At 38.0% G+C, this 72,089-nt stretch overlaps 1 protein-coding gene across 1 annotated transcript; it reads left to right on the forward strand.

The window, feature by feature from the left end:
- Window positions 1-22,708: 22,708 nt before the first annotated feature.
- Window positions 22,709-56,402, forward strand: TRUB1 (TruB pseudouridine synthase family member 1). Its single transcript, XM_046654904.1, has 8 exons — window positions 22,709-23,053; window positions 26,731-26,829; window positions 32,649-32,704; window positions 40,311-40,392; window positions 50,241-50,313; window positions 51,889-52,028; window positions 54,068-54,124; window positions 54,877-56,402. The coding sequence occupies exons 1-8, from the start codon at window positions 22,768-22,770 to the stop codon at window positions 55,134-55,136; spliced, it is 1,053 nt and encodes a 350-aa protein (XP_046510860.1). The 5' UTR covers window positions 22,709-22,767; the 3' UTR covers window positions 55,137-56,402.
- The last annotated feature ends 15,687 nt before the right edge of the window (window positions 56,403-72,089 follow it).

Raw genomic sequence — 72,089 nt, forward strand, 5'->3', positions numbered from 1 at the left:
CATTGCTTGAGCTGGGCTTTCTCTTCTCGCCTTCTCCTGCCCTCGGACTGGAATTTACATCATCAGCTCCCCTGGTTCTCGAGCCTTCAGCCTCTGACTGAATGACATCTTTGGCTTTCCTGGGTCTTCAACTTGCAGATGACAGGTTGTGGGACTTCTCAGCCTCCATAATTGCATGAGCCAATTTCTCATAATAAATTTCCTTTTATATCCTATCGGTTCTGTTTCTCTGGAGGACCCAAGGCTGATACAGTGCGTGATGGATAGTTCCACTCAGTATGCTGGTAGCTGTGTTTGCAATCCAAAATGTTGGGAAAAAAATATTATACTTAAATATGTCCACTGTGGCGTTATTTATAACAGCAAAAAAGTTAATCTCTTGATTACAAGTGGAGAAAAGGGCGTATTTATTAACAGTTACCATACGGAACTTTAGAAACTATCAAAGAAGATATATAGAAGCAAATCTCAATGTGATCTTTATCTGTGATATTAATCTGTCAAATAAAAGGTCATGTTTTGTGGGGTTTTTTTTTTTTATTTTTTGGATTTGTAGCTTCATCAAATGACAAATTTATCTTTGCTTAATAACAATGTTGTACACCAATCCTTATGAAACCTAAAGAGTGGACGTATCTTTCACAAAAGATACAAGTGGATTCAGAAGTTTTCAGAAGGATATTAGTGGCCCAAAGGCATTGCAATTGCCCTATAAGGGGGGAACCCAGTGGCTCTTTCTAAGATGGCCTAAAGCAAGGGTTCTCAAAGTGTGGTCCCTAGACCAGCATAAACAGTAAATTCTGAGGCCCCATCTAGACCTACTAAATCAGAAACTCTGGGGAACAGAGGTCAGCAATCTGGGTTTTAACCCTCCATCTAAGTCATGCTGATGCATGTTAAATTTCGAGAACCACTGGTTAAGCAACAGCCCAATTACCAGTTCTGTGTTTACTGAGATCTACCAAAGGAACAAAGTTCTGTTCCTACTCTTCTTGAGCAAAGAAGGAGCCAGTTACCCTGTGGATCCTGGATAAGGAGAACTGCTCCATGCACTGTTGTCCATGTAGAGCGTGCCCCAAATCCTGCCAGGAGTGGTGAGATTCTTACCCCTTAAACCACTTCTCTGGCCAAGGATCTTCTCCTTTCTTCCCCACTGGGTCTGGGGAGGATGAGTCAGCTTGATCTGTGAATCTGTGTCTCTGGATAAAAGGCCACTTATTTAGAGGGAAAAGCTGCTTTTAGCACCTCCTCTGGAACTAGAAAACTAGTTCTTAATCTAATATGTTCCTCACATTAGTACTTGGGTTAGATTGAACAAATCTAGAGTTCCCCAGAGCTCAAGCAGAGAGTCAACACTCTCCGGTTACACTTTGTAACAAAGGAGGGCACAGAGACTCCACCGAAGTCTCTAAGGTTACACAGTTTGTAAGTGACAGAACTCAGACCAGCTGCTTCTAACTCAGTGCTTTTGTGGCTCTAGTCAATTCAGTTCCCCTTCTATTTCCAGACTTACTCAACATCTCAGGGCTTGTGGAAACGTCTATGGAGTAGGGCCTTGGGAGCAGGGCCACTGTGAGTACTCATGCAGTTTTGTACTGACCAAAAAAGCCCTGCTGAGAAGTGATGGGCAGAGCGCACCCTGAGCCAAGCCCCAACACCTGGCCCAGGGCTGCACCTGCCAGAAGGAGAGACCCTTTTACAAATTTGGAGGCCCTCGTGGGGACTCTAAATACAGATGTCTGAGCCACATCTTAGACCAATCAGAACAAAACCTCTGGGAATGGGGACTGCCTTTCACATATATAGTTTTTAAAGCTCATCAGGTGACTTTAATGTGCAGCCAGAGCAGAGAACCACTGTTCGAAATGATTTCTAAGCTTTCTTTACCACACTATAATTTAAGTGTCAAATCTTGACCTTATCATCAAAGGCAAGAGACACTGGAGATTTACTCAATAATTCAAGTTAATATAATCTAGTCATCTCCACAAAAAAGCATTGGTTGATGAAGTTGAATTCTTATCCAAACTTGTCTAAGCCATCAAGGCAATAGTGTATTTGAAACGATGTTAAAAGCAAAGTGTGTTTTAAGGGTAAAGGCTATTTCTATTTCTATATCTAAAGACTGACTACTAAAAACTGAAAAATTAAGTCTGTTGTTGTACAAAGCAATGAGATTTTGGGGTAGGTAGGGATTTTTTTCTCCTTCTCCTGGCTTTCCAGCCTTGGCTCATAAATAGGAACTTCCAGGCTCTTGGAAATATTAGATAGAAGCCTCTGCCTTCCTTATTTTCCTGGCTCCTTCTCGTGGTGGGATTTCTAGAAAACTGTTGTGTTATTGGCATCCGTCTTTTCTCAACTAGCCTCTCCAAGGACACACACATTCTTCACTTCAGATGACAAGCATAGGGCAAGCCCTACCCTGCAGAGAGCCATCTCTCGATGTTTATCTCCGGAAAGAACAGAAAGTCTGACTTTGTCATAGGTTCAAGCAGCTTATTCTAGTCCAGCTTTACTAGCAATAAATTTCGTATTTTGATCTTCATTTGACTTCAGGGTCTATTTCTGAACCGATCCAGCAAAATGATAGGACTAATTAGCCCCCTCGAACTCTAACAATTTGATCGACATGACCAAAATGACCAGTTTGACTGGCTTGTCCGTTGTGTTTTGACTCAAGCCATGCTGCAAAGTGGTGCTGCAAAGGCTTCGCTGCCTCTCTACTACTTCAGCTTTCTGTCAAACCAATTGGTTTTGGCTAAGAGAAGAGACGGCTGGATTAGGGGAGGCTGGGAGGTATTGGTCATCCTCACTGTACTTCCTTGTTGATGAGCTGAGGCGGATTAATTCAGCAGAATGCTGCTTTTGTTGGGTTTCGTAATGATTCTAGGCTAAACGCATGCACCCAGCCTGAGCTGATTTGTAGCTGTCATGAACTGACATAATTAGTTTGTTGTTGTTGTTCGGCATGGAGTCGTCAGGACTGGTAAAGCGAAGATTATATAGAAGTCTTCATAACCTTTACAGTCTGATTTTCACTATTATTCTTGCTCTCCTGGAAAGAAATAGTTGCTATCATTCTTTAAAAAGGGCTGGGACGCAGACCTTCTAGGTTTATTGACTCGAACAACTAATTTAATCTTTTTTGTACTGAGATGTTTCCAATGGTAAAATAAACTTTTACTGGAAGAGTAATCTTATAATCATTGCTACCTTGGGAATTGGATTACTCAGTAGCTGCATAGCTAGTAAGCATTAACGCAACTTTGTGCCCAAAATCCATAAGATGGGAATTTTAAAACAATGTGTAATAAACTTAGATGATCTAGGTACAGAAATACATTGAATTAAAAGTATTACCTGGATTCTAGAAACCACAAATTGATATTTAAAATAACGGTTCACTTTTCTTCTGAATAATCTTGTCTGATTATAATGTTTCTAATGGTGTAGGCTCAAGTTGGATTCTTATAATGAAACTCAATTTCTCAGCTTTTGAATTCTGAGGACATCGCTCTGAAGAAAACTGGATGTTTTAAGCCACAATAATTGATTAAAAGAAACTTCTGGGAAGAGACTGTATTGATACAAATTATGTAGTCAAAGATTTAGGTAAATTTATAGGCAAAAGACTCTTTAATGTCCTCAGCCTACATGATTAATAATTTAGAGCCAGATTTAGGGGCACTCCACACAGAAAGAATTACATTATCCAATTTCTGTTATGTTATCCTGAAGTGTAAGCAGCAAACTCGTTAAAAATTAATGAAGTAATCAGACAAATTCTATGACTGTGCGTGAGCTTCTCATTAATGTTTCACTAGACAGCATTAAGAAAGACTAAATAGACTGCACTAGATTTAGAAGTAATAAATGGACTTCAAAAGCAAAGCAACTTAATGACCTTCCAGTAAACATAAAAACTTGAAACAGAAAGGATAAAGGATTTTAGAAACCTATCAGCTGCACATTTTGGCTGCATCTATAATGGAAAATGTGAAATAGATTATGATCAATTACCTGCTTAATTTGATGAATCAAGGGGCTGGGTTTAAATATTACTTTGGAGCCTATAATTACTGATTGGACATCAACAGGTTAAAGTGCCTAATTCTCCCTTCACTGAGTACTATTTGACTAGAGCGTGGTGTCTCAACAGCAACACTGTTGACATCTTGGCCTGGATAATTCTTTGTTGTAGGGCACTGTCCTGTGCATCTCAGGGTGTTTATCAGCATCCCTGGCCTCCCTCCACTAGATACGAGCAACATCGCCCAGTTGTGACAACCAAAAATGACTCCAGACATTGCCAAATGTCCCCTGACATTTGTACCCTTGTTACACAGAGGCAGAGAACTCCAAGAATACAAATAGCACATTTCCAGTCAGAGTGGGAGGTTCCGCACGGCATTAAATGAAAGGATTAACTTGTAATTATTTGGTCAATTTGGATTTTGCAGACAATTAAACTGGTTAATTCAGATCAAAATTTCTTCTTCTGGATTTGACTTAGGATTGGGATCTACATTAATTCAATTAGTGGACTAACTGCTAGGCATATTTTTTATTTTGACTTTAGGTTGCAGGCTCAGAAATCCCTCAAGTGCAATGATCAGGGCTAAATGCAGATGGAGCCGCACTCATCAGCGTGATTATATTTCTCAGGCCTTGTTGTGCACACACACATACACACACGTACCCCTCCAGGAATTCTTCCCACTGGTTTCTGGTGACCTGGTTCTTCCTCTGGTATCTGCACCACCCCTTCTCTACCCCTACCTCTGCCTAAGCTCGTCTGTTCCAGACTGATTTACCAGAGAGCTTGATAATTAAAAGTATGAGCTTTAGAGCCGGACAAAACTGTTTGCTTCTGACTCTATGATTTATCAATGCCCTCATCATGTGAAAAAGTGGGATCAGTCATGATAACACTTGTTGTTGTGACAACTGTACGAATGGGTTGGGAGGTTAATGCTTCTACCAATAACAGAGACCCAACTACAATGCTAAAATAGGTCAGGGTTAATTTGTCACGTAGAATTCTGATGGAGGCCACCCTGAGCTAGATTGATGCTCCAGGAATTGACCAGGAACCAAGGCACTTCCTATATTTCTGCTTTGCAATTTTCAGTGAGTGGTGTCCATCCTCAAGGTTAAAACATGGTTGTTGTATCTCAAGACATGATTTCCTCACTCCTGGCAGTTAGAAAGGAAAGCCAAAAGAGCAAAGGAACTTTTTCAAAAGTGCTTCTTGATGACTTTTTATTTTCATTGGCCACACATGTGAGAAAGGCTAGGCAATGTGGTTTTTAAGACAAGTACAGTTGCCCCCAGTGACATAGCAGTTTTGTTAGTGAGAAAGAACGAATATTGGATAGACACTAGAAGTCTTTGTCACTTTGAGACTGCCCCCTTGCCTCCATTGGATCATAAGAATCCAAGAACTTACTTGACTCTAGGAAAATAAGGAGGGTCCTGATTGGATGATTACTGCCATCTTTCCTGATGCTTCTTCAATGATCAACATGTTCTGCTACCAGGCACCAGTGTTTTGAGTGGGACTCACAGAAATTCATTGGCCAGAGGATGCTCTCTAGGCCACAGTGATAGAGGTTCAGTCTCCATAGAGGCCTCCTTGCTGGCATTCTATCAGATGACTGTGTCACCTCCAGAGTGCTGGGTGGAGTGGATCACACACCTCCTAGAACTTGCCACCATGCCCTTCCACCCTAGTTAGTCTCAAGGAATTTAACTCTCCCATTTGGGTTCATTTGTCTCTCCCTGAACCCCCAGAAATAGCCTTTCCCCAATCCAGGACAATCTAGGTCTAAAACTCCGATGGGCCCAGGTTTTGAGAATTCGGGTCAAATGCTTCTTAGAGCTAAGGAAATTCAAATCTTCAACATACAAGGCTGGCTTGCTTTATTTGGGGCAAAAGAGAAAGGGACACATACAATAAAGCACACAAGCAATGCTATTGGGGGAAAAAAATAAGGGAAAATTTTACATTGACCAGTTAATGTCTTTAGCAGTTTAAGTGGAATGTCCAACAAAAATGAATTTTCATCTATGTGGGAAAAATGCAAATTATTCAATGATTCTTTGAATTTTAGAATAATGGTGACTTTTTTGCTCCTTTTCCCAATGCCATTGTAATGCTAAAAGTCTAACCCTTAATGAGTACTGACATTATGCATCCAAAGGGAGCTTTCCTTTTATTTTTCCACAACTATAGAAATAGAGATCTGTGTCCATGTGTTAATGTTTAATGATTCATTGTCTGATCTCAGGCTTGTATTTTGCCCTTTTGAAAGAAAATGCTATTTAAGTGATGAGTGAGGTATCATGGAATTTCCTAAGTATGCGCTACTCAGGAGAACAGTGGTAAATCACTGTGTTCTGTAAAACAGAGTAGGTGTGGCAGACACAGACATTTAAATACCCAATAGCCATTCTCCCCACTGCCCTGCTATCTCCTTTCTTCCTTGGTAGCAGAGCCCTGATTTTGGTCAAGTATTTACCTTCCCACATACTCCGCCCCAGGAGGGAATGGCTGATTCATCACCCTAACCCAATTGTTGTAATCCCATTACTCTTGCTAATGATTGGTTTAAGCATGGACATGTGATGCCCAATGAGTCAGCTGGGGGGTTTCTTCCCTGAAGGGACACAAAGGAGAACTTGCCCATTCCAATGTTTGGATGTTGTAATGCAAAGGCCTTATGTGGCCATCTTTTGACCGGAAAGAAAGATATGGTTGATATATTATGAATGGCATAGCAGAAAGATAGAAGGTACCTAGGCCTTGATAACATCCCTGAGCTTCTGAACCAACTCTGAATCACCCTTGGTTTGTAGGATAAAATTTACTGTTTGAGCTACTTATGGTTAGGTATTTTGTTATTTGCATCCAAAAGTATCTTAACTGTTAAATGACATAAGAGGCTTTATGGTGCAAGAAGAGATTGTTAGCTGTCTGTACAATATCTATTGTCCATTTTTTTCTTGTTAACAGAACCCTGATTATATTCTTAGTAGCAACTGACCACATTTCCCAGCTTCCCTTGAAGCTAGAGCTCAACTGAGATGTAAACAGAAATTGATGGGAGTGTCTTCTGGGATTGCTCCCTAAAAGGCACTAACTTAGCCAAGATGCTCTCTCTTTTCCCCTTCCCTCTCTTCCCTCCTTTTTCTTGCCTGGAATATAGATGTAAAGCCTGGTACTCCAACAGCTGTGTTTGACTGTGAATAGATTTAAGGATGGAAGCCACACATAAAAGATGGTAGAGCAGAAAGAAAGAAGGAGCTTCAGTCTCTGGTTGACCATGGAACCACTAGGCCAGCACCAGACTATCTGTCTCTGGATTGTTTTCGTGTTTAAGCCACTATTATTTGGGATTACTAACATATGCAATGAAACCTAATCCTGATGGTTGCAGCTGCTAAATGGCATTAAAAGTGATACTTTGGAGAAGAAATTGAGATAGAAGCAGAAGTCTTCTTTCCTAGAAGACAGATTTTTTCAAATTTAAAAATTGCCGTTGAGTTATTTTGAAAAAGCAAAGAGCTACTCAAATTGTATTTAATAGTTCTATTTTGTAATACAATGATCCTAAAAAATGATTATCTTTTGAAACTGATTGAGAAGGCAAGGAATAGAAATGATTATAATACTTATTACTATGTTTCTGTGACTGCCCAGAAAAGAGTCCAAAAGTGGATTACCAAATTCATTCAGTCTGCAGATATTTATTAAGCACATAAAACATTAGTGGCCCTGTGTTAGGCAATGTGTGTGTGGTGTGTGTGTATGAGAGAGAGAGAGAGAGAAAGAATCAGATATAGACCCCATATTCATAGAACAAAATGAATGTTTACTGGCAGAAAAGAATATTAAAAAGATAAGGCCAATTTTGTAAAAAACAAAAATTAAAAATACAAATAATCGCCTAAAGAATGGAAGGAAATAAGCCAAAATGTTAAAAGTTCTATCTCATAGAGTTATTATTTTCTTTATATTTTTTCATGTTTCCTATAAACAACATGCAGTTTTTAGTCAGAAAATAAAAACTTTATAAAAAAAATTTTATTGCTAAAAAAATGTAATTGTTACAGTCAAGGAATTTGGAGCCAAAGTCCTCCACCCATTGTGTCCTGGGAATTCTCAGCTTTCTGCATTTCTCTTCCATAACTGCTTAAAATTCTTCAGTTGATCATAGTGGCTTTAGTGGAAGATTTTGAACCTATTAAAATGCAGATCCAATGCAAGGTCAGTAATTCTTAATCAGGAATGCACATGGGCTTTTAAAAAATAAAAATTCTTGTTCCCATTCCAAGCGGTTCTGATTCACTAAGTCTGGAATAGAACCAAACCATGTGCCTCTTTACTTCTTGTGTGATTCTGCTGTGCACCGTGAGTTGAGAACCATTGCTTTAGGTTGTTATCAGTTACGGGAACCTTAGTATAAATGAGGATCTAGGGAGCTGGCCCCATGGCCGAGTGGTTAAGTTCGCGCGCTCCGCTGCAGGCGGCCCAGTGTTTCGTTGGTTCGAATCCTGGGCGCGGACATGGCACTGCTCATCAAGCCACGCTGAGGCAGCGTCCCACATGCCACAACTAGAAGGACCCACAACGAAGAATACACAACTATGTACCGGGGGGGCTTTGGGGAGAAAAAGGAAAAAAATAACATCTTAAAAAAAAAAAATGAGGATCCAAAGAAAAGTTTGACATGGAATGAGGGGACATACAAGGGCAGTCGCACCTAAAATTGAAGGGATGTGAGGCAGTCAGCATTGGAGAGAAGCGCAAAAGCTTACAACTTCACCATTCTCCCAGGGCCTTGCCTCGAGATTACAAAGGACCAAAATGTATGAAAACATACCCTTTACGGCATTGCAGCTTACTGAGACAATGGAAGAGCCAGGCCTATGTCTCAGAGAGGGAGAATGCAATGAAGAGAAGGAGAGACATAGTTTGAATCTTCTGGTGAACAACGTGAAATCATCTTGAAAGTGTCTCATTTTTGAAGGCTTAAATCGGGACCGAAAAGTCAGGAAAGAATCACTGCAGACACATCCAGGGGGTGGGACCTGAGTGTCTCCAGATACTGTTAAAAATTTGGGAGATGATGCTAGACATAGGACACTGCTTCTTGAGGCGATTTAAGAGACCCAGCTGGGGCTCGTCACAGTTTCAATACAGAGCCAAATTCTGCTCCAAGGTTTTCATAAATGGCTCTCACTCTGCATGGTGTGTGTACATGCCAGGATAGGTCCTAATCTCCATCTTTGTTTATCACTGACAGAGGAAGATAACTACAGGAATCATTTTTCTCTCTCGTATCTTGCCAGAACAAAAGATCCATCATCGGCCCTAAATAACCAGTTGTTTATATCGGTGATTTCTTGAAAGCTCTACATTCCATTGTGTTACAGTAATTTCTTCCTCAATTCTTAATTAGGGTATTACTACTTGAAAAATGAGCATATTTTTATTGCAAGTAGAATGATAATAAATCTTATCAATTTAAAACAGGAATCAAAGCCCCACTGAGTTCGGAGGAAATCAAAGGACTGTAAAATGTACTTCCTCCATTTTCTCCTGGGCGGTCTGATTCTTCCAACATCAAGCTCTGCCTGCTATCTTGTCAGAATGGGCTGAACTATGCAGATATTTCAGACGAGACGCTACATCGTACATTACTAATTATACACATAGAATTCTGGTGCTTACATATGCTTAATGCATCGAAGGGGGAAAAACCTTACCTTTTTGTTTATCAGCTTCTAGGACTTATCCTTTAGGATTTAGTTTGGAAAGATTTATCCAACTGAAGAATTAATGTTTAAAAAATCATGTTAAGGGAAACTAAAGAACTTCCTAAACTCAACATGATGAAAATAAGAATTCCTTGTAGGAATGGAGGCTTGTTCCTTAGTGCCCTGGTAAGACTACAGATTTTCCTTTACTCATCTCTAGAAATAAAAGAGAATTACTTCAAGAAAAGCGGCCATTATCAATTCTATCCAGAGAAGTAATTACCATATTAAATATTCTCACAGCATACAGCATTGTAGTATTGCTGATAGGTGAATATTTTACGTTAGCCTCAGTAAAAACTAAAATCTCTCTCTTGATGGAAGTACCAAGTTAAGTACTTAAAACAATCATAGAAAAGCTTTTTTTGTAAGTGCAATAGAAGAGCATCATGTTATATCCTTCGAGGGAATATGAAAATGGTGATTCTTTCTTCGGAAGAACACAACGTAGTTTCTCCAATGGCAAGTCTTGTCTACAAAAGAAGAGTGCAGAAAAGGCTGTAGTCTTAAAATGCATCATTGAACACCAATACCCAGTTACAGGTTTTATGACTGTAATCACAAAAGGCTGAAGACCAAGATCATTTCCTATCACAGCTGCGGCCAGTTAACAACCTTTTAGGACCATGTTCCAAGAACACACACCAAAATAATTGACGTCATCTGCAAAGAGAAATAATACTCTGCAGTCTCCACCAGCAATCTTGAACTGCCGCAGGTTATAAATCACCTCACTTAGCCTACACTGCCACTTCTGCCTGCGAAGCAAGCTCTGCCCTGCTAGACCGACCTTCTGAATAACGCTACCCAACTTCAGTTACACATTAGAAACCACTGACACGGTTTCTTTTCATTTGTTCATAAAAAACTGCTAGGTGTGTCTCTTTTTGAAACTAGGGATAATTTCTAGATCATCAAGATGATCAAGTTATATAAATCTCCCCCCGTTAAATAGATGTGTCCCAAAGTCACTCAACCTCATGCTCTTCATGCCTAGCATAATGCTGGGCACAGGGCTCACTGAGGACCCACTGACTGATAGATTGGTCAATGGCTGCAGTGTGGATTAGCCAGAGAGGGTGTCCAATGCTGAATGCAAGACAGTGACCCTTCTTTGAACCCTCACTGGCAGTTAACCAAGGAATTTATGTCTCATCCCTTCCAATTTCTGCAAGTTATAATGAAGCACTTTCTGAAATTCATTAAGGGGAGAAAAACCTTGATTTACTACTGCTGGCATTGCTTTCTTTATTTGCTTCTTCTCTTCCTCCCTTCTTTGTACTCATCTCCTCTGCCCTTTCCTTTCTATTTACACCCATAAGCATTCATTGACGAGTACTGAGCTAGGAGCCAGGGCACATGCAAAGAAAGACATATGTTTCTCCCCTGCTCAAAGGAGCTCCCCATTTAGTGAGCTACCATTTATAATAATGATAGCTCCATTTATTGCGCATTTACTTCATTCCAGGTACCTTTGATACTTTTTTGGATTTGATCTTCATAACAATCTTGAGAGGAAATCCTTTGATCACCCCATTTTACAGACAGGAAGAAAGCTCAGAGTGGTAAATTAACTTGCCAAAGGTCACACAGCTAGTAAATGACAGATCTGGAATCCAAACTTGAGTCTGTTTGGATCCCAAACCAATGTTTATTCCACAATAATATTTTGTTCCTAGAAAGGAAAAGCTGAGCTCAGGGTTGGGGAATGTTTACTAGTGTACTAACAAGGGATCTTTCCTATTCTGAGGAAAGATTTCTCTGAAAACATTTGCATCTCAGCTTGATTACAATTCGTAAAGGCACACATTTAAAGCACAGAAGGATATAAAGCACAAAAGGCTATGTTTTAGGTCAGTGCTACTTAAAGTCTGATCTACAGACTGGCACCAGTAGGTGAACTATGTGTTATCAGTTGATACTATCAGTATCGAGAGTAACCATTTAGGAACTTTTATAGTAATTTTTTTTTATTTTTTATTGCAGTAATAGTGGTTTAGAGCATTATCTAAATTTCAGGTGTACATTGTTATATATTTCGATTTCTGTTTAGATTACAACTTGTTCACCACCCAGAGACTAACTACAATCCATCACCACACACATGTGCCTAATCACCCTTTTGTTCTCCTCCCTCCCTACTACCCCTCTGGTAACCACTTTTTTAGCAATTTGACAGAGTAATAATAATAATATAATAATAATGTATAATAATAAACAATGTGGCATATTTTGGGATTCTTTTTTTAAAGATTTTATTTTTTTCCTTTTTCTCCCCCAGCCCCCCCCAGTACACAGTTGTATATTCTTAGTTGTGGGTTCTTCTAGTTGTGGCATATGGGATGCCGCCTCAGCATGGCTTGATGAGCGGTGCCGTGTCCGTGCCCAGAATCTGAACTGGCAAAACCCCGGGCTGCCACAGTGGAGCACACGAACCTAACCACTTGGCCACAGGGCCGGCCCCTGGGATTTTTTAAATTTAATTTTTCTACTGGTTTATTTTCATTGTATTTTACAAAAGTATCAGTCCACATAGACTGAGCATTTTAAAAACCTGGTATTTCATACACAAATAGTTTGAAAAGCCCTGGTTTAGTTCATTCTGAATATAAATATGTAAAATTTAAACCATGGTAACAAGCTGTCAATATGATTTTCCAGAAACACCACTAGGACGACCAAAATAGATCTTTTCTCTTTCCTGCCCTGATAAACTGCTAACTGCTGACTGGGCCTGTTACTATGGGAGTGGGAGCCGTGGGCCACTGGAGGGAGCACATCGACCCCAGAGCTCCTGAGCACGGGGCCCAGAACAAAAGGAGTTTTCAGGAGGTGCTTGATGAAAGGCAAATGGAACAACTAGGACCAGTGACCCGTGAGGTAAAAGTCTCCTCCAAGTTTTAATTCATATTTCCTGGTGAAAAAAAGAATTAAGTGTGGACATATGGGTGAACCTTCCAGTAATTTTGATCATGGGACTTAGCGACAGACATTGAAGATGCTTTGAAGTGATGCCATTTACACGCTATGTGGGTGGAGAGTTGTGTTCTTTACGCGACCTTGGTGGACTATTTCAAGGATTAATCCATGGCTGTAGGACAATCTGAGGGCTCTTCTGAGGGGAGAATGTAGACATATCATTTGGTACTTGGAAGCGACATCCTGGACAATTTATGTACCCAGGAATCAGAATTGGCTTATTCATGACTTCTCAGGGAAGTCATGCATTTAAAGAGAAGGTTATTAGAACTGGTGATAAAATGCCACTGCTGGCAGAAAATGGCATTTTATGAAAGCTTTTAAAAGAAATCTTTCCCCGCACCCCGAATGATAATATATTTAAGATTTCAATTGCATGTGTCATTTCCTTATTTTCAGAGCTGTGTCCTGGCCGTGAAAACAGCTTCTGCTTAGAGTGACACCTTAACTGAAGTTGATAGGGTTGATTTTCTGCTGCTTGGTTGGTGACAAGCATGAATCCTTCATGGAAAAATCTGAGGAATCGAGTTGCGTGGCTGGCCCTGCCCCCGGAGACCAGCCGTGAGAGCACAAGACGGCTCTTTTATCTGTGACTAAAGAAGCTAACAGGATGACTCAGAGGCCCAGGGAAAACATGCTCTAGGGATTTCTCCCTTCAGATCCCTAAAATGGGAGGAAGATTAATGGCTGGCAAAGTCACACTGCAGATTATAATTCTCTTCAGGCAGGTTACAAAGGTGAACTGACAAACTCTGAGGTGGGGAGATGAGGAAAGGGGAGGGCTGGAGAGCTGCTTTCAAAGTCATTTATCAGAAAAGAAAGCATCTCTTCACAAAATGACACCATGTCTAAAAATTCTTGCCTGGCCTCCCAATCTGTCATATGCTGGGGTGTGAACTAACTGTGCCTTCATAGTAATCAGAAAACAGAATTTGTGCACATGAAATATGTAAATATTAGATACATATGTTTAATAAAGCAAGCTGGCTTGTTTTAAACTCTGAAATGAATCAAGGCTGAAATTTCATATATGGATTTGCTCGTTTATTTGATGAATTACACAGACTGGCAGCTTTATGAATACCGTAAGTACCCCGGCTTTCTGATAAAATATTGAATATTCATTTTGTAATATAGATAACCAGATCTCAATATTATTCTAAAAACTGTATATATAGTAGAGAGAGCAAATGTTCCCCCTGGAATAGTTACTTATTATCAAAGATAAATTTGTTGGGTGTGATGGGGTTCAGGACATGCTACCCAAAAATACAGCACCTTAGCATATTGAATATCTTAAGCTGAAGGAATTTGAGAAAACGGCAGAAGCAAGAACTTCACTCTGACCTCCCCACCTTGTTCTTCTTCCCTGAAAGCAAGAGATAAACGTCTCTTGTGAAAGTTCCCCACCTGTACCAGGACGAAGGCAGACATTTGTATCAGCGGAGATGGGGAATTTGGGGCTGAGAAATCTGTACAAACACATCTTGTTAAACTCACCCTTATCTTTCTAGTTACTTCTTCACCATTTACTACCCCTAGTCCAACCCTTTGTCTTGTCAATTCTTCACAAATTTATTGTTTCTTTGTCTAAAAGGCATAAAAGCTTTCTGCCCTGGTCAATTCTTCAGATCTTCATTGTCTTGTGAAGGCTCTCATGTATATGTAAAAATTCAATAAAATTTGTAGGCTTTTTTCTAGTTAATCTGTCTTCATCAGTTTAATTTTCAAATTCAGCCAGAAACCCTAAGAGGATGGAGAAAAACTTTTTCTCCTCCTACAGGTGAGATATAACCTTTAGCAGGATAAGCTAAAATAAGTCAATTCAACCATTGACTGAGGTGTCATGGTCAATTCACAAACCGGATATGAACTTTAGGTTCCCATGTCACAGTTTAAGAAACAGATCAAGGCCCAGCAACACTGAGTATGATCTTAGTTGAACTAAGAGAGAATTGTTTTCTTTCCCTTCAGAAATTCTGTGAAGTAGAAGTAAATTTTATTTCTGGGGAGAATGACCAAGGTATTCATGGTTAACTAGTACTTGTGCAAAGTAGGAGACTAGAATAGAAAAAAAGAAAAAAATAACATTTATTGCAGACGTAAGATGTGGGTGCAGGTCAGAACTTCTTCTGAGTTTCCTTTTATAAAGTTAATAGAGTAAGAAATGTATAATATATGTAATTCAATGTTAAACAGTGAAAAGTAATTTTAGGATCTCATACTCAAGCTTTGCTTTTTCTGAAACGTTTTTCCATACCTAAGGCAACCACAAGAATCAAGAAATTTTGGCAGCCAAATCATACCTGCATAATCAAGAAACTTATGCAGACATGCTTTGGCTCCAAAAATGAGAACATATTTTTTATTATCTAACTTGGCCAAAACACTCAGATGTGTTTTTAATTGTGCAGTAGATAACAAATCATAGATTAGCAGGAATGTATCCAAACCTTCTCCAGGCCAAAAAAGAGAAATCGATCTTACATTTAAAAACCTGTAAAATATTTAAAGGGAAGATCATGATTTTCTAAATTCAATTAAGTGGTAATAGGAAAGGTTGAAGCCTTCAGGAGTTTTGGGATGACAAATGACAGGCGGGTAAAACCTCCTTCCTCTGCTGGCCCTTAGGCATACTCCAGGCTAAATAAGAGGCTTTTCATTCAACCTGGTAATGAGAAACATCTATCACCTCTGTCTCTGAGTCCAGCCTTAAACCCTTCAAGTGGAGGATATTATTAAACGTTTAAAGAAAACCGAAGTCACAGAACTGCCATTTCCCCAGCTTACAATAGCATAGATTAATCAGTGAAGACAATTTGTACGCTATCTTTGGAGTGTGCATATAGAATGGTTTTAAATATTCCAAATCCTCAGAGCCTCTTTAAAGACTGATATTGATAACGTTTTCTCCAAGCTGTTTATAAATGACTTTATTTACAGCAATGGTCAATATCAAAGTTATTTCATATGCCTATCACAGAGCAGAATAAACATTTGTTGTACGAATAAGTGAAGGTTAAATAACATAAAAACAATCAGATCTACTGTGTTACTTTGGCAGCATTAAAGATAACATTCGACCAATCCCAGATAGTCTGTTCTAATTGTGTTAGTAATTTACCTAATATATATCATCAGATCTATTTAGTTTACATTAAACTATAAATATTTATCACATTAATGCCATTTAATAAAAATTTAATATTTATAATTGTATATATTGGTTTAATTTGAGAATTTATTAACTGTCCTTAATGTACCTTGATAGCATTGTGTACATTATAGGGGAATCAATTATTCCTTTGAATAAATATTCTGAGAGCTCAGGAGTAATTACAGGGATCTCTTTATGAAACTAAAAAGCAAAAAATGCCAAATACTCTTATTTTATACATTGTAAAATATCTGTATCATCCCAGATCTTTCTGCATCATGTCCCCTCTTTTCCCTACATCTTTGCGCTTTAAATTTTTCACATTTGTTTAACCTGAATTCCTACATTGGGGGAGGGAGGGCATACCGCTTCTTTTTGCTTATTCCTGTGAAAATGTGCTTTTTTGACAGAGAGGTCATGTGATCCAGCTAATGCATTGGCAGGTGAACTAGCTCTTACTGCCAAATGAGTCAGATGAGATGAGAACATTAATTTATTTGAATGGATATGAGTTGACAATGCCATAAAGCGGTATTGGTATAGCTTAATGGAACAAACTGTCAGGAAAATGTAGGTCAGGTATGGTGCGATTTGGCAAACATCAGAATGTTTCCATGTTCACAAGTGTCTCCCTTTCCTAATCTGGACTGTTGTCTCTTGGATTCCTCTGCTAAAATGCAAATACCCCTAGAGAAATGAACCTTGAACTATTATCAAGTGTTAATAGTAGATTGAAATTGCTAATATTCAAATGTTTTGACCTATACAAGTGGTAGTTTTATTTGATTCAATATCATACCTTCGTAGGGATAGTTCATCAGATTGCCTGGTTATTGAACTGGAGAGAGAGGACAAGAAATCTTTGAGACAGGGAAAGATTTGGAGGATGATGTAATGCCTAGAGTCAGCCATGTTTTCAGGACCTAATAATACCTCCCTCATTCTAGACATAATAATTCTATTATTGCTTCCAAGGTTACATTAGCTGTTCTGGTGGCCATTTTATATTCATATAAAGTTTACGTTGCACTCATGAAAGGCTCAATCGAGACTGAAATCCCGCAATCTTTTTCATTTAGGTTGATTCTAAACCATGTTTTCTGACTTGCCTTTGAAAATTGTTTTTTTAGCACCTATATTCTAGGATTTAATGTTTATCTTTGTAAAAATTTATTTAAATTGGGCTTAGCTCTCTAGCCTATCCACACCGGTTAGTGGTTACTGAGTACTGGTTAACATTATGGACTTTGGAGTCAGGAAACCTGGATTCTACTAAATCCAACTGCCACTTATTAGCTAGCTTCAACAAGCTGCTTAATCTTTTTGAATCTCAATTTCCTCATCTTTACATGGCAATAATACTTCTCAGGTTGTTAGATAAGTTACATGTGGGTTCGATAAATTATTGTGCTCATTCCGCACATTCCAAAGAAAAGACTAACCCTTGGCTGGCTTCTTGGAGATAACCTCTGAGCCCTTGGCATATCCTGCCTGATAAGAATGTTTTAGTATGCCTCAGGCCTTGGGCTACACTATATCAGTTAGACAACATAGTTTATGCTAACAAGACGACTTATGGTGAACACCTGTTTTTGTATGCCTGAGGTCCTGGGCCACATGGTATCAGTTTGACTTCTCGGGGCTGGAGACTAAGTAGTTAAAGTCTAGTAAAAGTGTAATAAAGACCCCCAATAAAAACCCTGGATACTAAGGCTCAGGTGAGCTTCCCTGATTGGCAACACTTTACACACATTGTCACATTTCATTGCTGGGAGAACTGAGTAATTTGTCCTTGTAATTCCACTAAGAGGATAACTGGAAGCTTGCACTTGGTTTCTCCTGGTGCCTTCATCCTGTGTATCTTTTCCTTTTGCTTATTTTAATCTGTATCCTTCTGCTGTAATTAACTATAACCATGAGTATTATAGCTTTTCTGAATTCTGAGTCCTGCTAGCAAGTCCAGTCTAAGGTTGCTCTTGGGGACCCTGACACATCCACTTATTCTGTGCTAGCTATATGCCCTTGGTCAAATATCTAACCTCACTTAGTTTCATTTTCCTCATCTATAAATAGGGATAATAATAATATTATAGCTACCATATAGTGAAGTTCTGGTGCCCAGCCTACACTTGATTTTCTCCACATACATAACTTGAGAGTGACTATAGAAATTCCAGGAAAATGTAAAGTGCCAGCACATGGCATATACATATTCAACAAAAGTCAGTTCCTTCAAGTAATCTGTTTCACAAGTTCTCATATCTCCACCCAGCCCCCCACCCCACCCCCCCACCCCCCCGCCCCCAAGATATAATTTCTGGACTAGGAGATCTAACCTCAATTAGTACAGAGATGTCCTCTTTCAATCTTTTCCCTCCCCATGGACATCATTCTCCCCCTAACAATTGTTTACTCTTCCCATTTGCATCCAAAAATCATTCTCCTTGATGGAGAAGTCAGGCAAAGTAGGAGCTTTGCTTGGGCTTTGTCATCTTATTGGCCTCAAGCAGTAAATCAATCTCCTTCTTGATCTTCTTTAAAAGTTGATTTTTGTTTTCTTTTAATGTCTCTAGGATATTTTTTTTCTTTCTATTCCCAGATCATTTGGCTTTAGTTTTTCTGGCCTTACTCCTACATGTTTGTGATACTTTCTAGTATCTCTTATTATCTATCCTTCCTTAAAAAAAAATACTTTGCTTAATTAAAAATTTTATTTTATTGCTACTATTTTTTCCTAATTACAAAAGAAATGTATGGTCAAAATTAAAACATTAAAAATATTTATACCTTAGAAAGTAAAATTTTGTTAGAAGTCCACCTCTAAAGAAACCACAATATATTTTATTTAGATACCTTAGTTCACAGCAGAGTTCTGTATGCAACCAATCACTGGTTTCTTTATTTTTATTTTTCTCGAGGAAGATTAGGCCTGAGCTAATATCTGCTGCCAATCCTCCTCTTTTTGCTAAGGAAGACTGACCCTGAGCTAACATCCGTGCCCATCTTCCTCTACCTTATATGTGGGACACCTAGCACAGCATAGCATGCCAAGCGGCGCCATGTCCGCACCCGGGATCCGAACTGGCGAACCTCGGCCACCGAAGCAGAGCATGCCCACTTAACTGCTGTGCCACCAGGCCAGACCCCTGGTTTCTTTAATTATCTTCCACATTAGGATAATTTTCTTTCCTATTAGGATAATTCACAATGGCATAGACAGATTTTTTTGAGAGTTTTCCAGGTTTCTCAAATTTCATACAATGAGACATGCCCATCTTTTCTCTAAACTTTTAAAAAATATGCCTTTCTCAAGTCCATGGTATAGATTTGAGCACCCCCAGCTTTCTCTTCTTTGTTATCAGAACATCTTTCTGTGCTTCAGTTTTAAAACGAAGGACTTGGACTATACGGGCTCTAAGTTCTCATCAAGCACGATTTTCTATGATTCTACCATCTATAGGAAGTTGCATAGATGAGCAACAACTGGAGAATCCTCTGTAAAGAATAGTTTTTGCAGGCATACACGCCTATGGCAAGGATCAGAGAAGTGACCCAGGAATGCAGCCATGGGGGAGCCAGGGACAGATCTGAAATAAAACCGGAAAGTCTTGTTGATTTTTAAGTCTTGTTAATTAACAACCCTTGGAGGCACATGGGTAGTTGAGGGTAGCATAGAAGCTGGTCTAGAAAGTTGGAGTCTTGTTCTATAGCATTAGGTAGTCTTATTCTCTCTTTCCCTCAGTCCCACACCTACAAAATGGAGACAAAAGCATTTGAGGCCACACAAGGTAAGCGACACTTGGAACATACATCTATTATTTTACGTGTTCAGCACTTTTCTGGGAACTGGCAGTATCTCTCCTCTATCTACAGGGTTTCTGCTATAGCTGCCAAGTTTATTCATTCATTTATTCAAGAACTACTTATTGAGTGCTATATCTGACACTATTCCAGGCCCTGGAGGTAACAGCATTGAATAAAACATATAAAAACTCCTCATGGAGCTTACCTTCTGACGGAGGAAATTAAACAAAATAAGTAAATATTTGGTATGTCAGATGAAACGTGCTATGGGGAAAACATCAGGCAGGGACGTGAGTGGGGAAAGTGCTGCGGCTGAGGAATAACGTGAGCAAAGCACTGTATTCTGCAGGTGGCCAGCACCGACTTACTTCATCCAGGATATTTTTGGAATTGGATCAAAACAGGATGGTGTAAACTGAGAATGTGGAATGAGATGTAGAAAAAAAAAGCCTGTTAGAAGCAAAAAAGAAGAATGAAGAAGACACAAGAGCATAGCATAAAAGGAGGATGTGGGGAGAGAGGGAGAGAAGAGAGAATGAGAGAGGAGAGAGAGAATGAGGGAGAACGTCCCCGGTTCTACATAATATTTCAGGATACTTCTCATAAATCCTTTTATCCTTCTAAACTGGTATAAATCATTTTATGTCACACCTAACCAAAGAATCCTAACTCATACATGCATTTAGTAAAATAACCTGTAAATTCAAGGCTCGCCCAATGTGGGAGATGTTGGTTACCTCAGAAAAGCAGAGCTTGGTGCTCCTGATGCCAAGAATACAGATTTGATAGCAGAGTAGAATTCATTTAGCTGTTCCCTGGCATCTGAGAAATAAAATGGGCAAGAAATATCCATTTCTTTGTTTTCTTTAAATCAAATTAACTCTGATTCTGCACTGGGCTTGTGGAAAATTCCAATGGAAGCAGTATTTTTCACCCCTAGTTCTGCCCTTCCTCCACCCCAGAGTCACAACAGAATTAGGGAAGCTTGCTGATGTCTAGACAATTGGGAAAAGGCTCTCTAATCTCCAAGTCATCATTGTTCAAGCCTGCTTTAAACTTTCTCTCAAACTTCCTGGTCCTCTGCTTCTATGTCAAGAAGAGAGCATAGAAATCTTGGTGAGGCTAAAGGATGCTTTGCTCCCTATGGTACAGCCATCCCTTCTGAGTCAGACCACCTTCCTGGAAAAGGGGAAATCTTGGAGTAGGCTCAGGTAGCTACTAATCATGCCAGCTGCCTATCCTTCAGTTTCTTTCTTCTTTTTCTCAAAATAATTCTCTTCTCTTCTGGCCTCCAACACAGCCGCATGCAGAATCTTTTTAGTTAGGTTAGGGTTTTACAATAGGCTACCAGAGTAAGTAACTTCCTTCTAAGAATTTCAGCTTTCCACCCTACAAAAACTCCCCCAGGCAAAGATTTTTTGTTTTTCGCTTTTTTTGTGGTAAAATGTACATAATATAAAACTTCCCATTTTAACCATTTTTAAGTGTACAGTTCTGTGGCATTAGGTACATTCACACTGTTGTGCACCCCAAAGCTTACTGAGAGTCTTGTGATTTGATTGAAATGGGGAAGGGTGAAAATATAGGAAGAGATAAATACTATGTTTAAAACAGTTGTTCTTTCATGCGTTTGTTGAGTGAATAGGAGCAAGTTCACATGGGGTCCCGTAACGTGATTTTTTTTTTTAAAGATTTTTTTTATTTTTTCCTTTTTCTCCCCAAAGCGCCCCGGTACATAGTTGTATATTCTTCGTTGTGGGTCCTTCTAGTTGTGGCATGTGGGATGCTGCCTCAGCGTGGTCTGATGAGCAGTGCCATGTCCGCGCCCAGGATTCGAACCAACGAAACACTGGGCCGCCTGCAGCGGAGCGCGCGAACTTAACCACTCGGCCACGGGGCCAGCCCCACGTGATTTTGAGCAGCAGCGGCATCATTAGGACGACGAGGAGAGAGGGTGGCTGCAAGGAAACTTGGGGAAACGATGAAGACAAACTTTGTTTCACAAAACTCATACTGCCCTTTAATGTATTTGCAGCAGAAGTAAAATGAAGAATTTTTCTCCACTCTGCCTTGTGCTAGGATCAGAAGAATGTTCCTGAATTTTGTTGGGGAGTGAATAACTTCTAAAGAGAAGGTCTCACATCAAAAGTAAAGTTTAATTTTATTAATTGCAATAATGCCTTTTGACATTTAAGCAATATGTTACTGAGGGATGCAATTCACAGAAGAGTTAGTATTAAAAATCTTACAATTATTAAGAATTACATGTGAGCTGTGGGGGTGGAGGGGTGGACAGGGGTACATGAAGGGAATCAAAACAAGCCTAAGTGATTCAGCAATGACTTGACCTAGACGTTTCTTTTGGGAATTTGAAGAACTCGGATCCATTTATTCATTCCCAAATATTTATTTAAGCGCCTAGTATGTATGAGGCATTGGGATACAGCAGCGGCAAATAGGTTCCTCCCTCTAATAGAGCTTACATTCTGATGTATTTTAATTTTGAACCATGAATCCAAGAGTATAGTAAATTGAAAGAAGCAGTGAATCAAGAGAGCCTTGGTTCTTCACAAGCTGCCACAAAAGTCAGCATTTTAAGGTTTCTATTCTTGGATGCTGGGTTCTCTTAGTTCTGGAAGGGGAGCGGGCAGGTGGGATGTGAAAAGACTTCCCGCCGAAATATACACAGACTTGGTGTTCGGATTCGGCAGTTTATGACTGTAACTCCAAATCACACCTGCACACCGAACTAACCCTCTAACAAGCATTTAGGATTAAAGGAGGAAAACTCCATCAGATCGCTCAGACGGCACAGCCATCTCTGCCTTCACGGGAAGACCATGAACTACAATTCCCACAAGCCCTTGCGACCCCGCCCGGACCTCCGTCGGCATAGCTTTTAAACACATGTGGAAAAGATCGGGGGGAGAGCATGTCGGACGCGCTCCTTGCTGCGTCATTAGCGTGCGACTCCAGGCTACAAAACAGGTCTGGGCTGCAAAAGCATGGCAGCTGCTGAGGCGGCCGTGGTGTCGTCGTCATCTTTGAAAACAGACTCAGCCCCAGTCCCTGAAACTGCAGGAACCGCCGCAGCAACGGCCGCCACTTCGCCAGCGACGGCTGCAGCCGCGGCGGTTGCGGCCGCTGCCAGGACCGGATCGGAAGCCAGGGTCTCCAAGGCCGCTTTGGCTACTAAGCTGCTGTCTCTGAGCGGCGTGTTCGCCGTGCACAAGCCCAAAGGGCCCACCTCAGCCGAGCTGCTGAATCGGCTGAAGGAGAAGCTGCTGGCAGGTACGGCAGCCCGGGTTGGGACCAGGCCGAGGCGGCCGCCGCGAGAGCAGAAGCCGCGGAGAGGGCGCTGGGTTTTTTTGCGCGCTCAGGGTTCAAGAGATGAAGGCAGGGACAGGGATAAGGAGCGCTGAATTAGCTCTGCACAGAAATCCGGAGCATCTCGGGCTTGGACTTGCCCTGACGTGAACTCTGTAGCTTAGTTGGCAGTTGTCGTTCTCAAGGGTGAAAAAAAAAAAACACCTCAAAACAGAAAACCCATACATACACAAATAAACCTCTCCCTTCGGGCCTGCAGACCCATTTTCTCTAATCTGATCCCTCAGGGGCCTTTTGTTCGGTTCCCATGGATGAACCCCTCCTGAAGGAAGCAATAGCTCTCTGCCCTCAAAGTTGCATTCTTTAAAATAGGTTGATAGTGGACATATTACTTAATTAACCAAGACTTAACGCGGTGGTTTCCACGTAGTGGGCATAAGAATTACTTCGAGTCCCTTGTACAAATGCAGATTCCTAATCCCTGTCCTCCTAGAGATTGTGATTCTGAGGGTCTGGGGTATTTTTTAGGAAACTGCATTTTTAAACTGTTGCTCCAGGTGATTCTGGTGTAAGTAGTCTATGGACCACATTTTGAGGAACAGTAGATGTAACTTGGGCACTTCTCTAAGAGCATTCTTTTTGTTTGTTTGGTTCTTCATATACACTGGGAGAATATTAGAAGAGTCTGAACGGTCTCTCAGTTCATCAGCCCAGTAGATGATTTCAGACAGTGTCCTCAAACAACCTTAAATTTGTTGGGTGCCTAAGCCAAATCTGTGCTAGCCTGCAGAGGCAGGGAGAGGAAAGATACTGTCCCTTCTCTTAACCGAGCTCATAGCACAGTAATTTCAGCAGACTTGGGTGATAAAACTATTTAGCTAGTTGTTCAAGGCCCTCCAGAGTTTGGCCTTGGCCTGTCTTTCCGTTAAACCAGTATGGGGACTTTCTTCTTAACATTGTTTAGTGTCCCCTGGCAAACTTTACACTTTTTTTTTTCTTAAATGCAAATCAAATTATTCTGATTGGAATGTGTTAATTAAAACTGACACAGATTCAGATGTTTATTGGAAATAGGTACAGTCTTGCAGATGTTTAATTCCGGTGTTATACTCATTCGTTTGTTTCACTTTCCTTATACTTTATCACCTATAAGGATGGGTCCTATGGGCATGTTGAAGGGAAGGAATCAAGGGCCCCTGATGCAAGGGCAAGCTTTGTAGTGTCATCATAGAGTTTTTTCCTTCATAGAATTGCTGTCGTTCAGCTTGATTTGTTAGCTAAACTATGGCTTTTTTGATCCTCAAGGTAATGATTACCATTCTTTCTCTCAGACAGGTTTCTGATAGGATCAAAGCTGTATCCTGGCCTTCTGGTTAGTCTGCCTCCAAGAACCGAAGTTTCTTATAAAACTTGGTTAAAACTCTCAGGGCTGTTGCTGGGCCATCTTCTGGAAGCCCCTCCCTCAGATGTAGACCTTTTCTTTACTCTCCATTTCTTATGTTGCTTGTGATTGGCCTGTTCTGTTTTTACGTTAGCTAGACCAGGGCTTCCCAAATGCCATTCTGATGGCTGTCACAATCACCTGGGAAGGTTCTTAAAGATACAAGTTTCAAGGCACCGCATTCTAATGCCAGCCACGTGTGACAACCGCTGATTTAGGCCACAGTCAATGGTCATGGCCTCTATCAACATTCCTTGTCTTTCCTTTTATTGATTCATGTCATACTAAAATCCCTGCTCTTTGTTTGGATCTTTCAGGGCCCAAAGCATATCAGAATTTTGTAGCTAGAAAAGCCTTAATAAATATTCGTCCGTGAGTGGTTACCAGCGGGGTGAACCAAATTCCAATATAATAGAGTTACCAGTATGTCTTCAAACTTGAAGGAGGTAAATTTGGACACGAAGGAACACAGTAGATTTATGGGCCTTCATACTCCAAAGAGTATCAAGTAGAAAAATACAGAGTTCCCCACAAGGTTTCTGTAAATTCATGGATGAGAGATCCATAATGGGTTGCAAGTGAAAGGCAAAGAGTTGGAAGCCTAGGCCTGGGCTTACGGGTGTATGTCAAAGCAGACAGCCGTGCTCTTCCAAGCGCGGTGATGTCATAATGAGAGAGTGGCACGCGGACTCTGTAGCAGATGCCATGCTTCTGTCTCAGTAGGGTGGAGATTATGCCGTGAGGCTAAGCAACACAGCACATCCTTTTGGCCATTTAATGTGGCTGCTCCAGTATTGCTTTGCTTCCTCCTTTTCCTTTCTCTGTCCTGTCTTTTCGTGTTCTTTCTCTCTTTTTCTATCTTCTTGATGCCAGTGGTTATAAGGAAGGTTTGGTGGGTTTGGAGGAGTATGGCTGAAGACAGTTGTTCCTGCTCCTCTCCTTTTTCATTTGAAGTTCAATAGCCAATATTCTCTCAATGTATTGTTATATATAATAATAATATCAACTTATAGTGCTTTGTAATTTCCAAAGAACTTTCAGATAACATTATTTCAGTTTATCTTTACAATAGGAATGTGAGATAGGCCAAGCTGGCATCCTCTTTTATTTATTTATTTATTTTTGAGGAAGATCAGCCCTGAGCTAACATGTGTTGCCAATCCTCCTCTTTTTGCTGAGGAAGACTGGCCCTGAGCTAACATCCGTGCTTATCTTCCTCTACTTTATACGTGGGACACCTACCACAGCATGGCATGCCAAGTGGTACCATGTCCGCACCTGGGATCCGAACTGGTAAACCCCAGGCTGCCGAAGCAGAACATGCGCACTTAACTGCTGCACCACCAGGCTGCCCCCAATCCTCTTTTTTTTTAAATCTAAATTCTTCAGAGGTTAAGAGGCAACTTAACTATTACCTACTTCCCACATGACCTTTGTTGAGATTAGCTTCTTTAAGGAATTGAGAGTTTTGCTTCAGAGAAGAGAACAACGAATAAAGATAGTTTGGGAACTTGGCATCATTAGAAGTAGCCTTGTGTGAGGTGTACTCCCAACATAGCAGAGGTGCCAGCAAAGAATGCCAGGAAGTAAAAGAGATTTAGAGGTGAAATTGAGGACTTTTAAAACTAGCTACCTATATAAAAACTAACTTCTTTTTTTTTTTTGCTGAGGAAAGTTCACCTGAGCTAACATCTATTGCCAATCTTCCTCCTTTTGTGTGTGAGCTGCTGCCACAGCATGGCCACTGACAGACGAGTGGTTTAGGTCCATGCTCAGAACCAATCCCAGGCCGCCAAAGCGGAGCATGCTGAACTTAACCACTAGGCCACTGGGACTGGCCCCAAACTAACTTCTTTTCGTCATTCTCTAACAGCCCACTACTATCAGGAATTTACTAGATTTTTGTGGGTTAGCCTGGATATTTACCCACTTTTTAAAAATGTTTTTTTCCTTAGAAAATGAATTCTAGTTTCTAGACAACTAATTTTGGAATACTATTTCTTTGTGATTTAGGGAATGTCTGTACATTTTAAAATCTGTTCTCTGCTGGTAATGTTGTTATAATCTTAACATGTTAAATTTGTATGATACTTTTTATTTGTTTTGAATACTCCACTCTCTCACCCCCACCCCAGTATTTATGGAGATCCTCCTTCATTTGTCTTGGTAATTATCTTTCTCATCCCAATTATTCTTACAGAAGCTGGAATGCCTTCTTCAGAATGGACCAAGCGGAAAAAGCAGACTTTGAAAATTGGGCACGGAGGGACTTTAGACAGCGCAGCCCGAGGAGTTCTGGGTAAGAGAGATGAATGGAAGTTTAATTTAACTGTCACTTAATATCAGAAAGAAATATTGATTGAGAACAGATAAGATGAACTAAAGCCATGCCGTTTTCAGTCTACTTTGGAATATTTCAGATCTACTGGATTTATAGCGCCATCTTCTAAAGAAGCCCTTAAATGGTACAAGGTATACAAAGCTAGTAGAAATAGCCATTTTTATGTTGTGGATGGGACTTTGAGAAAGGGTTTGTACCTGTGCAGAAAACAGTTAATATAGCAGGCCTGAAATTGCTATCTTTAGAAAGGTCTGCCTGCAAGGTTTACCCTTGGCTGGCATCTGGGCACTTGGTTTTGGGGAGTGCTCCCACCCTTTTGTATCTGATAAGGATGGTTTGCTGTGGCTCGGCTGTTTGTGTGAACACTGTGGTTTATGCTGGAAACCTGCAGGATTACCAGTCAATCACAGAGTTCTTTGCCATTGGTCCTAGAAGTGGCTTCATGATTCTTACCAGTTCAGCCCTCCTCGAGTTGAAGCCTATTTGTCATAACCGTTCTGTTCTATGGTTTTCCAGGGCACAGCACCATAAATACGAGAAGAGACAGGGTAAGATCTGCTTATTTATGAATGGACCAATTGTATTCATTTCTGGTGGTGGTTGCTGTTTGGTATGCAGAAAGTACAGGTAGTGACATTCAAGGCAGTGAGTAAATAAATTTATTTTTTAGCCTAAACCTAAGGGATCTTGTTGAAGCTTCCATTTTAGAATTATGAAGGATGGCATTTGGCTGAGATTTGTATAAAGGAAGAAATTGTGTTGGAAATAATTTTCCATTTGGAGGCTTAATTTATATGGGATCACACAGGGACTTTTATGATGATATAGTATCTTCATGTGTCAAATTTATTAATTTTTCTTCTAATGCCTGTGGTTTCTGCTGAGGAATAAAGCATATGTATATATATATGTATTGAGTCACAGGGTAAGGGAGATTTGTGGTCGAAGTTACCAGTTCTGGAGACTGTTAAGAGAAGTTGATGTTTATTGTTTGGTGAAATAAGGACCGGGCTCTACTTGTCATGAATTTGTGTACTAGCTGCTTTATTTACAGAGAACACACACCCTGGGCAAACCGTAAAAGCTCTCTGAATCTGAGTTTCAGTATCTCTTAAAAAGGGATAACATCTACCATAACTCTCAGAAGGTTTCTTGAAATATCTTGTGGAATATCTATAATATACAGATATTTACTGTACCTGGTGAAGTGCTTTATAAAGGTCTTTTTTTTTTTTTTTTTACAAAACTGGACCTGTGTGAAAAAATACACTTTTACTTTCAACATTTTAGATTTTTTTTGTAATATTAATGGTACAGATTTAAGAATTTAGCTGAAAATTTAATATATAATCTGAAATTCATATTTATAATTCTATTAACCTATGTTAAATATAAATATTATTAATTATTTAAAATATTTATAATTTAAATATTAAATAACTTATTAAAGGTACATATATACACATAACCTATATAATTCTATAAAGATGGCTTGCAGAATTCTCAGAAATCCTGCAATAGTCAGAATAATAGCCCCCTAAAGATGCCCACATCCTAATCTCCAGAACCTGTGAATGTTAGGTTATGTCACAATGGGGAATTAACGTTGCATAGAGAATTAATGTTGCTAATCAGCTGACTTGAAGATAAAGAGATTATTATCCTGGAATATCCAGGGGCACCCAGTATAATCACAGGGGTCTTTAAAGGTGGAAGAAGAGGCAGAAGAGAGGAAGCAGAGGTTGGAGTGATATGATTTCTGGCATTGAATAAGGAAGGGGGTAGGTCACAAGCCAGGAAATGTGAGCAGCCTCTAGAAGCTGGAGAAGGCAAGGAAGCTCCCCTAAGAAGGCTCTAGAGAAAGATTCTCCCCTAGGACCTCTAGAAAAGAATGCAGGCATGCTGACACCTTGATTTTTAGCCTAGTAAAACCCATCTTAGACTTCTGACCTCCAGAACTATAAGATAACAGGTTGTCTTGTTTTATATCACCAAATTGGTAATTTGTTACAGTAGCAATAGGAAACTAATACACCCATTTATTATAAATCACATAAAATGGAAACTAAGTTTCTATATACCACTTTAAAACTTGCTATTTTTTAACTTTAGAGGTTATAAAATCACAGTGAAAAAATTTAGAAAATACTAAAAACCATAAAGTTGAAAATAAAAATTATCCATTTTCCACCTTCTAGCAATAATCACTGTTAACATTTTTGTTATATTTTCTCCTAGCTTTTTATCCATGCAGATTTTTAAAGTTGAGCTGTTCTACTATATGTACATTTGTATCCTGTTTTTTCTTTTACTTAACCTTATAACATAAGCTTTTTTCCATGTTAATTAAAAAAGCTATTTGTAAACAGGATTTTTATCTTTCTTTTTAAAACTTTATTGAGGAATAATTGACAAATATAATTGTATATATTTAAAGTGTTGAAATCATATCAAGTATCTTCTCCGACCACAATGGTATGAAACTAGAAATCAATTACAGGAGGAAAGCTGGAAAATAACACAAAATGTGGACATTAACATACTTCTGAACAACCAGTGAGTCAAAGAAGAAATCAAAAGAGAAATCAAAGATAACTTGAGACAAACGAAAATGGAAACACAACCTACCAAAACTTATGGGATGCAGCAAAAGCAGCTCTAACAGGGAAGTCAATATTATTTTTGATGGCAACATAATGTGCTGTCATATGGGTGAAATAGCGTTTATTTAACCATTTCCTTTTTTGAGGTCATTGAGGTTGTTATCAGAGTTTTGTTAGTAGGACTGATTTTGTGAGCAGCATCTTTATGAATAAAACTTTTTCTTCATTTTAGATTATTAAGATAGCTTCTTACAGGTGGAAAGATACAGATCTTTTAAGATGATTGCAAGGGTGTTATAGAATTAGATAAATGGCACTAGAAACTTCCAATTGCAAAAAGCTTTGGAATGACATGTGTAATAGCCTTGTCTGTCCTAAAGTGGCTCTCATCATAAATAAAGCCTGTCTTTTTGATTTGAGACTAGAATACTAGGACATTTGAATAGGTTTGGAGATAGTGGGTTTCTTACAGAGAAACATGTGAGCACAGAAAATTTGGAAGATAGAGGAAGGGAGTAGTAATTGTGAGGCAGTGCTTGGGAAACCCTGTTATTCATTCATTCTCCTAATTCTCCACACTTTTTCAAACTGTTGTGTCTTTGTGCATGCTTTTCTTTTCAGGTAAACTGGTTGTCTCTGTCTCGTTTAGTTGTGGAAATCCTACTGATCTTTCCAGACTTGGCTGAGATGCTGTCTCCTCCATGTGAAGCCTGCCCACTTGCTCTTTTATATTGCTAATGTAAAACTTCCTCCTAGTCTTTGTTTTTGTTAACTCACTGAGGGCTTAACTATATAATAAGTACTGAATAAAATTTTGAGTGATTGAATAGGAAAACGCTAGGAAAAAATTCTGTCCCGTAAACTGTCCCTTGAATGAAAAGCTGCTTGTTGGCTGGGTCTCAACACTGGATGGCTTTCCTCCATACCACTGCTGTCTTAGTCTTCCTAAAATTCTACTTTCACTAGCTACCTAACTTCCACGGGCCTCGGTTTTGGGTAGCTCTAGGATGCCTTCTGGTTTTGAATTCTGTCATTCTGGATCACTGAATTAGCAGAGAAATCATCATCAGTTTGGCATTTCAACCATGATAAAGTCAAAACATGTCAGCCTGCACTTGAGACACCCTGCACTTTGGTTGAAAAACCCACCGTGCTTATCCTTTATCTGAGAATTTGTGCAGTTCGTTCCTTGTTTAGAATGTGGTTCTCTCTTCTCTGTGTGTTAAATCCTGTACATCCTCTAAGGCCTAACTCAAACTCTGAAGTGCTTGACTGAAGCATTCTCTGGCTCTTTAGCCTTTTAGAAAGCTCCCCCACCAGACCTCCTACAGCAACTATTCTCTCTGTGTTCATTTTGACACTTAGTCATATACCATGATGTTGTTATTTAGCGTTATTCATTCCTTAATTCAGACAGCATTTTTTGAGCACTTGCAGTTACCCTTGTCTGTATTTTATTTTCCCCATGAGATTATAAGCTCTTTCAAAGTCAGGAAATGTGCTGTTCCATTCAAAGTGTCTTTTGGGGACTGTGTACCTAGTAGCTGCTCAAGAAATTAATATTGAGAATTTAATATTTAATTATATTTTATTAATTTAAATTATATAAATATATGAATTATTATAAAGTAATATAATTTCATGTATAAAGTATATAAATTATTCTATATTTTATTAATTTAATATTTAATTAATATTGAGAAATTAATATTGAGAATTTGTGAGTAGAATAAAATTGCTTTGAATCTTTATTGTTTTTATACTAAGTTTTTGCCTTGGCAGCAGGAGCTACCATTTGAAAAGTACTCTGCTCAACAGAGGAAACTGAAGGCAGGCAATTTATCTTAGTCCTTGAACCAATAGGAGTCTATCATAGAAACTTAGTGGAGGTTTGGGATAGACTTTTGAGGGAGTTGGGATTTGAGCTGGGTTTTGAAGGATGGGCTTTGAATACTTTACTAAGGAGTTGGTACTGTAGGCATTGGGACCCTATTGAGGGTTGTCGGGGGGCTTTGTAGTGTGCAATATAGATTTTCAGAGATGGTGATGAAATGGTATGAATTTCATAGCTGTAGAACAGTCAGGTTACAGTGGTTTAGGCCGATTTAGGCTGGTGGCAGTGGGAAGAAAGCCTAGATGAGTAACGGGGCAGGGAGGATGAAAAGGAAGGGAGTCTGCTGGTAGATAGTCTGGGCTGAATTTTAACTCCATCATATACCAGTTATGAGATGCTAGGCAAAGTTCTTAGTCTCTATATGAGACTAGCCTCCGTTTCCTCATAATTGTGTTACCTTTTGGGGTTGTTAGAAGGATTAATTGAGATAATGAATGGAAAGCATTTAGAGTAGAATTTGATACATGGTAAACTCAGTGAATGATATCTGCTGTAAACATTGATGAGAATTCTTCTAGCTTGCCAATTGTTTCTCCTTGTAATTCTGAATTGTGGTGGTTATATTGTGTTCTTTCACAAAATTATATCCAATGATGAGAAATACTTCAATTCTTATGAAAATTTGCTTGCTATTAAGTGAAGAAATGATTAAATCCTCTCATCCTCGCCTGGTGAAATGTGTTGTCATATGAGTAATGTTTAAATTGAAGAGACAGGTGGGCCATCGTTGTACTTTATTTGTGGTCTGTGTGAACATACGTTCTCCAGGCTCTCATTTTACCCCGTATTCTTTTTTCTGTTGGGTTGATTTGTTATGTTTCTTTTTTCTTGATTGTATACTGCTGAGCACTAATCATCTTTAAATGGTTCATTAGCTATGATGATGGCTTTAGCTTTGTTTAATAATGAACTCTGTCAAAAGACTTTATCATACCATGCTTAATTGTACCATGTCTTTTTCACTGATGCCCATATAAAATTTCAGTGAGTCCTTTGAGATTTTTCTAAAACTTTATTATCTAACTGTCTAGGTTGAGGTTTCTATCATGTTTAACGCTTTGAGAAGGGAACAAGTCTCTCCCCCATCTCCTCTTCAGAATTTCTTAGTTGCATGACAAGTTCAACTAATTGGAGTAATAGGAGCCCTCAAATTGTGCTAAATACATGCTCTTTACAACTTTACATGCCATATGCCAGGAAATTACGACCAAAATATATGGATATTTAAGAACCTAGTTTTCAGAATAGAAGGTCATAATATTTCTTTCTTTGATTTGTAGTGGTTGGAATTGGAAGGGGAACAAAAATCTTGACCAGTATGTTGTCAGGGTCCAAGGTAAGAATGCTGGAAAATACTGGCATAGTTCCGTCTTTCTTTTTTCTTGAATGTTTTTCTTAATGGCCTATGTGTTGAGTTTTATCAATTAAAAAATAAACTGTAAATTGTTTGAGTGTCAATTCCAAGTATTAATCACAATGTCTACAGTCGTGATATCTGTGATTCAGAATATTGAGACTGTAAATTGGAAATTCTTACTTGAAAAACAAATTTGACTTATAGAAGCAAAAACAATGCAGTGCCCATAATTTAAAGAGAATATATTTAGTTTTTTTGTATAGTTGTATTTCTTAGATGAAAGGGAACTTATGGATCTTAAATTCTACCTGCAGATTTTTTTTTAAATCTTGGAATTTTTATAGAAACAATAGTGTTTTGTAAACCTTGCACTTTTCAACAAAGACGTGCTTTGTTCAGCAGTTAAAAAATGTTTACTAAAGAAAAGAATGGGGCTTCTTTAAGACGGTAAGTTATGTCGTTCCTCTATTAGAGTAGCCTTGACTAAATCCAAGAGCGTTTTTTGAGGCACTTGCTAGGAGGGGGAGGGGTTGTGCAGAGGCAGGAGAGGCACTTAGCCTGTGGACGGAGTCCTCCTCGAAGCTGCAGGCTGGAAGGAGCCTTGAAACAGAAATCAGGATGTCAAAGTGGTTAACCTCTCTGGGCCTCTCAATTTTTCCTTAGGAAAAATGATTTGACCTCTCTAGGGTCTCTTTCAGCTCTGACAGCGATAATATTATCTGTATTCTAATTAGCCACTGGTTGCTAGTTATAATAGCTGGGGTTAGGGGCCAGTGAAAATGCCTGTGGAAGGAAGGTTAATATGCCGCTAGGTAGAGAAGAATTTCAGCAAGTTCCTGAACTAAACATTTTGTTTTAAAACCCTTGATCTAAGTGGGATATAAATAGTTGGTAGAGTGATTTTGTGTAAATTGTTGCTTAGGGAAAAACAGTGTGGTCAAAGACCATTTTAAAAAATTTCCAGTTCATTGCAGACTGATGACTTTTGTAAATTATAATTAAATGTTATGGCAACATCAAATTACTACATAAGTTTCTAAACACATTCATTTTCTGAACTTATCTCGTCCTTGGACCACACTTTGAGTGGCAGTGATCTAAGTAAGGTTTTCTTAAAATAAAAAGCCCTGGAGAGTATATTGCCTTTGACATTTCATTTTAGTTATCAACTGGCATAAAAATCTGTGTCTTTCATATGGAAAGGATCATAATGCTTTAGATGAATGGAAAAATTTCAACTTGGCATTCTCTGCAATGTTCAAAATATTGGTGTTGAGAAATCACAGAATATAAAAATTGTGTTAGAATTGGAGGAGTGTGACTGTTTTATAGTGAATTTGTATGTTGTGCTTAAATACTGACACACAGAGTTTGGAATCTGTTTCTCATGTAGGTATTTGCCAGTTATTTAATACTTGTTTCTAAATTCCAAAATATAAACAGTGGTTGCTTTGATACAGGATTACGGATGACTTTTATTTTCTTTTTTCACATTATTTGGTATTTTCCAAAATCTTTGTAACAAACAAGTCATTTTCATAATAACAAAAAAGATGTTTTACATTAAGGTATTTGTTTGTGTTTTTTCCCCCAAGATAGAATGTGTTGAGTTCATTGGAATATTCATTGTCCACCCCCCCCCCACCCCAAACCACAAATACATGCAGCACCCTATATGTTATTGAAAGGTTTTACATGTGAATTCCAGGCGTATTTCCAGAAATATGATGACTGGAAATGTAAATACATCATTGGCTCTGGTTTAAGCTTTATTTATCACAAGTCATTTGGGTATTCATCTAGGAAAGCTGAATGTTGTACAGTGAAATCACTGATCTTCAGATGGCTGTCACTTAAGTAGAAAATCCTAGGTGCATTTTATTATAGAAATCTAGTTCTTGGGTGCTTCCCATTTCAAAAATAGGCATTATTATCTTCTTAGTTGTTTGTATTTCTTATACTTTTAATTTTAAGTTAAAATTAAAATGTATGTATTTGTTGAAAAATTAAATCATCTAAATTTTACCTTTAAGTATGTTGAAGGTTACACATCTCTCAAAAGTAGTTAAAAACTGTTAATTTAAAGATTTTGTTTTTAGCACTGGAAGGAATCTTAGAGATCCTCTTATCCAGTGGCTTTCAAAATTTTTGGCTAAGACCCATAGTAAGAAATTCATTTTACATCATAACCCTATATACACATATGTATAAAAAGCCAAAAATTTTTTCAAATAACTTTAATCCTATGTACAATGTACTCTTGATATTTTTCTTGCTATTTCATTAAAAAAAATTGGTGCCTGCAGCCTTCTAACTGGGCACAGACCTACTGCTTGATCTAGTATCTAATCTTTTTTCACTTCCTACTTTTACAGATGAATTTTTATTTTCATCACAGTTCTACTAGAAGAATTAGACAGTGGTAGATATTTGATGTTTATGTTACAGCCATATCACAATACACCCTTCCCTCACCATTCAGTCCTAATTGAAGACATTGCTAATTGAACACAGCCTAACAGACTCTTTTCTGCTGAAGTGAGAAACATCCTTAGAATCCTGTTCAACCTAGTGCCACTTCACACAACCCCTATCAATTAATGGGTGGAGTGCTGAGCTTTTTTAGTAAAATCTTCTGGCCATCAGATTATTTTGCTTGCATTTTATGAAGACAAGAGACTCCACAGACCACTCAACTCCTTTCTTGCATTCCTTCTTATTCAGATCAGAGTAAGATTTAAGAAGAGTCCTCCTTGTCTTCATTAGCTTCCTCTCCTGTCTTATAGTAAGCTTTGCTCTGCCAACGATCATATTTCTCTTGAGTCATTTTTGTTCACTGCATTCTCTTTTGGGATTACATGCATAAGGTGTATAAAAAGCATCTAGGTTTTCTGTATAGTGCCTTATATAGAGAAATTGCTCAATGAATGTTATTATTACTATTCCCAAGTATTTCACCTAGCCACAGATCTCTCTCTCCTGAGTTCCAGGCCTGTTGAATCTCTCTAACTACATGTCCCATAGATACCTGACATTTATTTTGCCCAAGCAAGTCTTGCTGGAAATCTTGAATACAGTTAGTTTCGTTCCTCTCTGTGATTTCTGGTGGCCTAGGTAAAACATGGCACTCATCAGGAAGAGGAAGCATGCCAGTTCTTTAAGGGAGAGAGAAACTTGCTCTGGGCATTAAAGTCAGAAGGAAATTTCATACAGTGAGGGATATTGAATGACAGATAGATGGTGGTTCTCAAAAATAGTTTCACAACAGATGTAGAAGTGCATCTACGTCAAATATAACTTAGGTAAAATGATTCTGAGAGAGGTTAAGCTGCTATGTCCCTTTGGCCTACCTTGATCTAAGTATGAAATGTTGATTACCTAGAAGAAGGCCATGGATGCATGGTCCCTCTAGAATCTTCCCTAAATTATACTTTCTTTGAGCTAATCATTCAGCAGAAGCCAGATAGCAGACGTACCTTGAAGTGACAGACTTTGACGAGGTTTTCGAGTATTATCTTTATTAGCTTTCTCTATTGCTGATTAAAACTGATTACTTATATATGCTTTAGAAACCAGATGAGCAGATGGAAGGGTCAGTGTTCTATTATGAAATCACTGATGCCATATAAAGACTCTAGTTAGCATTTTCTGGATATAAGTCTGCTCCCATTTCTATGTAGAAATAAACCATAGTAGTACCTGCAGGCAAAGCCAGCATTTCCTCAGAAAGCAGCTTTGTATCATCTCCAACAGTTAAACAAGTGTTATCGTTAGGGTATACAAACTCTTCCACCCTAAATGTGTTCAAAGGACTGTAATTTCTTACAAGTTTACAAGGAGCATTTTTAGGTTAACCAGTCAATGTCGACTCTGAAGTGTGACTTGAATAATGCTCCTGTGAAACTTAGCCAGCTCGCTAAGATTTGAGCATTTCTAATCCATTTTCTCTAGAGGTTAGTCCAGTTTGTACTTTTTCTTTACACTCTATTAATATTCGGACATTTCATAAGTGCTATATTGAAAATTTTGAAGGGCTTACACTTACGAACTGTAAAGAGCTGTTCCTTTTTAATGAAGACATTCAAAGCCACGTGTTTTCAGTTTGGTAGGTTTTTAAAAAAAATGTTCTTCCTCATTGTAAATAATATCCCCTGTGAAACTTTGAATCACAAGCTTTCAAAATCAAACTTCAGCAAAAGTAGTTGCCTAGTTGAGATAGAAATGATTCTGTACACTTTCTGTGATACAGTCATTTTCCTTTCTCCTGAAGAGTACAGAAGCCGATTTGCTTTTAAAATTGTCTCATATCTGCTGTGGGGTTCAGGGAGCTTGAAGATGAGTAGAGAGTAGAGTAGTATTAGTATCAGTGAGAAACTGTGAGTCCCAGAGAGCACACAGTTCACTGGAAACTTCTTTAAAAATTCTACGAGACCTCCATTTGTGGTGTTGTAGTGGAATTATGTTGTAATGAATACAGTAATAGAATTCACAACTCCTAGAATGCATCCTGGAGAATAAACAACTCTAAAACCTGTCTCTGTGTAGAATTTAGGCCAGTGAAAAATAGATTAGACCTTATAAGATAAAATGGTAGGTCATGGATATACATCCCATGTTTTTTTCCTTCTGTCCATCATGTCTTGGTGCTGAGGCTTTGTTTCAGCTGGAAGCTGAACTGTCTGGGTGGAGTTTTCTAAGTAGTTTGTGAGTCATTGAACAGAACTGAAAGATAATTATTGCTAGATGCCAAGAAAAAGGAAAGCTAGAAAACAGCTATGATTTAGATCAGCAGTTCACAAAGTGTGACCCAGAGATTCCTGAGGCTTTTTCAAGTGATCTGTTGAAGTCAAAACTATTTTAATAGTTTTGCCTTTTTTACTTGCTGTCGCACAAGTAAATAGCAGAGTTTTTCAGAGGTTACCTGATGAGTAATGATATCGTCGTCCTAATGGCTAATGGGAAGTGTGCATGTGTATTAGTATTTAAAATATTTGTTCAGTTTTAATTTCTAATACAGTAAATATTGACAGAGCCCATATTAAAAAATTTTTGCTTCAGGGTTTCTCAATAACCTTCAGGTGTATAGGGGTTCAGAAACCACAGTGTTTGAGAACTGCTTGTTTAGGTATTATTTCCCCTAAAAAGAATGCAACATGTATGACTGCAAAACCTGAATGATTTGAAATTTACCAGATATTATCTGGATGTCCAAACTATGGTGAATTGTGAACAATTGCACACATAGGAACTTTTCTTTCAACAACTTTTTATTAAGCTGCTACTGTGTTTCCATTTAGTAAGAAACACAATAGAATAACAATGCAAAATTCAAGCTAACAGTTTATAATTTGGGAAGATAAGGGTTGGTATATTTCCAGTGTACTTAGAAAACAGTGCACATCGATAGGTGATCATGTGCCAAGCAGTATGGCATGAGAGCTCAGTAAGATCAACCACTGGGAACAGACGTTATTGTCTATTTTCTCCATGACACTCATTCCCTTCTGCAGGTTGTCTTTATTAATGTCTTAGCCTGTTACACCATAATCTTCTAGAGGCAGGGGACCCTTTAGTATATGTCTTTGTATCTCTCACAAGCACATCGGAGAATACTTTGTATATTCATAGTCCCTGAGAAGCATGATTGAATGAGTGAACATACTAGTGAATGAATAAAGATATGATGTGGGTTTGATATACGCCTTGATTCTTTTTATGTAAGAAACTTGTATCGAGCACTTGCTTTTAGCGATCTGGGAGGGTGGGTGTTTGGGAGTTGGGGTGGATTAATAGGGCAGCTTTGAAAGATGAACGGGGTTTAATCCTTAGAGAAGAGAGGGAGCTCAAGGCCGAGGAAGTGCCATGTGCCAAGGTGTAGGATACTCGGAGTCCAGAGACTAAATGAGCACTGCATGTTTGGAAAGCATGTTAAGGTTCCTGGGTAAAACTTGTTACATAGCAGAATAGCGCTAATACATTCAAGTATTATAGATAATCCAGTATACCTCATTGCATTGTGTTCTTATGCAAGTAAATAGATTATTAAGGCACGAATCAGAGACCGCATTTTGTCGCTTCTTACTGTTCCTTGTGGAAACTCACTGTAACCAGATGAGTCACTCTAACCACTGTTATTGTGGGCCATTCTGTCTTTTTTTTTTTAAACAGCTACGATCATAATTCTGTTTTCTGTTGCTTACCAGGGCCAAGTCCTGCTGTTCTAAACTCTGCTTCTTCTCATGAGGTACTGTTGTTACCTGGATTTTAGGATAAGGAAACGAGGGTCCAGCAGGAAAGACTAACTTAGCCTACTTCACTGACTGTGTGGGGTCTGTGCTCTGGCCGCTGGCCCTGCTGTGCTTCTCCCCGTGGTGCGCTGAATCAGGGTTGATGCTTCCAAAATATAGATGCAGGAGTGAGGCGTTTCAGGTGATAAGCCTGAATGTTTAGTTACAAGAAACTAATTTTTGTCAATACTAATGAAATTTTAAAAAAATTAAGTGCATTGGAACATTCCCTTCTATATTGTATTTATAAAAAAAAATAATTCTCAGCTATGTAATAGAAGATGAATTCCTCAAAGGGCACTTAGGCTGATATAAAATGTCTCCTTGTTTATGAGAATTTGAAGTTTTAAGATTTTTCTCATTTTTTTCTCTGGTCCCTTCACTAGTTTAAGAAGCTTGTCATTAATCAACTTAACTTTCTGCTTTTTGAGCTTTCTCTTTAAAAACTTGCTCACATAACTACAGATTATCTTCAGTGGGAATTATATTCCTTGCATTTTTCTTGCCGTTTTATGTAATGCTCCAAATCAAATTTGAATTTGACCAAAAGAGAGGAAGGAGTATAAAGAATGTGTAATGCAGGTCTGCCCTGAGATGAGGAGTAAAATGGCCCTCAGTTGCCTAGGAGTGATTTAATTCTTCACTTGTGAATAACGAGCAGTTCTTAGAAGTGACTTTTTTTCCTTCCAGAGAGCTTAAGAAGTAGCGATTTCTCTTTACTAAGAAAACGCATGTAATAGTTACGTACACTACTTCTGCTATACTAGTTTTGCTCGTTTCCTAAATATTTAGCTTTTGTTTAAATACATGATCAAGTTACTAAGCTTAGTCGTAGTATTTCATATAAGAAGTAATAGATTATTTTAAAGTTCATTTTAATTGTGTCTGTGGTGACATCGTTGAGTCTTGTGATGACTGTATGGGGGTTTACTGTACCATTCTCTCTGCTCTTAGGTATATTTGACAATTTTCCTTGAAAATCAAAACTGCCCAGTGTAAGACTGGTTTTAGAAATTTGTTTGCAATAAGAGTATGTTTGTGAGCCATAATGATCAATACAAGCAGGCTTTTCTTTGTCATGCTGGCTGGGGTGGGAAGTTTGTGAGGGTTCCTCAGCTGACACATGTGCTTCCCACAAATTGGAAATTCACTAACAAAACAATTGCAATCTATTATTTTTGCCTTTACTTTGTACCAAGTTGGTAGTATTAGTAAGAATCTCTGTAAACTTCAAGACGCTCATCACAGTTTTTCTCCACCTTATGGCCTCTTTTTCTCCCTTATTTCTCTTCCTCTAGAGGTATGTTGCCATTGGAGAGCTGGGGAAAGCTACCGACACACTGGATTCTACAGGGAAAGTAACAGAAGAAAAACCTTACGGTATGAAGTTCATCTAATGTAGTCCTCTTTTTTAATATTTAGAGAAAGTTTCTGTGAATTTGGAATTTTAAAATAAATCTCCTACCTGATATTACCAGTGATTTTAGTTTTTAGTAGATTTGTTTTGGTTAATAAAATTGGAGATTGTGGTTATCATATTCTTGCTTATTTGGTATGTTTGTTAATAAAAATTTATTATAATATCTTCTTTTCCTATAATCTTTGTGTGTGTGTTTGTATGTGTGAGGAAGGTTGGCCCTGAGCTAACATCTGTGCCAGTCTTCTTCTATTTTTTGTATGTGGGACGCCACCACAGCATGGCTTGGTGAGCGATGTGTAGGTCCACACCTGGGATCCGAGCCTGCAAACCCTGGGCCACTGAAGCAGAGTGCATGTACTTAACCACTACACCACCGGGCTGGCCCCAATAATCAGTTTTTTTTAGTGTTCAGAATTCTTCCAAAATAATTCCCTTGCCAAAAAAACATTTATAGCTAGGATTTAGCACATTTTTTCTAGTAAATGAGAAAGCAGAGACTCTCCTGTTAGATTTTACCTGTCTTGCCATTGTTTGTGTGTTTATTTATTTACTTTACAATTACTTCTTAGCTGTTGAAATAAATGTGCCAGGTTTAGTACTTTAAAACTAATCATGTTCCTGTGCTTTGGAGTATATAAAAAGATGTGACTGAGGGAAAACTACTTCTCTGGAAGTAAAGGAGAACTCACTGGGGCCCACCTTAATTTTTCTACCATTCATTCTTTCACTACTTTAAGAGAGGATAGATAAAAGAAATGGTTTCCTAGCAACTCTCACAGTGCGCATGCTATTTATAATGCAGCTGTTGCAGTTTCGTACAGTCACTTCACCTACATTATTTTGTCATCAATTGTGAATTATTTGTAGGCTTTCTGGGGTTTTTATGCCTGTGTTTAATGTTATCCATTCTTAATTTAGCTATAGACAGTCCAGCGTCTGGCTTGCCCATGCTTTTGTGTTGAGTGGCCTTAATGTGTATTACATATGGCCCCAGTGCTGAGACCAACCTTTCCTTTGTCCATAGCAGCCTCACTTGTCCTGTTAACATTTATATGTAGCCTAGTATCTTCCTTGATTAATCAAGCAACATAATCAAAAGAAAAAAATCACTGATTTATTTTGAGTCTTTTTAAAAATAGACGTTGAATTATCCTTAAAATTATTATTATTAGGAAATAATAGCAGACCTTCACTTAATTGAAACCCAGCCATAATCTTCAACCGGAGGCTTTGAAGATTAAAGAAGTCCAGGGCAATAGGAGGATATCTGAGATTTCCAGAGCAGACTGAAGTATACATCAGTGCATGTGTAATTAGAAGAATGGTGAGGAGGTGGAATTGGTGAGACTTGCTGATTGGATGGGATAGTGAGGGAGAGGAAGTTGTCAACTGTGACCTCGGTTTCCGGCTATTAAAACTGGTTACGTGATGGTGCCATTCACTGAGTAGGGGATTCTAGATGAAAGTACTTAAACATCCCCTTCCTTCCTGCCCTTAAGCATTTTAGAATTTTAAAAAACTCTACTTTGTATTGTGTAATTTGTAACCTTATTTACTTACCTTAAAGAAAGCTTAATTTGTTCAAGTCAACTCATTATAATGTTGAAATAAGTCATGGAGAAACTAAGTAACTTTCTTCAGGCCCTGGAAAGGAGAGCTCCCTGCAGTTTATTCAACAGTATTTGTAGTCCCAGAAAATGAGAGCTCAGAGAATTTTACTAATTGACATGATTTTTCTATGTGATTTTGGTGAATCAGCAAGTGTTTATCATCTGTTTAAGCTGCTACAGCAGGTACTAAGGGGGGGATAAATTAAGTATAAGACCTAGCCTGTGTCTTAAAGGAACTTCTGTCTAATGGAGAACTAGAACCTATGTTTTCAAACCTCTGAGACCTAATACTGAGACCTATAACCAGTATTTGGTAATGCCTTCTTTACTATCCTGAAATATAATTCAGAGGTACTCTCCTCTACCTACTTTCCATCAATCAAATTACATTTTTTTTTTTTTTGATGAAGATTAGCCCTGAGCTAACTGCTGCCAATCCTCCTCTTTTTGCTGAGGAAGACTGGCCCTGAGCTAACATTCATGCCCATCTTCCTCTACTTTATATGTGGGACGCCTACCACAGCATGGCTTTTGCCAAGCGGTGCCATGTCTGCACTGGGGATCTGAACTGGTGAACCCCGGGCCACCGAGAAGCAGAACATGTGAACTTAACCACTGTGCCACTGGGCCGGCCCCCAAATTAAAATTTTGAAAAAATTGACATAATACAGTTAATGGAATATAGAGAAGAAATAAAAGTAGTTTATAATAAAATAGACACATCAATATGTAAATGCATACATATTACTACACAAAAGTCTTAATGAAGTAGTCAAATATGTATACGTAACGGATACTTACACATAAATCACTGCAAGTGCCACAAGTCAGATGCAGACTGACATAGCTGTGTTGTATTGATGACTCAGTACTAGAAAATTCAGTGTATGTAAAACTGTACAAAATATGCTTTGTGTTTAAATGGAAAATGGAGTTAAGTTTTAGCCTCAGGTAATTATAAACAGACTTTTCAACCCACAAGAGTATCTGGCAGACATGGAAACATCATGCAGTATGTAGGACAGTTCTTCATTGTGCCACACAATCCTGCACGTCACAGGACAGCAGGCATCCCTGGTCCTCACCTATTCAGTGCTGCTGATGTCACCACCCCACCCAATCATTATAACAATCAAAAATGCACCTCTTGGGCCAGCCCTGATGGCCTAGTGGTTAAAGTTCAGCACATTCCACTTCGGTGGCCCTTGTTCAATTCCCAGGTGGGGAACCACACCACCTGTCTGTCAGTAGCTGTGCTGTGGTGGCAGCTCACACAGAAGAACTAGAAGGACTTAGAACTAGAATATACAACTATGTACTGGGGCTTTGGGGAGGGGGAAAAAAAAGGAAGGAAGATTGGCAACAGATGTTAGCTCAGCATGAATCTTGCGCAGAAAAAAAAAAAAAAAAAAAAAAAAATGCAGTTCTTAATTGACCTGTTGAGAACAACTGACGTTTGGACAAAGTAAATTAGGCAGCAGGCAATAAATGACAAATGAATGCTCTTAAGTCATTTTGTCCTATCTAGACAAATTCTATTTTTAGCCATTGTTTTGGATAGCTCAGAAGAATAAAAAGATGAGTCTCTAGCTCAGTAGACTCAAAGTTCAAACCATATTAATAGGGACTCTATCCTATTCTCTGTCCTAACACCTTCTGTTATTCCTAAATAGCATTTTTCACCATTTATAAATATATATTTGCTTTTCCTTAATCTCTAAGCTATGGGGCTGAGACCATGTCTCTTTTGGTTCTTGGGGTCTAGAACAATGTGTGGCATATAGAATAAAACATTTAGTGTATGAATAAATAAGGCAGAAGATAGAGGCATTCACAAAGAAGATGACTGCAGGTAAGTCACAGGAAGGCAAAGCATCTTACCTTCTGCTGCTCTTTTCTCATCCACAGCTCGGTATTCAGTCCCAGGTGCAGTTGCTGGTGTCTCTGAGGACACTTGGCACTTGGCTTCATCGTGCTCATCTGTTCTCACTGAGCATAGGACACAAGGGCTGTGGCTTCCCAGGTTGTCTTGGATGTGGGCCAAGCTTCTGGGAAGGCCTAACTGCTCCTGTGATGGGAGCAGTTTTTCTATCCCTCCTGTGACATTTTTACTGGGAGGCAAGAAATGTAAAAGGAAGGTGGTATCTCATGCTAATCCTCTGTTCTAAACACCACCACCCCTTAATCCCAGAATAGGATGTTACCAAGGTCTTCCCAAATGGATGTAGCTAATGTTTATCTAATGGGAGCGGCTCCTCCTGTGTTGTGGTTTGGCTGCCCACACTTCCTGGAGGAAGCTGAAAAGCTGAATGGGGTCTCAAGTTGTGATTTAAACAAATAGGGCACACACTATAGTAGGGCTGGTGTGTAGCTGAGTATCAATCATCTTACGGTGCCTTTTGTTTGTATTAAACTTTTTAATTATAAAGCGTTACACAAATAAAAGTGACCAAAATAAAAATTTACAGCTTAATGAACTATCACAACAAACATCCATGCAGCTACCAGTTGAGTCAAGAAAAGTTCCAAAACCCGCTTCATGCCCTGTCCCAGTTGCCACACCGTCTCTCTTTTCCAAAGATAACTACTATCCTAACTTCTAATAATATAGTGATAATTATACAAGTGTAATACAGTTTTGCCTATTTTGGACTTCTTTATTGCTGTGTAGTGTGCCACTATATATGTAGTGTATATATAATGTGGAGAGATGTGTGTGTAGATATGTGTGATAATGTGTGTATACGTGTGTACACGCACACTCTTCTGTCAGCAGACATTTGGGTTGACTCCAGTTTGGGGCTGTATAAATAAAGCTGCTATGTGTATTTTATACCTATCTTTCTTGGTAGACATGTACAATAATTTCTTTTGGATATACCCAAGTGGAATTGCTGGGTCATAGGGTAAGTGTATATTTTATCGTACTGGAAATTGACAAACAGTTTTTAAAGTGGTTGTATAACTTTGCATTGACACCAGCAATATGTGATTTCCACCTGTTCCACATCCTTGGTAACACGTGGTACGAACAGTGTTTTTAATTTTGGCTATTCTGGTCAGTGTGTAGTAGTATTTCATTGTGGTTTTAATTTGATTACTAATGAGATTCAGCACTTTATCATATGTTTTTTGGCTCCTTAGCTATGGTCTTTGTGTGTTGTCTAGGTCTCTTGCTCATTTTGTTTTGTTTTCCCTTTCCCTATGGAGTCTCCCCTTTTTTTGTGTGTGAGGAAGATTGGCCCTGAGCTAACATCTGTTGCCAGCCTTCCTCTTTTTGCTTGAGGAAGATTGTTACTGAGCTAACATCTCTGTTGATCTTCCTCTGTTTTATGTGTGATGCTGCCACAGCGTGGCTTGATGAGCGGTACTAAGCCCACGCCTGGGATCCGAACCTGCGAACCCTGGGCCGCTGAAGCGGAGCACACAAACAACCACTGCGCCACTGGGCCAGCCCCTCACTTTTTCTTTTTTAATTGATTTTGTGTGAGTTCTTTATGTACTCTGGATGTGTGCTCTTCTTTTGAGTATAGATGTTACAGATATTTTCTCCCTCTCTGTCTCTTAATTGTGTCTTTTGGAAAACAGAAGTTCTGAGTTTTTATTTAGTTTATCAAGTCTTTTCCTTTATGGTTAGTTATTTTGGTATCCTATTTAAGAAAACTTTTCCTACTCCAAAAGCATGACGATATTTTCTTGTATTCTGGAAGCTTTATTTCTTTGCCGTTCACATTATATCTGCACTCCATTGTTTCATTTCTCCATGTATATCTGGTTGGCCCAGCACATTTCCCCACTGTATTGCCTCCGTGGTTGCAGATCAGGCGCCATATAGGCACGAGTTTGTTTGGAATCCATTTTGTTTCGTTGGTCTGTTTGTCTGTCCTTGTGCTAACACCAAACTGTGTTAATTATCATAGTTTTAGAATAAGTCTTGATAGCTGAAAGAGCAAGTATTTCTACCTTATCTACAAGCAAGTAAATCTACCTTATAGATTTTTTCTATAGGTTTTTTATAGCTTTCTTATCAAAGTAAGGAAGTTTTCTTCTATTCCTAATTTGCTGGGTTTTTTGTTGTTTCCTTTTTGGAGAAAGATTAGCCCTGGGCTAAAATCTGTGCCCATCTTCCTCTACTTAAATGTGGGACACCTGCCACAGCATGGCTTGATAAGCGGCACATAGATCCATGCCTGGGATTCAGACCAGCGACACCCGGGCCGCCAAAGTGGAGCGCGTGAACTTAACCTCTATGCAACCGGGCTGGCCCCTGCTGTTTTGTTTTGTTTTTTTTAAATCATGAGCAGACATTGAATTTTATCAAAATATTTTTTTCTGGGTCTATTGATTTTGCTCCTCGTTCAAATATTAAACTAAATTTACGTTTCGGGAAAAGCCCAACTTCATTGTGATGTGTTATCCTTTGCATAAATTGTTGGGTTTAGTTTGCAAATATTTAGTTTAGGATTTTTGCATCATTGTCTATGAGTGAGAATACCCTGTATTTTTCCTTTCTCTTAGTGTTCTTGATTGGTTTTGATATCAAGGCTATACTGACCTCATAAAATGGGTTGGGGAGTATTCTCCTTTTTTTCTATTCTCTGAATTTGTGTCATTGGCATTTGTCCATTTTATCTAAAATTCCAAACTTATTGGTGTAAAGTTGTTCATAATATTCCTTTAAGACCTTTCTTTTTACTTTGAAATAATACCAAACTTAGAGAAAAGTTGCAAAAATTGAACCATATTTCTGTAGTTTTCAGTGTACAGATCTTTCACTTCTTTTGTATCGAAATCCCTAGGTACATCATATTTTTTGATGCTATTATAAATTGGATTTTTAAAATTTTCATTTGATAGCTGATTACTAGTATATAGAAATGAAGTTTATTTTTTTTATTGGTTGTATGTCTTTCAAGCTTGCTAAGCTCACTTATTAATTCTAGTTGCTTTCGTATAGATTTCTCGTTAGGATGAGTCTAGCGTAGACTTTCTTCCAGGTCTGTATTAGCCCTACTCCTAGAGCATGGCTTTTCTGTGGTCCTATCAAATGCCCGGGTATTCAGAAAAGTTTCTGCCTTCTGGATGGCTAGAATTCAGACATCTTCCAGCCTTGTAGGAGCTTTGGTAGTTCTTTGGTTAATTTGATGTAGATGCACTGTATGTATGAGCAGCTTGGAATTTAGCCACGTCTCAAGTGGACCCCTATAGACATCTTTCTCTCTCAAATTCTGGCTGCTGCCACTTCCCCCAGTTCTAATCTGTTCAGTGAGATCATGGTGCCTAATTTGGGATTCCTCTCCCTGCACCACAGTGCAGAAATCACCCCCCAGCCAAAGCAAAGTGATTGAGGGCCTTGCCCTGTTTCTTGCCCTTCTCTCAGGGATTACAGTCCTTTCAAAAACGAAGTTTATTAATTTTTTCCAATTAAATATATGGTGGAAGGGCTTTTCCAGTAATAGTACTCTGTCGTGGTCAAATATTGTTTTTAAGTCCATGATCTTTTTTAACTCCATAGTTCTGTTAAGTACCAACTATCATGTGATAAGTTCACTGGAAGAGCCAGTAAATTTTTAGCAAATGATTTGTAACGTGATCTTGTATATACTAATTTTATGAGAATGACGTTAAAAAATTAATTTCAAATGAATACTGTCACATTGATGATTTGTTAATTTACTAAACAAAGAATAATTACCCAAGTCCTATGGCACTTGTATCATACCCATCTTTTACCAAATGTACTTCTTTTGGCTAGTTATTGGATATACTTGCTTTAGAGATTTTATTCTCCATTTCTTTTTAAATCCTTTGGAGATAGAGTCTTTATTTTTGTATCATAGGGACAATTAGTATTATTTGGATTGGACTAATATCATGTTTTAGATGTAGCCAGCATCCTTCACTACATACTCATGTGGTGAATATAATAAATACTATATTCATTTTTATTGTAAAATAACTTGCTGCATAGGCTTTCTGTCTGGTGATTCAAACATTAGATGAATGATTGGCCTAGGTGACTTTTTTCTTTTTGCTGAGAAAGATTAGCCCTGAGCTAACATCTGTTGCCAATCTGCCTCTCTCTCTTTTTTTTTTTCTTGAGGAAGATTAGCCCTGAGCTAACATCTGTGCCAATCTTCCTCCGCTTTATATGTGGGTCACTGCCACAGCATGGCTGAAGAGAGGTGTAGGTCCATGCCTAGGATCTGAACCCATGAACCCAGGCTGCTGAAGCAGAGCACACTGAACTTGACCACTGTGCCACAGGGCCTGCCCTGGCCTACACGACTTTTAAATGCCCTTTTGACTTTGAGATTCTATTATTCCTCAGCAAATTAAATTCAGCAAGAATGTCTTGAGTGCCGTCGTAATTGTGTGCATTAAATAAGAAGAAAAGCTATCTTTGCCGTTAAGGAGCTTAGAATTTCCTTGGTGAGATAATGCCTGCGTATATATAGTAAGTAACAGTTCAAAATTGTGTGTGATTAATTGCAGAATGAACAGCACAACCACAAATGCCTGAGACTTTAAGTCAAAAAGAGAGAGAGTGGCAGAAGTAGAATAAGAAAGAGCACATCTCTGTCTTTGTAAGGGAATATCAGTAAAAGAGAAGCAGGACAAAGGAGTACACACAGGCAGGAATGTCAGTAAGAGACCAGCCAGCAGAAGTCGAAAGCTGTTTGGTCTTATTTGAAAAACGTGTTGCTAAGTTATGAGCTATTGCAATTTTATCAACAATGGCATTTCTCTCAGTGATCACCAGGGTGGTGGTAGCATCGTCTGTCTAGATGTGGAAGTTTTGCATAAATAAAGTGCCACCAGTAATTATGTTTAATGTCGCAGTAGAGGAAAAACTTTTCATGGAAAAATCCTCATACGTATCATGAGCTACATCTGTTTGAAAAACTGTATGAACAGAGGAGCCGTCTGAGATCTGCCTTTTTGGAGCTGCTAGGTGTTGAAGTAATTCTTTTGAGTTCTGTGGCTCTTCTCTGAGTCTAGTAGATTCTGGTCTTTGTGGTTAGCTTGTGAGGATCAAGGTCACACTGAGGTTAAGACTGTCTTCTGTGTTGATAGGGAAATCTGGATACAGTATTCCATGCTGTCGTTTAGTCTTTTTTGTGGTGTTAGAGTAGTAATTCAAAGCATATTAATTAGTTTTTGTTTAATATTATTCAAATAAAACCAAACGTAACATGTATATACCAGAATAAAAAGTTTAAATTTCCTACGAAGTGAAAGAGCGCTGTAATTTCTTTCCACTGACTGGGACCCAAATAAGTTATAGAATATTTCTGTAATTTAGTTTATTATTGAATATGCAGTATGCATAAAGAGGCATCTGTAAGTATGAAAATCCCAAATACTACATTTCAGTGTGTTGCGGTTTACAGTTGTTAAATTTATAACTGTACTTTAATATCACGTCACTTTGTTTGAAAGAATATCAAACAAAAGCTGAAAACATGGCTAAGTGACAGGTATTGAAAGCTTTATTTACCTTTGCTATGTGTATTCTCTTTTTGCACTGGCTTATTTTTGAGGCAAAAGTCAGACTCCTGACTGAGGATGTTCGCTTAAAAGAACAGAGAAATTCCAGAGCAGTGAGGCAGGGAGGGAGACAGAGCAATACGACTTTACTTGGGGGCGAAGTTGCATGTGAGTATGGAAAATTTATACCATACTACAGAGCAGTTTTGAAATCTATCAGGTAAAATTTGAAATGTGGTTAATACTTGATCATCTTCAACCATATCAAGTTATTTACAATATTTAATGCCGGGAGAAACTTAGAAAAGAACTTATAGGTATTTTTCTACTTACTTTCTGATCACCTCATTTTTGACCCCTGCAGGACTATTTCTTATAGCTGATGCAACCTTTTTCTCAGGTCTTCTAAAGGCCATAGTAAGCACCAATTGAATGCATACGAGATGATTGGATCGTTTTTATTAGAGGAAAAATGGAAGCAAACGAGATTTAGTCTTAATATTAGGCAATATAAGACTTTTTCCCACTTTTATCTCATTAATGTATGTTTTATTCATCTCAACAAGGTAGAGTTGGCCTACAAAACACACTATAGTATATGCTTTCTTGGAAAAATTTTTAAATGAATTTTCAGAGCTTTTGGTGCTGTGAAAATAGCACTTGTACTTTTGTGGTTGTTTTAGTTTTGCTTTTTTCATTTTTGCCAGATAAAATAACACAAGAAGATATTGAAGGCATTCTACAGAAATTTACTGGGAATATAATGCAAGTACCTCCCCTGTAAGTTCAATTATTGAATTTGAATAAATGTTTAATTCATTTTTCAATGATTAACATCACTTTAATGAAAAAAAAGGGCTTGCTTTTATATATGGTAAGGCACATTTTAAATCTGATACAGCAGATGATCTGGTAAAGGTGAGCCTGATGTAGACAGAATGAAGAGCTCTGATACCCTCTAAGAGCTAGCAGGATGTGGTCTCTGTCCCTGGATTTTGCCGCAGCCTGACGTCTATGCTATCCCAGTGTTTATCAGTTTTTGATTCCATCTACAGACATCAGGGCAGTTCTGGAGTGCAGAGATGTCACTTTTACCAGAATTGGTGTGAAGGGACCCCTGCAGTCTGGTATGGGTGTCAGAGCTGTGACTCAGAGTCCAACTAGTACTTCCTTTCAGGTGTTGGGACCATTCCTTTGGGGCCCAGAATCTTATGCTTTACAGTTTTCTGCAACAAATGACAAGATGAACGTTACAACTTATTAAAAGTATAACGATAGTGACTTACCACTTAATCATATTTTTTGTGCACATTACCATTTTAAGCCAATCACTTTTTTTTTTTAAGAGAGTTTATTTATTATTATTTTGAGTGTGTGTGTGAGAGGAAGATTAGCCTTGAGCTAACATCGGTGTCAGTCATCCTCTACTTTGTATGTGGGATGCCTTCACAGTGTGGCTGATGAGTGGAATAGGTCCGCACACGGGATCCAAACCTGGGAACCCCGGCCGCTGAAGCAGAGCACGTGGAACTTTAATTGCTCCGCCATGGGCTTGCCTCCACGATTCTTTTTTTTTTTAAATGGCTGAATGGCCATGAGATGTATCAGGATAAGTTACTGGCAATTCTTTTAGAATTTGGTATTTATTTTGTGTTTAAAAATCTCAGTTTTTTTCAAGAACACTGAAATATCCACAGGGAAATCTTTCTTCATAATTTTGCCTCAGATGTAAAGATTTAAAAGTTTTAGCAGGATATAAGTAAACATTATTTTGGATCATTATTGTTGAGATAAATTTTTTTATATTCATAAAAAATAGAAAACGTATTTACATTTATTTATAAGAACCATTTTAGAATTTTCTTCTCTGTCATTGTTCCAAGGATTTTGTGATCTAATAAAATTTTATCACACAAAGCTAAGATCTGTTAAATAGATTATTTGTTTACTAGAAACATTTTGGTAACTTTTATATGAAAAATAAATATTATTGTAATGGAAATTGTTTCAAGGAAATATAGCTGAGATCATTGCGACCAGAGGCCTTGTGCCCTTAACCCGGAACAAGGACTGGTGAAGACATGAGTAGACCATCTCTAGGAAAATGGTTAAAGAATAACATTGATGACATTGCTCATTGGATGCCAGATTGAGCTATATTAGCCTCAAAGATGTTTAGGAACTCTCTCCCTCACACCATTGTAGAGTAGATTAGAAAGATTTTCAATTTAAAGGGCCCCTTGTCATCCTTTTTTTCCATGCTATAATCTGGAATTATTCTCTCTCATTCTCTCTCAATCTGTCTTAATTCTTCCTCCCTCTTTCTCTCCTCCTCTCCCTGTCTTATCTTGCAAGCTATTCTGCGTTAAAGAAGGATGGCCAGAGACTGTCGACTTTGATGAAGAGAGGGGCAGCAGTGGAAGCAAAACCTGCCCGGCCGGTGACGGTGTACAGTCTCTCCCTGCGAAAGTTCCAGCCCCCGTTTTTCACATTAGGTAAGGTGCAGAGGTTTGAGGTCATTTGTATTTATGTGTACCTTTATTTTGTATTTAACTACTTTTGTGTAATTTTAATGCATCCCTAGGATGTTGGAGATTTTTAAAAATTTAAATTTAAAGAGGGTTAGGATTTAATAACTTTTTGATAACATTTAATGAGAATACCTATAGCTACATGGAGGCTCAGAAATGCCTTTCTAAATGGACTAAATTTTTCATATATTGTATTATATTATCTTACTATAAAGTTAGAATAACATACTTTAGGTCTCCACGGAGAAGAGTAGGTAAGGAATATATGTTTTCAGAATTTTGTATTTTCTATTTGATTGTCCATGGATATTTGCTCCCCATTTTGGCTAGTACCTGGTAGTTGACATTTAGTTTTAAAATTCACTTTAATTTGTCTATTTAAAACAAAGCGTTTTTAGTTTTTGGACAAGAAATTGCAAGAGTGGAGTGATTCCTCCCCTCCCCTTTTTGTTGTCTACAAGTTACTGCTGAAGATCATGAAAATGTGGAAATTATGGATAAGGTAGAAATGTATTATTGGACATGGGGTAAATTTTAATTCAGGTTATCAATTCAAATTTATCTATAATCCAGGTTTGAAATAAATTTAAAAAACAAAAAGTTTGTTTCTATTGTTTGTACATTTTTTGATCGCCTAATTGCAGAAAGCAGTGGCTGAAGCCTCGGGCATGTGAGAGCTGTGAGGAATCAGAAGCTGTAGTTCTAACCTCTTGGGCTCCCTTAAATTGACCCTGCTCCTGAATTCACAGTGTATACCAAATAGGATTCCTTTTAGAAATAATTTCCCAAAGCCTTTTTTCCTGAACTGTATTGCTTTGGCATATTATTTAATGTGTATTAAGTTCCTGTAGAATGTGGGTTTTATACAACTGAAAAAAGAAGTCACTCCTTTTCTTTAGTTTCCTCATTCTAAAATCTTTGACAAATAATGAGAAAAACACACTAAAAAATATTTTGCTCCACTCCATGAAAAGGCAGCGGCTGGGTTGGCACAGTAGATATTATCTGTGAAAGTAAGAAAAACTCAAATTTTTCTGATTGCGTATTTTGTTCACTGGAGATTGTAATAGGCCAAGAGTTGTTTTTTCACCAAAGTCAAATATAGTGCAAGAATGTTAGCACACCTGCATTTGGTCCTAGTGCTCGTTTTTTATCTCAGCAGTGACCTCCAACCTGGAGCTGAAGGAAAAAAAAGAATTAAAATCCCCAGGTAGTTTTGATTAATTCCCTCAAATGGCTTTATTGTATGATAAGACTAGAAATAGCTGGAATGTAGTCCTTTTGTGTGGAAATGTAGTGCTTTTCAGGATGTCTGTGGATGAATAAAAATGATCCAGAGCCTTGCTGTTAACCAATAAACTTGTATTTTACTGTGATAAAAGATGTTTAGATAAGCATTCAGTTCTGGGACGTTGTGTAGTTTTAGTTATTTTATAATTTCTTCAGGAATATTTCTAAGAGAACATTTAAATATGCTGAGCTCTCCATGTATTATATCACTCTAAATATAATTCCTGTCCCTGAAAAGGGTTTTTTTGTTTGTTTGTTAGACTTTTTGAATGTACAAATCTGAAAATATTTTTAAAATCTATAGCCCATGATAGCAAAGCTGAGATGTCTAACCATTTAAAACCTATTAAATGAACAAGGCAAACAAATCTGAGAATATTTTTAAAAATCTACAGCTCATGATAGCAAACCTGAGATTTCTAACTGTTTAAAACCTATTATGTGAACAAGGCTGAAGTATTAAAGTGGTAGGACTTGCCAGTTAATGTAAAATGTGTTCCTGAGTTTCTGCTGTTTGCTTTCTCCACACTCTGACTTTTCAATCTCACAAACACATATGCTACTGGATGAATAATTTATGCTTTAGTGCATAAATATTTTATCACTTGATTGTTTGCATAGTGCATTTTTACATTTGTTTAGGGGCATCATTTCTATGTAAAGTGGATTTCATAGGAGGTTAGCAATTTACCATGTCACTGTTAACATTCCAGATGTTGAATGTGGAGGAGGTTTTTATATCAGAAGCTTGGTCAGTGACATTGGCAAAGGTAAGCATAAAGATGAATTATGAATTATCATTTAGAGAGTAATATTCCTTTTTGATGGGAAGAGGGAATTTTCTGTTTTTCATATCTCTGAGTACTGGCCTTAGGAATTGTATTCTTGCTGCCTTCAGCCTTAGAAGCATTTTAGGTTTATGGCATATAATTATCAGCATCAGCAGCTGCAGTGAAATGCTTGTAATGGCAGAAAAGAGAAAGAGAGGAACACGAAATGAAGATGGGAATAATGAATGTAAGGACCAACATTTTTTCAAGTACAAAATATTTTAACTCAAATTAGGGATAAGTAAAAAGGATTTATCCTTCTAAAAGTTATTTTCGTGATACAAGTCAGTTTTTTAAAAACTGGAAAGCCATAGTGTCACAAACAGCCGGAAAGCTGCAGTTCTGGCTCCGCCATTTGCTGGCAGTTGTGACAGTGGACGGGTCATATTACCTCATCTGCAAAGAGAGAGTAATAGTTACCTCTTGGGGTTGCTTTATGAGTTAAATAAGAAAATGTGTGCAAGTTCCTTGTAGACTTTAAAGCAGTTTATAAGGTGAGTTATTAAATATTATTTTACTACCTACTCATTTCTTAATCTCAAGGCTCTTGGTTGTGATTTTGGATTATTACAATTTTACGTAGGGGTGTTTTTGAGAGGTTTGAATTGAGTTCTGTCATTTGGAAAACTGCAGACTGTGAAATACTGAATCATTTATCTTGTGGATCTTCTTTTCACCTTTTGTTGCTGTAGAACTCTCTTCCTGTGCCAATGTATTAGAGCTGACCCGGACCAAACAGGGGCCATTTACGCTAGAAGAACATGCCCTTCCTGAAGACAAATGGACAATTGATGACATCGCACAGTCTCTTGAGCATTGCTCATCTCTTCTCCCAGCAGAGCTGGCACTTAAAAAATCAAAACCTGAGGAGTCTAGCGAACAAGTTTTGAGCTGTGAATTTATAACTCTAAATGAGACAAAGGGAGAAGATGATGTAATTAAGACATTTTAAGATTGGCTGGGGATTGTCATTGTCTCCTGGTTGACATTTGAATCCTGTGTGCGGAATGACAAGCTATATGCAAAAGATGAACTATTCCCTTTTTTTTGTGCATGAAGAAAAATGTCCTTCATTTACAGTTTCTATAGTGTACAGTTTATCTGCTACGCATTATAAATAGCCTTGCAGTTATTCAGTTCTTTCTTGTACTATGGGATATTCTTTTAGGATGTCATTGTGTTAGATTGGATTCAGGAAAATCAACTTTCTGATTTTAATCTTGCTTCAAAGTCTTTTCCTGTGAAAAAGTTGACCACGTTTTCTAATCAAAGAAAAAAAAATGATGTACATGTTTCTTTGATGTCACAAAAGTGAATGTAAATTAGTGTTTCTTTGATTTCATTTTAGCTTCTTGGTGGCTTTGTTGTACTAAATTTTTTAACTATGTTTGAAAAGACCATTATTTAACTCTTACATTTTGGAGAATTTATGATTATTAGAACATTTCTTTGATAAGACTGCACTTACTTGGTAATAGTTGTATTTGTTTAGATCTTGGGAACTAATAAAGTTTTATAGTAAATGTGGGGAAATGAACCAAATTATTGCTGCTACCACTAACAGGATGTAAATAGAAGACTCTATGTTAATTAAATTCCCTCTCTTCTACCGTTAGTGCAGAGGACAGCTCCTATGGCTCATATTTTGGCCGCTGTGAGATCTTTCCCCTTGTAATTTCATCAACACGATTGACCACTCTGTACCAAGTTACTAAATATCCTGATTTCTAAAAATCAAACTAAAGAATGTGTCTTCACTTAAAAATTTCTTTTCTATATTCTTTAGTATTTATTTATGCCTCTTTATAGGGCATTAATCCCCATGACATTGTTTTTTTAGTTTGCTCTTGCAAGTGGTATTTATAGACGTTGAGATAGCTGCCCTGCATTTCCAGTTAATCTCTTCTGCTCTAAATATTTAAATACAGTTATTCTCAAACGTTTTCATTCAAATAGCCTGCTGAACGTTCCCTATCCCTCTTTACTGTAATTTTGAAAACATAGTCACATTACAAAATAGTTAATTTCATATGTAGTAAGTGCTTCATATGTTTGTTATGGGAAAGCGATCTATTATGCAACCAGTCTGTAGAAATGTTCAAGTCCTCCTTCATTTATTCAAATAAATATAGTGTCAGAGGAAGAATCATTAAAAATTTCATAAAATAGGAGTTTTTAGATTTTTATTGGTTGCCTTTTTTTTAAAGATGGTTTCCTGCTTGTAATCTCAACATTTTTATTTATTTATATTTTTGCTTTTTCTCCCCAAATCCCCCCAGTACATAGTTGTGTCTTTTAGTTTTGGGTCCTTCTAGTTGTGGCATGTGGGACGCCGCTTCAGCACGGCCTGATGAGTGGTGCTGTATCTGCGCCCAGGATCCGAACCAGCGAAACCGTGGGCTGCTGAAGTGAAGCTCACAAACTTAACCACTCGGCCACAGGGTCGGCCCCCCAAAAATTTTAAATGTGGAAACTAAAGTGGTCTTATTTGTGGTTAACCTAATATAAACTCAATATAAAAAGCTATATACTTCCAGTAGAGCATCTTCAGCATGTTGGCAACATGTTTTAAATGAAAATATTAAAACTATTTCTTAGTATGACACAGAAAATTATAAGGAAAAGAGCTTGATACCATGATGCACTAAATAAAAACCAAACACACAAAGTTGTAAATTGAAAGTTTACATTTTATATATTCATATCTAGTGCCCTGCAGTTTGTGTCAACCAGGGGTGGCAGTGGCTGCCTCTGTCTGTTGTAATGGCACAGGGTACGGTATGTCTTTGTGCACTGCCAGTTAAGGTCCAAATAGAGTAATGTTTACACTTTAGAAAACAACTGGGGCATTTCTGCTCTCTTTCTCAACTTAAAAGTTGACATGTATAGTTTACTAATGGAGAAGAGTAAAGATTATTTGGAAAGACAAGTGACTTTAAAATGGTAACAAATCTTTCTCTTTTATATTGAAAACATTGAAGAAAATTTTGCCAAATGGAAAAACTTCCCATAATCCTCACTATCCTGATGCAGGGACTTCAAAACTTTAATTTTCTATTACTATTTTCCCTTCTTTGTTCACATGATTGCAGTCTTAAGACACCTATAGTTTTTAATTGACTTTTTAAAATTTCATATTATCTGGCTTGTTTGTATTTAGTTTTGATAATAATTTTAATCTTATCACTTCATATTCAGTTTATTTAAACAATTTCTCTATTGATGAATACTTGTTTTCAGTTTTATTAGGATAAATTCCTAGGAGTGGGATTATTAAGTGAAATAATATGAACAATTTTATGGTTCTTAATATGTTTGCCTTACTGCTTTCCCAAAGAGTTGTAACATTTTAAAGTGTCACCATTTGAGTATATCAGTTCACTAGAAGTTTACAGCTTTGGGTGGGGGTTTTATATGTTGTTGTTGCTAATTTAGTTAAGTATATGAGTTCAAAATTGCTCTAATTTGCTTTTGTGTGACTTTTCCATATACTTTGTTCATTTATATAAATAAATGTCTTAATGGTTTATACATTTCTATGAGTTATGTATGCAGTAAATACTTGGTAGAAGTATTTTTATGGCCTTTTTAATTTTAATTTAATTTTTGATTTTTCCTAACTAAATTTGCTAACTAATTTTAATAATTCTTCCCCTTTTATAGTTGTCAGATTTATGAGTCTGAATAAATTTTTTTTAACTTTAAAATATTATTCTTAACTCTCATAAGCAGCTGAAACTGATCAAGATGCTCTGAAAAGTTCGACTCATCCATAAAACAGAGTAGTTTTTTCCTGAGAGTCTAGTATTTAAGTGCCAACTGTTTTTTTAATTTTAATCAAAATATCTTAAAAATGTCTGTGCCTTATGTATTTCTAGGCCTAAAGCTTCGTAACATAATAGAGTTGTTTTACTTGTAAGAAAAACATGTATTAGAAATTCCTGAAAATGTTTCAACCTGGAACATGCCAAATTACTTCATTTTGACACTTTAACTTTTTATATTTCTGAAAAATATTATTAACTTCAAAGTCAGCAAAAGTGGTCATCGAATTATTTTATTTATGATTTTAAAATCCATGAGCGTTAAAATAATACAAATTTGCCCTCTGCTAATTCAAATTTATAAAATTTGAATAAGGGCTAAACTCACATTTTCCTATACTGATTGGATCTTTTCTTCTTAAATACTTGAGTTATTATAAGCTACTGATCCATTATCAGAAATAATTCATTGTAGGAGAAAAGAGTGCTTTATATCAGGTCTTCAGTACATTTTATACCTCTTGGACCAGTTTGAAATTTGTGTCAGATTTACAATGGGCATTTAGAGGTTCAATTAGATGGTGAATTGTTCTGTTTCAAAGGAAGAAAGTAATTTATCTTATTTCATGGTGTATATAATAGAAAAAATGTAATTCAAAAGCACTCTAAAATATTGAAACATTTAAATGGAGGAACATAATAGATAAAAACTTTATGGATTGAAATGAGTATAATGGCCTTGTAGTTAAATCTAAACAGAAGGTTTATCTTGAAACTATTTCTTTAAGGTATGTGTGGGCAGTTCTAGTTTGGCCTAGTCATTCATTAAATATCATTTGTTAAACACTTACTACATCACTCTTGAATCAGTAATGCTTCCTATTTTCGACTTGAGTTAAATTCTCTCTATGAACAGGAATATTTCAGATTGCTGTTATAAACTGTGATATCAGTAGGAAAGTTGAAGTCGGAAATTAATATTTTGCTCTTATCCATAACCCTTAAAATATAGCATGTTAAGGTTGTCTCTATTAATCTATTATTAATTTTTTATCTAGGCAAATCACTTAATATTTTGGGCCTGAGTTTTCTTATTTTTAAAACAAAAGGAATGGCCTAGTCTGTCTCTAAGAACTTTTCCAGCATTAAAATAGCAGGCTTCTAAGTGTAGGTAATTTGTATCTATTATGTTCAGAAATTCATTCTTTATGAACCCGAATTTTCATGTTGTTCATCAATTCCAGAAAATTCTTATCATTTATCTCATTGAATATTGCATATCTTTCATCTAGTGGTCCTATTAGATTTATGTCTTACCTTCTCATTTTATTCTATGTGTCTAATTACTCTTTCATATTTTCCATCTCTTTGTCCCTCTGTGCTGCATCTGGGGAAATTTTCTTTGAATCTCTTTTCCAGATAGTGAATTCCTTCTGCTATTTTAATTTACTGTTTCACTACCTATATATTTATTTCATTGATTATTGTGTTTTTACAAAATTTCTAGAACAACTCTTTTTTCGAAATCCTACTTTTTTTGTGTGTTGTCTTATTCTTTAATCGGATTTTAGTTTGTACATAGAATATATACATGTTCATAGATATAACTTTTACTGATATTTAATATCTATACAGGAAATTACACGTATCATCAATGTATAGCCTGATGAATTTTCACAAAGCAAACATGTATAACCAGCAGCCAAATCAAGAAAATACTAGCCCGCCAGAAGCCCTCCAGAAGTTCTCTCCAGTCGCTAGCCACCCACCCCCAACCCCACCACCAAGGCTAACCACTTCTAACATTATACATTATTAATTTTGTCTGCTTTTGTGCTTTATATAAATAGACGCATACAGTATATACTCTCTTACTTTTGCTCAAAATTTCATTTGTGAGATTCTTCCATATTGTTGCCCATGGTTGTAGGCTATTCAATCTCATTATTGTTTAGTATTCTATTGTGTGAATACCACCATTTATCCATTCTACTGAATGATGGGCACTTTATTACCTTCAAATTTTGAGTGTTTTTTAGTATTCCATTATAGCTTACTCATTATACCTCGCTATTGGCTTGTTAGTTATACCTCTTTTAAAAATGTTCTTAGTGTTTGCTGTAGGATTTATGATATATGTGCCTAATTTATCACAGATTACCTTCATTGTACCACCTCATGTATAATGAAAAACCTTACAATAGTATATTTCCATTTCTTATTCCCTATCTTTTGTTCAGTTTTCAAACATTTTACTTTTACATGTGTTATAAACCCTCTAATATATTGGGTGTTTTTTGTTGCTCTTTGTTTTTACTTTATTGCTTTAGACCAGAGGTCAGCAAACTATTTCTGTAAAAGGCTAGATAGTAAATATTTTCGGCTTTGCAGGCCACATGGTTTCTCTTGCAACTACTCACTTCTGCTGTTGTCACATGAAAGCAGCATAGACAGCACACAGAAATGAATGGATGTGTTTATGTTCCAATAAAACTGTACTTGCCCTCATGCTGGAGCTTGCTGACCCCTGCTTTAGACTGTCAGTTATCTTCTAAAGAGATTAAAAATCACAAAAAATATCTTTTATATTTATCTATATCCTGGTGGTCTTCATTTTTTACGTAGATCCAAATTTCTATCTGGTATCATACTCCTTCTGCCTGAATAACTTCCTTTAATGTTTCTTGTAGCACAGGTCTGAGAGCAATGAATTCTCTCAGCTTTTGTCTGAAAAGTGTTTATTTCACCTTCATTTCTGAAAGCTATTTTTGCTGGGTATATAAGTCTGAGTTGGTTAACTTTTTTCATTCAGCACTTGAATGATGTCATTCAGTTATCTTCTGGGTTGCATAGTTTCTCTAGCTGACTTCAAAGTTATCTTTAGTTTTCAGCAGTTTGATGTATCTAAATGTGCTTTTCTTTGTATTTATCCTTTTGGGGGCCTCTGAATTTCTTGCACTTTCAGTTTGTTTCATCAATTTTGGAAAATTCCCAGCCATTATCTTTTCAAGTATTCTACTCCATGCTCTCTCTTTTCTCCTGTTGGGACTCAAATTATTGTGACGTTCAACCATTTGATATTGGCTCACAGCTCTTGGATGCTCTGCTCTTTGTGTGTGTGTGTGTGTAAATTTCAGTTTGGTTAATTTCTATTGACCTATCTTCAAGTTCGTTTATTCTTTCCTCAGCCATGTCCAGTGTGCTGAGACAGCTGTAAAGAAACTCTTAATCTCCAATATCATGTTTTTTAATTGTAGCATTTTCATTTAATTCTTTTTTCTGGTTTCCATCTTTCTACTGAAACTCCCTATCTGTTCGTGCATGTTGTCTACCTTTTCCACTAGGCCCATTAACATATTAAAGTTATTTTAAAGTCTTTGATAGTTCTAACATCTGGGTCATATCTGAGTCTAGTTCTGTTGATTACTTTGTCACATACAGTCTTTTTTTGTACTTGTGTGTGTGTTTCATATTTCTTGACTGAATGCTAAATATGGTGTGTAAAATAGACTGAGATAAATAGCATTTGCATCCAGACATGGGCACACATCTCCTGTCCAGCCATTAGTGTGGGGAATTGGGGCAGTCTAGTCAGTAGTTGAAACAGGTTTGAGTTTGTTGTTGTTATGTTTCCCATCAGTGTGCCAGACTTCAAATCGCTGTGGGAGTAGGCTGCTGCTACTTTGTGCTTAGTGGGGGCATGGATTGCAGACGGATTTTTCTCAGTGTTTCCATGCTCAGATTCAGCGAGACCTTGACACCTATGCCACAGAAGGAATCTAAGCCATGCTTTTTCAACTCTCTCAGCAGTAAGCTGTTGTTGCATGTTACTCACTGAGGTTCAAGAGGGCTGTTTCTTGGTTCTCTCACTCCAGCCTCAGTCTCAGGCAGGCACTGTGCTCCTGGACTTCAGGGTGGAGTTTCTCAGCAGTTCGGCCCCTTCCCCAGTGGTAGCAGATCTCCGCTTTGTATCAGTGCAGCATCCTAGGCCAAGTTGATTCTCTATCCCTCCTCCAGTGGCAGGCAGCTTTTGCTTCTATCCTTCCACCAAAGGCAGTGGATGCTTGCTTGAGTTTCTTCTCCCCCACAGTAGCTTATGGCTTCTGCTTCATGTAAGAGAAGCTTCCATGTAGCAGGTGGGTTTCATGCCTTTGTGTCATCCACAGGGTCCCTCTCAGGTCTCCTGCCCTGCCCCCAATCTTTCTCATGAGCACCTCGTGGAGACCTATGGAAAAGAACTAGGAAGTGACTTCCTTTGTGTCTGGGGCTCCTAGAATTTCTAAACTGACACTCTTGGCCTTTATTACAAATTCATTACAATTTCAGCTGTTTTTATCTTATCTGCTTTTATAATGACTGCCTCTTCCTTCCGTACTGTGCCAAAAGTGAAACAAGCCATGTTTCCTCTCTCTCCTCAGAGGAGCTTGTCACTCATTTGAGTGCATTTTACCTCGCAACCTCAGCTCTTTAATGGGCTCAAAAAGTTATCCAGCTTTCTCTTGCTGTTAGGATGGGACTGACATTCTCTTGAAGCTTTCTACGTCCTAAGTGGAATCAGAACCTTAAAGAATGCTTTCATATTTTTTCCAGCATTTATAGTTGCAAGTGTTTTCAGGTTATTTTCTCCACTGTTTTTGCTGGAAATGGAACTTTACACATCTGAAGAGTAGTTAAACTTAACTGACTTGCAACACCATAACATTGTAATTAGTCTCATAACCTTAAAAAATAATCTGTCGATCCATTGACTAATGGCAAAGCATTTAATAAATTAGCATTCATCTATTCAGGGAGCTTCAAAATTATTTGACTTTTAATTCTTCCATTAGAAGTGAGAAAATTAGGGCATAGAGAAGAAAAGTAACTTTCCCTGACTCCACGTTCATACGTTAGTAAGAACAGGTCTCAGAGGCCAGATATCTTAAGTCATTAATAATCTTTTGGCTCATAGAATTGGCTATATAATCTAAAGATGATGACTAGGTGATTTTATTCCATATAATTTAAATATGTCAACTGTCAAATATTCACAAGTGCCTTTGCGTGGGGAAACAATGTATAGTACACAAAAGAAGTCTTGAAGACATAGTCCAGGCTTGTAAGAAATTTCCTTTACTTCAGATGGGAGCTCAAGAAATGTACATATAAAAAGATAAGTAGTGGTACAAGACAATACATAAGAATCAGTGAGTGGTATAACCAAAAAATGCTTGTCATGTTTCAGGGAGCAGTAATTAATTTCTGCAAACATCTGTTGAGCTCCTACTGAGAACAGAGGAGGGAGAACACAAGATGTCCAGTGATTAGGATAGGGGCATTGAGGAAGAGGGCCTTGAGCAATAGATAATGTTCAAAGAGTTAAGAGAGGAGAGTAGTTCAGGAGGGGAGGACAGTTCCAGCAACAATGGCAGTGTACAAGACATAGTCGGTCAGGAAAGAGGAGAATGGCCTGGATGGAGAAGACTGTTTTGTGTTAGCATGTGTTTGGAAAGGCAGATTGGAGTTACATCGTTTGGAGCCTTGAAAGCCAGAATTGGGTAAAGCTTTAGAGGAGGGCCTGGTTTAACATGAAAGCTTTATTTTATTTATTTATTTATTTAAAGATTTAATTTTTTCCTTTTTCTCCCCAAAGCCCCCCAGTACATAGTTGTATATTCTTCGTTGTGGATCCTTCTAGTTGTGGCATGTGGGATGCTGCCTCAGCGTGGTTTGATGAGCAGTGCCATGTCAGCACCCAGGATTCGAACCAACGAAACACTGGGCCACCTGCAGTGGAGCGCGTGAACTTAACCACTCGGCCACGGGGCCAACCCCGGAAGCTTTATTTTAAGGAGATTAATCTGGCAGTGATGTGTGGCAAGAATTGAAGAGATAGAAACAGGAGGCAGAGAGCACAGTTAGAACTGAGTCTGGTGCAGTATTAGGATCGAGGTAATAAAAAACTCCAAACTAGAGTATTACCAGATAATGGATGTTTGGATGGACAGTTTAAATGAAAATTGATGGTATTTGGTGATTTATTAGATAGTTGAGGGCCAGGGAATTGGAGGAAAAAGTGATTAGCAATTGTCATCAAATAATTTTTCTTGAAGGGAATGAATCTGAATTTTTGTAGAAGAGTAGCATTTTCTTGGGTGTTGGTTAGCTGGGGAGTTGCCTATGGTAACGATGACCACCGTGCTTGTTTCTCTTTTAACAGCCATGAGTTCCTCCTTGATGGAAGAGTGAGCCTCCCGGGAAGAACCGTGCCTTTTCACTTCTCTCCAAAGTGTCACATAGAGTGGGTTTGCTGAATTTAATCTATCATTAGGGATTCCCAATTATTATTTGAAATATGAAATCATGCCCGTGGTCGAGAGCATGGGCTCTGGAGCTCTAGGTTTTCCAAGCACTACTGCTTATCAGCAGCTATTAACCTTAGGCAAGTTAATTAAGTTTTCTGAGCCCTAGTTTCCTCATTTTGTAAAGTGGGGATATTAATAGTGTCTACTTTATAAAACTGTGAAGTCTAAATTAGGTCATTCAGGTAAAGTGTTTAGCATTATTCTTAGAATTCAGTAAATAGTAAACACAAGCAAATGTTATATACCTGATTTATATGTAAGAGAAGGATAAATCTGAAAATCTCACGGTTTAAGGATTCAAAGTTTACATTCCAAAGATGCTTTATAAGATATTGTTTTGGTAGGAAGAATTGAGTTGAAACAAAGAATTTCCTACAAGCAAAGATTATTCAACAGTGCCATAGGCTGTTGATGCAAGTAGGAAAAGTCTTTAGAGAATGTAGTTGTTCACCTTTTGTATATTGTGTGCTAAGTAGATATATATATCCACACACACATGCCATTAAAGCTGGTAAACCCATTTCATTTACATCATCTCATTTGAGCCTCCAGCAAGCCTGTGAAGTGACAAGGATCAATCTTTATTTGTTATTTCGGTGAAGAAGCTGAAGTGGTGCTGAGTACTAGGGGACTCGCCAAGGCTTCCATAGCCAGAGTGGCCGAGCTGGGTCTCTGTCCTCTTCTGATTCCAAAATGCTGTTTACAGTACATCTGGAGAAAAGTGATCTGAAGCACAGATGTTTAGTGGGAGGAATGAAACACATGCTGTAGTGCCAAAAAATAACTGGGAATAAAAGCAGAAAACAAGACATTTGTTTCTGTTACAATATGACAGAAAATAAGGCTCTTGTGGTTTGGGATTGAGCATTCAGAGAAGAAGTGGGGAGCCGTTTAATTTGGGTGAGAGGACTCCTGGAACACTGCATCTGGTTCTGGGCTGCTCATTACTGGGCTTATGGAAACCAGCTGGACGAGGTTCAAAGAAAAGCTCCAAAATGATTAAGGGCCTGATGGCACTGATTAATAAGGAAAGATTAAAAGAATTAAATATGTATAGCTCAGCTAAGCAAAGACTGAGGAAAAACAAGCTAAATGTGTACAAATATCTGAAATGTCTAAACATTAAAAAGGGAGATTAATTAGTTAGCATGATACACGGGGGTGTAATATGCTGTAACAGGATGACAATTTAAGCTGAGCACAAGGAAAAATTTCCTGATCATCCATTAAGTCTGTCTGTGGCATAGCCTTTCCCTAGAGAAACAACAGAGATCTCAAGCCTCGTGACTCCCAAACTTTCCTGGGAATTAGGTATTAGATGATGTTAGAGAATTATTATTAATTTGGTTAGGTGTGATAATGGCATTGTGGTTATATAAGAAAATGTCATTTTTGGAGTTGCTCTGAAATAAAGGTAGATCAACATGATGTGAGAGATTTGCTTAAAAATACACAGCAAGGAAAGTAGGGAGGAAGGACGGAAGGGAGGGAACGAAAGCGAAAAAAGAGAGAGAAGGAAGGAAGAGAGGGAGGAAGAAAAAGAACGAAAGAAAAGGGGAGATGAAGCAAGTGGAGCAAAATGTTGATAACATTGAATCTGAAGGAAGATAATATTGAGTTCCTTTTATTCTTCTCTTTACTTTTATATATAAATAAATAAAATAATTATATATATAAATTAAGTAAAAAAGTTAAATAACATTTTCTTGAACAAAACGCAGTAGCGCCTTAATCCCTGGCCTCCCTGGGTAGTAAAGCCTTCCTGCCATCAGGCAGACTTCTGGTTGATCAGGGCTGCCAATGGGAGGGATAAATGCCTCCCTTCACCATCTTACTTTGGCAATGCAGAATGGCCTAGGCTGAAGGACTCTTTAAAACTGTAGATAGAAATCCAAGAAAATCCTGAGAATTGTAGGCCTCTAATGGTAGCTTCAGGACATAGAATTTCTAAGGGGAAAGAGCAGAGAGAGCAGCGTTGTTGGCCCATGAACAGCTGACCTCTCCTTTTCTCCTGTCCCTTGTTCATGGTAAAATACTGGCCACTGAGCTGAGATCCACGTGCCCTCACAATGACCCAAACCTTTTCTCTTGAATGAAGAAACACTTTCCCCTTATTTGTTGAGTTTGAAAAGCAAAAAGAGGGGTAATTCAATAAAGTAAAGTGAAAGATTTCAAAACCCAGCCAACACCTATGAGGCTGAAGTTAAAAAAAAAGATTTTTAGGCACCATCTTCTCTCCTTTAGCCTCTAGGAGAATCTCACCTCACCTTCCTGCGAGTGAATGTTTAGCACAGGAGGATTAGGGAGCATTTGGAATGTATGCCCTAACTGTGATCTTTTGTTGGTTAGAGGAATAAATATTTTATCTGAATTTCACTGATGGCAATCAAGCATGAACACAGACCCAGTATTTGAGGACCTGTCATGTCTGAATTTCTCCAGAGTGCACAACTAGGCCAGCAAATGGCAGTTGGAGTGAGGCTGATTCCAGCTCAGTGTAAGGATGGGCCTTGTAACCATTGGAGCTGTCTGGAAATGAAGCAGAGGCTGAATGGTGGTCAAGCTTGGTTGAGTCTATGAGAAACAGACATCCTTTTTCCAGCCTCAGACTCACTGTCTTAGCTCAGGCCCTTATCGTCTCTTACTTAGGCTCTTGCAGTAGCCATAATTAGGCTTCCTTGCCTCTAGTTTTTCCTTCTGCCGTCATCCTCCACCTTGCCTCCAGAGTGGCTGTTCTGAAACACAGCTGGTCCTGTCATTCCTCTGTTTAAATTCTTAGCACTTCCAAAATAAAGCATGACAAGGACCATATCTTATTTTTGACTATATCCCTGGTGGTTCGCACCTTGCCTAGCATATAGACATTCTCCAATCAAGATTTGATTGAATCCATGCAACCTCAATGCTTCCCACTCTTCCAGCTGCCTCTCTGTGCCTTTGTACTTACATAACCTCTGCCCAGAGGAGCTTTTTTCCCTTGTCCACCCAGCAGTTTTTCAAGACTCAAAGTTTGTAGTAATGAAGTCTTTTTTGACAGCCCAGTCAGAATTAATCCATCATCTCAGTTGCCATGGCACCTCATATATACATTCATTATCATACTTAGCACCTCATTTTAATCATACACTTACTTTTCCTCCCCATCAGACTATGGGCTCTTTGAGAGCAAATACCATGTTTTCACCTTCATTTCTTCAGTGCCTTGCACATTCTAGGCACTCAGTATAATCAGATAAACCTTGGCAGCCGTGATGTTCCTACTATGAGAAGACTATCTTCCCATAGCTCAACAAAGTTTAAGTGAGTGAGTAAAGTAAGATGGTCTTCATCCAACACATTTTTGCTGACTGTGTACTTTCCATCTGGGCAGCTTTCCTGTGCATGGTTCAAGGAGAGCGTAGAACACAGACCAGAGATGTAACTGATCTTTAAGTTAACCTTTGGCCTGTCGCTGGTCCTTGAACGGGGAAACATTTCCCTCTGTTCCTATGCTTTAGGGACGGGAAGATGAGTAATGCAGTGATACATGCCGGAAATATTTATTCCCCTACCCTAAGCTGCCTCTCAACTTTAAGAAGCTATGAAAGAAACAAGATAATACATAACTTATTCTAATTTGTGGTAGCGTTGTTTATTTATTTCCTTTTTAAGGAAGAGGTGGAATTGGATTGTTTGTTTGGTTTCTCATTCAATAAGAAGCATCTTAATATAACTAGTCTGGACATCTGTCCCATTTTCAAAAATTACAAGTTTCGATCATTGCTAAATTGTACAGATCCCAATCTGTCTGCTCTGCATACATTTGCATTTATAAAAGCAGACGCAGACTAAAAGTCTTTCTAATGCAATCCCCTAAATGTGTGAAGTATTAGATTGCTTTCCCCCATTGGTTTATGCATTGCTAAGGGCTTAAAAGGATCATTGATTTGAATTATTTAATGTGTACGGCAGGTTGAGTTTCCTTTTTTTTTTTTTTAAAGAACCTTTGGGGAATTTTGTTTTGTTTTTTTTTTTTTTTAATGTTAAATCTCATTTTTCTTTGAAAATAAGAAGTTAAAGCTATATTCACATAAGCTCTCAAAGTGCCAGATTTTCATTGTGTTTTTAAACCATCTAGGAAATGTTTGATTCTAATGAAACGTTACTGCTGAAAATTGGCATGAAATTGCTGGGCTGGAAATATAGTTATAACCACATATTATTCTAATGTATTATTTTTTAGTTTTTGGAGCTGATGCAGATGAAATAAAAGAGAGAGAGAGAGAGCCTAATTATAATAAAAAGCCATCCTGGATTTTTGTTGTTGTTGAAATTTAAGCCTGTTTGGACTCAAATTCAGTAAGCACAGTCCTGGACTTTAAATGTTGTACATTTTTGCTGTGTAATTTAAATCTTAGCTCCTATTGTTTTTTGATGGTTTACTCTTTCCCTGTGGAAAGGCAGTTGTGCTGTGTCGGCACAATTTGTGATGGTAACATCTGGGTGAATGGATTTATTTTAGTTTGTGTTGTGTTCAGAAAGCTTGCCAAAAATGGAGCCTTGTTTGTGATGTCTAGCGTGGCTTCCTATAACAAAGCAGTCTTATTTAATCCATTTGCCAGGACACTGCATAAATAAAAAATGGAAGTCCCATCCACATAAAGCAATCATGTGACGTAAAAAGTTTAGGTGGGGAATTAATAGGGTGGCTATATAGTTCATGATCTAAACGCTGACACTTTTGAGAGTGAAAGGGGAGGGCTAAAATAATTAAGACATTAATTCATCTACAACAGGTATAAACTGGGAGCATCCAGGACACCAGATGCCATTGTCACCCTAACTAGGAAGCTTGCCACTACCATTAAAGGTCTTCTCTTCCATGGTGTACAGCAAATTCTTCTGGGAATTCTGGGAAGTCATTGATGTAGCTCTGTGTCAAGGAGCGATATGGTAGGAATTCTAATATATCAGACAGTACAACACTTCCCTGGCTTTGTAGCAGGTAAAATCATGTTAAGACAGAAGACAAAGCAACCGGGACTTGACAAAAGGGCAGACATTGTCTAATAATAAACCTGCAATAACTGATGGTAAATTTATGTTATTGGCTAAACATCTTTCTTAACAAATCAGGTAAATTTAGCATGTGGGAAGGCACAGAAATTGATAGCCTACAGGAAAGCTGTGGCTTTGATTCCAGAGTCAGAAATATAGCCAAGTATGTCAGCAAATGAAATGTTTTCATTGTTATATGCCACGAGATGCAGCTACTGTCCTATTTTCACTTACAGTAATTCCTTCTGAAGTAATATACCTTAAGAATAGCTGCAGCTTCTCAAATCCATAAGAGGAGTATATGCTGCTTGCCACACTTTCCTTTTTCCTGAAGGTCTCTTTGAGGTCTTTCAAGAATGCAATTCAATTCAGCAAATATTAGGGCACCGAGTGAGCGTTGGGTGCCCCTAAGATACAAAGAGATGAGTGAGCCCCTGCCCTCAGGGCACTTTTCTATAACACAAGAAAATAAAATGAATAAATAATAGTACTATACTACATAGGTAGGTGCCATTAAAAAGGTATATACGTTAAAGCTTGGTAGTATGTATTAAGGCTATTTACATCATTGGTCTATAATTTTCTGCATGTTGAAAATATCTTAAAATTTATAAAAATGTTCAGGGGCCAGCCTGGCGGCTCAGCAGTTAAGTTCGCACGTTCCACTTCGGCAGCCCAGGGTTGGCTGGTTGAGATCCCAGGTGCAGACCTAGGCACCACTTCTCAGCCCATGCTGTGGCAGGCGTCACATATATAAAGTAGAGGAAGATGGGCACAGATACTAGCTCAGGGCCAGTCTTTCTCAGCAAAAAGAGGAGGATTGGCAGCAGATGTTAGCTCAGGGCTAATCTTCCTCAAAAAAAAAGAAAACAATTTAAAGAAAAATGTTAAAAGGGATCTGTATCTGTATCTACATAGTACCATGAGAGTTTAGAGAACTGGAAAATTACACCTAGTTGTAAGGATCTGTGATGGCTTTATCTACCCTTTTCTGCAACATTCCATTCACATTAACTGTAACTTGGCTTCCCTAAAAACTCTCTCATGAAGAGTTTTCTTTCTTCCACACCTACTCAGTGGTAGGCAGCAAAACACACATTTTTGGGGTCCTCAGAACATTCCCTGTTGTTTGCCCTTGACAGTTTTTTTTCCTGAGGAAGATTCACACTTAGCTAACATCTATGCCAATCTTCCTCTATTTTTCAGTATGTATGCTGCCAGCACAGCATGGCCACTAAGATAGCAGTATAGGTCTGCACCCTGGAACCAAACCCGGGCCACTGAAGGGGAGTGCACTGAACTTAACCGCTAGGCCACAGGCGCTGGCCCTCCTTAAGTCTTTCATGGGAGGTTTACTCTGTCTTTCTCTCTTAACCTTGCCTGTCTCATGGACATTGAGTTTTGACTCCAAGCCTGCCTTCCTCCTCAGCCCATCCCTTGCCAAGAAAATCTGGTGTGTGCTCACTGCTCATCTTCACACTGCACAACTCCAATCCAAGCCACACACAGCTCTTGATTAGATTTCTGCAGTGGGTACTTTCTCTCCTGCATGAGTCTGTTCTCTGCACAATTGGCAATTGAGACTAGGGGGAGAAGCAGGTGTGGAATTCCAGGGGCAATTAATAGTCTGTTGTGCATATGCTGGTTTGAGAAGTGCTAGATATTCAAGAGTTGGCAGTTAGATAAGTCTCAAAAGAGAGATGGGAGCTGAAGTGCTGAGATTCTTCAGTGTATGGCAGGTGTTTAGAACCATGGGACAGGATGAGATCATCATCCTAGGGAAAGTGTAGATGGAGAAGCTAAATGGCTTCTGAGTCCTTAGTCATTCCAAATCAGGCTGACATAGTAGGAAGAAAGCCCAGGGAGAATAGAATCCTGAGAATCAAGGGACAAACTATTTCAAGAAGGAGGGACTGGTCAGTGCTACTGAGGGAAATAGTAAGACCAGAACAGAGAGGTGATCATTGGACCTGGAGAACTTGAGTTTGTTGATAATCTTGAAAAAAGTAGGTTCAGAAACTGCTTGAAATTATTTTCAAGATTGGTTGGGTGTGTACATTATCCCAGGCCAAAGGATCAGAAAAACAATATATACTTATTGAGCAGTTCCTGCATGCCAGGCACGATATGACCCCCATTTAAGTCTCACAGTAACCATCTAAGGTAAGTACTGTAATCCCTGTCTTACAGATGATGACAATGAAGCACAGATAAATTAAGTAGTTTCCCATTGGCCTTAAATTACACATTAGACCAGATGGACTTCATAGGTATATATAGAACATTCTATCTAAAAACTGCAGAATACACATTGTTTTCAAATGCACATGGAACATTCCCAAGGAGTGATCACATATTAGGCAACAAAACAAGTCTCAATAAACTTAAGAAGATTGAAATAATACCAAGAATCTTTTCTGACGACAAATGTATGAAACTAGAATAAACTCCAGAAAGAAAATCAGAGAAGCCATAAAAAAGTGGAGATTAAACAAAATGCTACTGAACAATGATTAGGTCAATGAAGAAATCAAAGGAGAAATAAAAAAGTACCTGGACACCAATGAAAATGAAAATATAACATGCCAAAATCTATGGGATACAGCAAAAGTGATTCTAAGAGGGAAGTTTACAGCAATTCAGGCCTACCTCAACAAACAAGAAAAATCCCAAATAAATAATCTAACAGAGCACCTAAAGGAATTGGAAAAAGAAGAACAAACAAAGCCCAAAATCAGCAGAAGGAACGAAATAATAAAA

This window comes from Equus quagga, chromosome 2, assembly GCF_021613505.1.
Source record: "Equus quagga isolate Etosha38 chromosome 2, UCLA_HA_Equagga_1.0, whole genome shotgun sequence".
Lineage (NCBI taxonomy): Eukaryota > Metazoa > Chordata > Mammalia > Perissodactyla > Equidae > Equus > Equus quagga.

Bases quoted from the DNA above. Each gene is read 5' to 3' on its own strand.
- TRUB1 (XM_046654904.1), top strand. From the start codon at position 22,768: ATGGCAGCTGCTGAGGCGGCCGTGGTGTCGTCGTCATCTTTGAAAACA. The intron at 32,705-40,310 runs GTAAGAATGCTG...CTCTTCCTCTAG, and splicing joins GTATGTTGTCAGGGTCCAAG to AGGTATGTTGCCATTGGAGA. The intron at 40,393-50,240 runs GTATGAAGTTCA...CATTTTTGCCAG, and splicing joins AACAGAAGAAAAACCTTACG to ATAAAATAACACAAGAAGAT.